Source organism: Phyllobates terribilis, unplaced genomic scaffold, assembly GCF_046119375.1.
Source record: "Phyllobates terribilis strain yellow unplaced genomic scaffold, ASM4611937v1 Scaffold_13__5_contigs__length_258822181, whole genome shotgun sequence".
NCBI lineage: Eukaryota > Metazoa > Chordata > Amphibia > Anura > Dendrobatidae > Phyllobates > Phyllobates terribilis.
Window position 1 is genome coordinate 161481427 of NW_027362773.1, and position 72089 is coordinate 161553515.

The 72089-nt window shown below is 53.0% G+C and overlaps 1 protein-coding gene across 1 annotated transcript; it reads left to right on the plus strand.

Annotated features, from left to right (window-relative positions):
• Window positions 1-20002: 20002 nt before the first annotated feature.
• On the plus strand, window positions 20003-34330 carry SLC39A13 (solute carrier family 39 member 13). The gene is made up of 10 exons (XM_073658956.1): window positions 20003-20136; window positions 24898-25118; window positions 25724-25837; window positions 26763-26902; window positions 28634-28726; window positions 29894-29983; window positions 30164-30214; window positions 30293-30425; window positions 30802-30901; window positions 32638-34330. Exons 2-10 carry the CDS (start codon window positions 24899-24901, stop codon window positions 32711-32713), a joined length of 1017 nt encoding a protein of 338 aa, XP_073515057.1. The 5' UTR covers window positions 20003-20136; window position 24898; the 3' UTR covers window positions 32714-34330.
• The last annotated feature ends 37759 nt before the right edge of the window (window positions 34331-72089 follow it).

Consider the following 72089-nt stretch of genomic DNA (forward strand, 5'->3'; position numbering starts at 1 on the left):
CTGTTACGGAGGCAGCGTGGATGGCACTGATATGGAGGCAGCGTGGATGGCACTGATATGGAGGCAGCGTGGATTACACTGATATGGAGGCAGCGTGGATGGCACTATTATGGAGGCAGCGGGGCTGGCACTGTTATGGAGGCAGCGTGGATGGCACTGTTATGGAGGCAGCGTGGATGACACAGTTATGGAGGCAGCGTGGATGGCACTGTTATGGAGGCAGCGTGGATGGCACTGTTATGGAGGCAGCGTGGATGACACTGTTATGGAGGCAGCGTGGATGGCACTGTTATGGAGGCAGCGTGGATGGCACTGATATGGAGGCATGGATGGCACTGTTACGGAGGCAGCGTGGATGGCACTGATATGGAGGCAGCGTGGATGGCACTGATATGGAGGCAGCGGGGATTACACTGTTATGGAGGCAGCGTGGATGGCACTGTTATGGAGGCAGCGGGGCTGGCACTGTTATGGAGGCAGCGTGGATGGCACTGTTATGGAGGCAGCGTGGATGACACAGTTATGGAGGCAGCGTGGATGGCACTGTTATGGAGGCAGCGTGGATGGCACTGTTATGGAGGCAGCGTGGATGGCACTGTTATGGAGGCAGCGTGGATGGCACTGTTATGGAGGCAGCGTGGATGGCACTGTTATGGAGGCAGCGTGGATGACACTGTTATGGAGGCAGCGTGGATGGTATTGTTATGGAGGCAGCGTGGATGGCACTGTTATGGAGGCAGCGTGGATGGCACTGATATGCAGGCATGGATGGCACTGTTACGGAGGCAGCGTGGATGGCACTGATATGGAGGCAGCGTGGATGGCACTGATATGGAGGCAGCGGGGATTACACTGTTATGGAGGCAGCGTGGATGGCACTGTTATGGAGGCAGCGTGGATGGCACTGTTATGGAGGCAGCGGGGCTGGCACTGTTATGGAGGCAGCGTGGATGGCACTATTATGGAGGCAGCGTGGATGACACAGTTATGGAGGCAGCGTGGATGGCACAGTTATGGAGGCAGCGTGGATGGCACTGTTATGGAGGCAGCGTGGATGGCACTGTTATGGAGGCAGCGTGGATGGCACTGTTATGGAGGCAGCGTGGATGACACTGTTATGGAGGCAGCGTGGATGACACTGTTATGGAGGCAGCGTGGATGGCACTGTTACGGAGGCAGCGTGGATGGCACTGATATGGAGGCAGCGTGCATGGCACTGATATAGAGGCAGCGGGGATGGCACTGTTATGGAGGCAACGGGGCTGGCACTGTTATGGAGGCAGCGTGGATGGCACTGTTATGGAGGCAACGGGGCTGGCACTGTTATGGAGGCAGCGTGGATGGCACTGTTATGGAGGCAGCGTGGATGACACAGTTATGGAGGCAGCGTGGATGGCACAGTTATGGAGGCAGCGTGGATGGTATTGTTATGGAGGCAGCGTGGATGGCACTGTTATGGAGGCAGCGTGGATGGCACTGTTATGGAGGCAGCGTGGATGGCACTGTTATGGAGGCAGCGTGGATGACACTGTTATGGAGGCAGCGTGGATGGTATTGTTATGGAGGCAGCGTGGATGGCACTGTTATGGAGGCAGCGTGGATGGCACTGTTATGGAGGCAGCGTGGATGACACTGTTATGGAGGCAGCGTGGATGGCACTGTTATGGAGGCAGCGTGGCTGGCACTGTTATGGAGGCAGCGTGGCTGGCACTGTTATGGAGGTAGCGTGGCTGGCACTGTTATGGAGGCAGCGTGGATGGCACTGTTATGGAGGCAGCGTGGATGGTATTGTTATGGAGGCAGCGTGGATGACAGTGTTATAGAGGCAGCGTGGATGACAGTGTTATAGAGGCAGCGTGGATGACAGTGTTATAGAGGCAGCGTGGCTGGCACTGTTATGGAGGCAGCGTGGCTGGCACTGTTATCGAGGCAGCGTGGATGGCACTGTTATGGAGGCAGCGTGGATGACACTGTTATGGAGGCAGCGTGGATGACACTGTTATGGAGGCAGCGTGGATGGTATTGTTATGGAGGCAGCGTGGATGACACTGTTATGGAGGCAGCGTGGATGACACTGTTATGGAGGCAGCGTGGATGACACTGTTATGGAGGCAGCGTGGCTGGCACTGTTATGGAGGCAGCGTGGCTGGCACTGTTATGGAGGCAGCGTGGATGGCACTGTTATGGAGGCAGCGTGGCTGGCACTGTTATGGAGGTAGCGTGGATGGCACTGTTATGGAGGCAGCTTGGATGGCACTGTTATGGAGGCAGCGTGGATGGCACTGTTATGGAGGCAGCGTGGATGGCACTGTTATAGAGGCAGCGTGGATGGCACTGTTATGGAGGCAGCGTGGATGGCACTGATATGGAGGCATGGATGGCACTGTTATGGAGGCATGGATGGCACTGTTATGGAGGCAGCGTGGCTGGCACTGTTATGGAGGCAGCGTGGCTGGCACTGTTATGGAGGCAGCGTGGATGGTACTGTTATGGAGGCAGCGTGGGTGGCACTGTTATGGAGGCAGCGTGGATGGCACTGTTATGGAGGCAGCGTGGATGGCACTGTTATGGAGGCAGCGTGGATGGCACTGTTATGGCGGCAGTGTGGATGGCACTGTTATGGCGGCAGCGTGGATGGCTCTGTTATGGAGGCAGTGTGGATGGCACTGTTATGGAGGCAGCGTGGATGGCACTGTTATGGAGGCAGCGTGAATGGCACTGTTATGGAGGCAGCGTGGATGGCACTGTTATGGAGGCAGTGTGGATGGCACTGTTATGGAGGCAGCGTGGATGGCACTGTTATGGCGGCAGTGTGGATGGCACTGTTATGGAGGCAGCGTGGATGGCACTGTTATGGCGGCAGCGTGGATGGCACTGTTATGGAGGCAGCGTGGATGGCACTGTTATGGAGGCAGCGTGGATGGCACTGTTATGGCGGCAGTGTGGATGGCACTGTTATGGCGGCAGTGTGGATGGCACTGTTATGGCGGCAGTGTGGATGGCACTGTTATGGAGGCAGCGTGGATGGCACTGATATGGAGGCAGCGTGGATGGCACTGTTATGGAGGCAGTGTGGATGGCACTGTTATGGAGGCAGTGTGGATGGCACTGTTATGGAGGCAGTGTGGATGGCACTGTTATGGAGGCAGCGTGGATGGCACTGTTATGGAGGCAGCGTGGATGGCACTGATATGGAGGCAGCGTGGATGGCACTGTTATGGCGGCAGTGTGGATGGCACTGTTATGGCGGCAGTGTGGATGGCACTGTTATGGAGGCAGTGTGGATGGCACTGTTATGGAGGCAGTGTGGATGGCACTGTTATGGAGGCAGCGTGGATGGCACTGTTATGGAGGCAGCGTGGATGGCACTGTTATGGAGGCAGCGTGGATGGCACTGTTATGGAGGCAGCGTGGATGGCACTGTTATGGAGGCAGCGTGGATGGCACTGTTATGGAGGCAGCGTGGATGGCACTGTTATGGAGGCAGCGTGGATGGCACTGTTATGGCGGCAGTGTGGATGGCACTGTTATGGAAGCAGTGTGGATGGCACTGTTATGGAGGCAGCGTGGATGGCACTAATATGGAGGCAGCGTGGATGGCACTGTTATGGAGGCAGCGTGGATGGCACTGTTATGGCGGTAGCGTGGATGGCACTGTTATGGAGGCAGTGTGGATGGCACTGTTATGGAGGCAGCGTGGATGGCACTGTTATGGAGGCAGCGTGGATGGCACTGTTATGGCGGCAGCGTGGATGGCACTGTTATGGCGGCAGCGTGGATGGCACTGTTATGGCGGCAGCGTGGATGGCACTGTTATGGAGGCAGCGTGGATGGCACTGTTATGGAGGCAGCGTGGATGGCACTGTTATGGAGGCAGCGTGGATGGCACTGTTATGGAGGCAGCGTGGATGGCACTGTTATGGCGGCAGCGGGGCTGGCACTGTTATGGAGGCAGCGTGGATGGCACTGTTATGGCGGCAGCGTGGATGGCACTGTTATGGAGGCAGTGTGGATGGCACTGTTATGGCGGCAGTGTGGATGGCACTGTTGTGGAGGCAGCGTGGATGGCACTGTTATGGCGGCAGCGTGGATGGCACTGTTATGGCGGCAGCGGGGATGGCACTGATATGGAGGCATGGATGGCACTGTTATGGAGGCAGCGTGGATGGCACTGTTATGGAGGCAGCGTGGATGGCACTGTTATGGAGGCAGCGTGGATGGCACTGTTATGGCGGCAGTGTGGATGGCACTGTTATGGAGGCAGTGTGGATGGCACTCTTATGGCGGCAGTGTGGATGGCACTGTTATGGAGGCAGCGTGGATGGCACTGTTATGGAGGCAGCGTGGATGGCACTGTTATGGAGGCAGTGTGAATGGCACTGTTATGGAGGCAGCGTGGATGGCACTGTTATGGAGGCAGCGTGGATGGCACTGTTATGGCGGTAGCGTGGATGGCACTGTTATGGAGGCAGTGTGGATGGCACTGTTATGGAGGCAGCGTGGATGGCACTGTTATGGAGGCAGCGTGGATGGCACTGTTATGGAGGCAGCGTGGATGGCACTGTTATGGAGGCAGCGTGGATGGCACTGTTATGGCGGCAGCGTGGATGGCACTGATATGGAGGCAGCGTGGATGGCACTGTTATGGAGGCAGCGTGGATGGCACTGTTATGGAGGCAGCGTGGATGGCACTGTTATGGAGGCAGCGTGGATGGCACTGTTATGGCGGCAGCGTGGATGGCACTGTTATGGAGGCAATGTGGATGGCACTGATATGGAGGCATGGATGGCACTGTTATGGAGGCAGCGTGGATGGCACTGTTATGGCGGCAGTGTGGATGGCACTGTTATGGCGGCAGCGTGGATGGCACTGTTATGGAGGCAGTGTGGATGGCACTGTTATGGAGGCAGCGTGGATGGCACTGTTATGGAGGCAGCGTGGATGGCACTGTTATGGAGGCAGCGTGGATGGCACTGTTATGGAGGCAGTGTGGATGGCACTGTTATGGAGGCAGCGTGGATGGCACTGTTATGGCGGCAGTGTGGATGGCACTGTTATGGAGGCAGCGTGGATGGCACTGTTATGGCGGCAGCGTGGATGGCACTGTTATGGAGGCAGCGTGGATGGCACTGTTATGGAGGCAGCGTGGATGGCACTGTTATGGCGGCAGTGTGGATGGCACTGTTATGGCGGCAGTGTGGATGGCACTGTTATGGCGGCAGTGTGGATGGCACTGTTATGGAGGCAGCGTGGATGGCACTGATATGGAGGCAGCGTGGATGGCACTGTTATGGAGGCAGTGTGGATGGCACTGTTATGGAGGCAATGTGGATGGCACTGATATGGAGGCATGGATGGCACTGTTATGGAGGCAGCGTGGATGGCACTGTTATGGCGGCAGTGTGGATGGCACTGTTATGGCGGCAGCGTGGATGGCACTGTTATGGAGGCAGTGTGGATGGCACTGTTATGGAGGCAGCGTGGATGGCACTGTTATGGAGGCAGCGTGGATGGCACTGTTATGGAGGCAGCGTGGATGGCACTGTTATGGAGGCAGTGTGGATGGCACTGTTATGGAGGCAGCGTGGATGGCACTGTTATGGCGGCAGTGTGGATGGCACTGTTATGGAGGCAGCGTGGATGGCACTGTTATGGCGGCAGCGTGGATGGCACTGTTATGGAGGCAGCGTGGATGGCACTGTTATGGAGGCAGCGTGGATGGCACTGTTATGGAGGCAGCGTGGATGGCACTGTTATGGAGGCAGCGTGGATGGCACTGTTATGGAGGCAGCGTGGATGGCACTGTTATGGCGGCAGTGTGGATGGCACTGTTATGGAAGCAGTGTGGATGGCACTGTTATGGAGGCAGCGTGGATGGCACTGTTATGGAGGCAGCGTGGATGGCACTGTTATGGAGGCAGCGTGGATGGCACTGTTATGGCGGTAGCGTGGATGGCACTGTTATGGAGGCAGTGTGGATGGCACTGTTATGGAGGCAGCGTGGATGGCACTGTTATGGAGGCAGCGTGGATGGCACTGTTATGGCGGCAGCGTGGATGGCACTGTTATGGCGGCAGCGTGGATGGCACTGTTATGGCGGCAGCGTGGATGGCACTGTTATGGAGGCAGCGTGGATGGCACTGTTATGGAGGCAGCGTGGATGGCACTGTTATGGAGGCAGTGTGGATGGCACTGTTATGGAGGCAGCGTGGATGGCACTGTTATGGCGGCAGCGGGGCTGGCACTGTTATGGAGGCAGCGTGGATGGCACTGTTATGGCGGCAGCGTGGATGGCACTGTTATGGAGGCAGTGTGGATGGCACTGTTATGGCGGCAGTGTGGATGGCACTGTTGTGGCGGCAGCGTGGATGGCACTGTTATGGCGGCAGCGGGGATGGCACTGTTATGGCGGCAGCGGGGATGGCACTGATATGGAGGCATGGATGGCACTGTTATGGAGGCAGCGTGGATGGCACTGTTATGGAGGCAGCGTGGATGGCACTGTTATGGCGGCAGTGTGGATGGCACTGTTATGGAGGCAGTGTGGATGGCACTGTTATGGCGGCAGTGTGGATGGCACTGTTATGGAGGCAGCGTGGATGGCACTGTTATGGAGGCAGCGTGGATGGCACTGTTATGGAGGCAGTGTGAATGGCACTGTTATGGAGGCAGCGTGGATGGCACTGTTATGGAGGCAGCGTGGATGGCACTGTTATGGCGGTAGCGTGGATGGCACTGTTATGGAGGCAGTGTGGATGGCACTGTTATGGAGGCAGCGTGGATGGCACTGTTATGGAGGCAGCGTGGATGGCACTGTTATGGAGGCAGCGTGGATGGCACTGTTATGGAGGCAGCGTGGATGGCACTGTTATGGCGGCAGCGTGGATGGCACTGATATGGAGGCAGCGTGGATGGCACTGTTATGGAGGCAGCGTGGATGGCACTGTTATGGAGGCAGTGTGGATGGCACTGTTATGGAGGCAGCGTGGATGGCACTGTTATGGCGGCAGCGTGGATGGCACTGTTATGGAGGCAATGTGGATGGCACTGATATGGAGGCATGGATGGCACTGTTATGGAGGCAGCGTGGATGGCACTGTTATGGCGGCAGTGTGGATGGCACTGTTATGGCGGCAGCGTGGATGGCACTGTTATGGAGGCAGTGTGGATGGCACTGTTATGGAGGCAGCGTGGATGGCACTGTTATGGAGGCAGCGTGGATGGCACTGTTATGGAGGCAGCGTGGATGGCACTGTTATGGAGGCAGTGTGGATGGCACTGTTATGGAGGCAGCGTGGATGGCACTGTTATGGCGGCAGTGTGGATGGCACTGTTATGGAGGCAGCGTGGATGGCACTGTTATGGCGGCAGCGTGGATGGCACTGTTATGGAGGCAGCGTGGATGGCACTGTTATGGAGGCAGCGTGGATGGCACTGTTATGGCGGCAGTGTGGATGGCACTGTTATGGCGGCAGTGTGGATGGCACTGTTATGGCGGCAGTGTGGATGGCACTGTTATGGAGGCAGCGTGGATGGCACTGATATGGAGGCAGCGTGGATGGCACTGTTATGGAGGCAGTGTGGATGGCACTGTTATGGAGGCAATGTGGATGGCACTGATATGGAGGCATGGATGGCACTGTTATGGAGGCAGCGTGGATGGCACTGTTATGGCGGCAGTGTGGATGGCACTGTTATGGCGGCAGCGTGGATGGCACTGTTATGGAGGCAGTGTGGATGGCACTGTTATGGAGGCAGCGTGGATGGCACTGTTATGGAGGCAGCGTGGATGGCACTGTTATGGAGGCAGCGTGGATGGCACTGTTATGGAGGCAGTGTGGATGGCACTGTTATGGAGGCAGCGTGGATGGCACTGTTATGGCGGCAGTGTGGATGGCACTGTTATGGAGGCAGCGTGGATGGCACTGTTATGGCGGCAGCGTGGATGGCACTGTTATGGAGGCAGCGTGGATGGCACTGTTATGGAGGCAGCGTGGATGGCACTGTTATGGAGGCAGCGTGGATGGCACTGTTATGGAGGCAGCGTGGATGGCACTGTTATGGAGGCAGCGTGGATGGCACTGTTATGGCGGCAGTGTGGATGGCACTGTTATGGAAGCAGTGTGGATGGCACTGTTATGGAGGCAGCGTGGATGGCACTGTTATGGAGGCAGCGTGGATGGCACTGTTATGGAGGCAGCGTGGATGGCACTGTTATGGCGGTAGCGTGGATGGCACTGTTATGGAGGCAGTGTGGATGGCACTGTTATGGAGGCAGCGTGGATGGCACTGTTATGGAGGCAGCGTGGATGGCACTGTTATGGCGGCAGCGTGGATGGCACTGTTATGGCGGCAGCGTGGATGGCACTGTTATGGCGGCAGCGTGGATGGCACTGTTATGGAGGCAGCGTGGATGGCACTGTTATGGAGGCAGCGTGGATGGCACTGTTATGGAGGCAGTGTGGATGGCACTGTTATGGAGGCAGCGTGGATGGCACTGTTATGGCGGCAGCGGGGCTGGCACTGTTATGGAGGCAGCGTGGATGGCACTGTTATGGCGGCAGCGTGGATGGCACTGTTATGGAGGCAGTGTGGATGGCACTGTTATGGCGGCAGTGTGGATGGCACTGTTGTGGCGGCAGCGTGGATGGCACTGTTATGGCGGCAGCGGGGATGGCACTGTTATGGCGGCAGCGGGGATGGCACTGATATGGAGGCATGGATGGCACTGTTATGGAGGCAGCGTGGATGGCACTGTTATGGAGGCAGCGTGGATGGCACTGTTATGGCGGCAGTGTGGATGGCACTGTTATGGAGGCAGTGTGGATGGCACTGTTATGGCGGCAGTGTGGATGGCACTGTTATGGAGGCAGCGTGGATGGCACTGTTATGGAGGCAGCGTGGATGGCACTGTTATGGAGGCAGTGTGGATGGCACTGTTATGGAGGCAGCGTGGATGGCACTGTTATGGAGGCAGCGTGGATGGCACTGTTATGGCGGTAGCGTGGATGGCACTGTTATGGAGGCAGTGTGGATGGCACTGTTATGGAGGCAGCGTGGATGGCACTGTTATGGAGGCAGCGTGGATGGCACTGTTATGGAGGCAGCGTGGATGGCACTGTTATGGAGGCAGCGTGGATGGCACTGTTATGGCGGCAGCGTGGATGGCACTGATATGGAGGCAGCGTGGATGGCACTGTTATGGAGGCAGCGTGGATGGCACTGTTATGGAGGCAGTGTGGATGGCACTGTTATGGAGGCAGCGTGGATGGCACTGTTATGGCGGCAGCGTGGATGGCACTGTTATGGAGGCAATGTGTATGGCACTGATATGGAGGCATGGATGGCACTGTTATGGAGGCAGCGTGGATGGCACTGTTATGGAGGCAGCGTGGATGGCACTGTTATGGCGGCAGCGGGGATGGCACTGATATGGAGGCATGGATGGCACTGTTATGGAGGCAGCGTGGATGGCACTGTTATGGAGGCAGCGTGGATGGCACTGTTATGGCGGCAGTGTGGATGGCACTGTTATGGAGGCAGTGTGGATGGCACTGTTATGGCGGCAGTGTGGATGGCACTGTTATGGAGGCAGCGTGGATGGCACTGTTATGGAGGCAGCGTGGATGGCACTGTTATGGAGGCAGTGTGGATGGCACTGTTATGGAGGCAGCGTGGATGGCACTGTTATGGAGGCAGCGTGGATGGCACTGTTATGGCGGTAGCGTGGATGGCACTGTTATGGAGGCAGCGTGGATGGCACTGTTATGGAGGCAGCATGGATGGCACTGTTATGGAGGCAGCGTGGATGGCACTGTTATGGAGGCAGCGTGGATGGCACTGTTATGGCGGCAGCGTGGATGGCACTGATATGGAGGCAGCGTGGATGGCACTGTTATGGAGGCAGCGTGGATGGCACTGTTATGGAGGCAGTGTGGATGGCACTGTTATGGAGGCAGCGTGGATGGCACTGTTATGGCGGCAGCGTGGATGGCACTGTTATGGAGGCAATGTGGATGGCACTGATATGGAGGCATGGATGGCACTGTTATGGAGGCAGCGTGGATGGCACTGTTATGGAGGCAGCGTGGATGGCACTGTTATGGAGGCAGCGTGGCTGGCACTGTTATGGAGGCAGTGTGGATGGCACTGTTATGGAGGCAGCGTGGATGGCACTGTTATGGAGGCAGCGTGGATGGCACTGTTATGGAGGCAGCGTGGATGGCACTGTTATGGCGGCAGCGTGGATGGCACTGATATGGAGGCAGCGTGGATGGCACTGTTATGGAGGCAGCGTGGATGGCACTGTTATGGAGGCAGCGTGGATGGCACTGTTATGGAGGCAGTGTGGATGGCACTGTTATGGAGGCAGCGTGGATGGCACTGTTATGGCGGCAGCGTGGATGGCACTGTTATGGAGGCAGTGTGGATGGCACTGATATGGAGGCATGGATGGCACTGTTATGGAGGCAGCGTGGATGGCACTGTTATGGAGGCAGCGTGGATGGCACTGTTATGGCGGCAGTGTGGATGGCACTGTTATGGAGGCAGTGTGGATGGCACTGTTATGGCGGCAGTGTGGATAGCACTGTTATGGAGGCAGCGTGGATGGCACTGTTATGGAGGCAGCGTGGATGGCACTGTTATGGAGGCAGTGTGGATGGCACTGTTATGGCGGCAGCGTGGATGGCACTGTTATGGAGGCAGTGTGGATGGCACTGTTATGGCGGCAGTGTGGATGGCACTGTTATGGAGGCAGCGTGGATGGCACTGTTATGGAGGCAGCGTGGATGGCACTGTTATGGAGGCAGTGTGGATGGCACTGTTATGGAGGCAGTGTGGATGGCACTGTTATGGAGGCAGTGTGGATGGCACTGTTATGGAGGCAGCGTGGATGGCACTGTTATGGCGGCAGCGTGGATGGCACTGATATGGAGGCATGGATGGCACTGTTATGGAGGCAGCGTGGATGGCACTGTTATGGAGGCAGCGTGGATGGCACTGTTATGGCGGCAGTGTGGATGGCACTGTTATGGAGGCAGTGTGGATGGCACTGTTATGGAGGCAGTGTGGATGGCACTGTTATGGCGGCAGTGTGGATGGCACTGTTATGGAGGCAGCGTGGATGGCACTGTTATGGAGGCAGCGTGGATGGCACTGTTATGGAGGCAGCGTGGATGGCACTGTTATGGAGGCAGCGTGGATGGCACTGTTATGGAGGCAGCGTGGATGGCACTGTTATGGCGGCAGCGTGGATGGCACTGTTATGGAGGCAGCGTGGATGGCACTGTTATGGAGGCAGCGTGGATGGCACTGTTATGGAGGCAGCGTGGATGGCACTGTTATGGCGGCAGCGTGGATGGCATTATTATGGAGGCAGTGTGGATGGCACTGTTATGGAGGCAGCGTGGATGGCACTGTTATGGAGGCAGCGTGGATGGCACTGTTATGGAGGCAGCGTGGATGGCACTGTTATGGAGGCTGTGTGGATGGCACTGTTATGGAGGCTGTGTGGATGGCACTGTTATGGAGGCAGTGTGGATGGCACTGTTATGGAGGCAGTGTGGATGGCACTGTTATGGAGGCAGTGTGGATGGCACTGTTATGGAGGCAGTGTGGATGGCACTGTTATGGAGGCAGTGTGGATGGCACTGTTATGGAGGCAGTGTGGATGGCACTGTTATGGCGGCAGCGTGGATGGCACTCTTATGGCGGCAGCGTGGATGGCACTGTTATGGAGGCAGCGTGGATGGCACTGTTATGGAGGCAGCGTGGATGGCACTGTTATGGAGGCAGCGTGGATGGCACTGTTATGGAGGCAGCGTGGATGGCACTGTTATGGAGGCAGCGTGGATGGCACTGTTATGGAGGCAGCGTGGATGGCACTGTTATGGAGGCAGCGTGGATGGCACTGTTATGGAGGCAGCGTGGATGGCACTGTTATGGAGGCAGCGTGGATGGCACTGTTATGGAGGCAGCGTGGATGGCACTGTTATGGAGGCAGCGTGGATGGCACTGTTATGGAGGCAGCGTGGATGGCACTGTTATGGAGGCAGCGTGGATGGCACTGTTATGGAGGCAGCGTGGATGGCACTGTTATGGAGGTAGCGTGGATGGCACTGTTATGGAGGTAGCGTGGATGACAGTGTTATAGAGGCAGCGTGGCTGGCACTGTTATAGAGGCAGTGTGGATGGCACTGTTATGGAGGCAGCGTGGATGGCACTGTTATGGAGGCAGCGTGGATGGCACTGTTATGGAGGCAGCGTGGATGGTATTGTTATGGAGGTAGCGTGGATGACAGTGTTATAGAGGCAGCGTGGCTGGCACTGTTATAGAGGCAGTGTGGATGGCACTGTTATGGAGGCAGCGTGGATGGCACTGTTATGGAGGCAGCGTGGATGGCACTGTTATGGAGGCAGTGTGGATGGTATTGTTATGGAGGCAGCGTGGATGGCACTGTTATGGAGGCAGCGTGGATGGCACTGTTATGGAGGCAGTGTGGATGGCACTGTTATGGAGGCAGCGTGGATGGCACTGTTATGGAGGCAGCGTGGATGGCACTGTTATGGAGGCAGCGTGGATGGCACTGTTATGGCGGCAGCGTGGATGGCACTGTTATGGAGGCAGTGTGGATGGCACTGTTATGGAGGCAGCGTGGATGGCACTGTTATGGAGGCAGCGTGGATGGCACTGTTATGGAGGCAGCGTGGATGGCACTGTTATGGCGGCAGCGTGGATGGCACTGATATGGAGGCAGCGTGGATGGCACTGTTATGGAGGCAGCGTGGATGGCACTGTTATGGAGGCAGTGTGGATGGCACTGTTATGGAGGCAGCGTGGATGGCACTGTTATGGCGGCAGCGTGGATGGCACTGTTATGGAGGCAATGTGGATGGCACTGATATGGAGGCATGGATGGCACTGTTATGGAGGCAGCGTGGATGGCACTGTTATGGAGGCAGCGTGGATGGCACTGTTATGGAGGCAGCGTGGCTGGCACTGTTATGGAGGCAGTGTGGATTGCACTGTTATGGAGGCAGTGTGGATGGCACTGTTATGGAGGCAGCGTGGATGGCACTGTTATGGAGGCAGCGTGGATGGCACTGTTATGGAGGCAGCGTGGATGGCACTGTTATGGCGGCAGCGTGGATGGCACTGATATGGAGGCAGCGTGGATGGCACTGTTATGGAGGCAGCGTGGATGGCACTGTTATGGAGGCAGTGTGGATGGCACTGTTATGGAGGCAGCGTGGATGGCACTGTTATGGAGGCAGCGTGGATGGCACTGTTATGGCGGCAGTGTGGATGGCACTGTTATGGAGGCAGTGTGGATGGCACTGTTATGGAGGCAGCGTGGATGGCACTGTTATGGAGGCAGCGTGGATGGCACTGTTATGGAGGCAGCGTGGATGGCACTGTTATGGAGGCAGCGTGGATGGCACTGTTATGGCGGCAGTGTGGATGGCACTGTTATGGAGGCAGTGTGGATGGCACTGTTATGGCGGCAGCGTGGATGGCACTGTTATGGAGGCAGCGTGGATGGCACTGTTATGGAGGCAGCGTGGATGGCACTGTTATGGAGGCAGCGTGGATGGCACTGTTATGGCGGCAGCGTGGATGGCACTGTTATGGAGGCAGTGTGGATGGCACTGTTATGGCGGCAGTGTGGATGGCACTGTTATGGAGGCAGCGTGGATGGCACTGTTATGGAGGCAGCGTGGATGGCACTGTTATGGAGGCAGTGTGGATGGCACTGTTATGGAGGCAGTGTGGATGGCACTGTTATGTAGGCAGTGTGGATGGCACTGTTATGGCGGCAGCGTGGATGGCACTGTTATGGCGGCAGCGTGGATGGCACTGTTATGGCGGCAGCGTGGATGGCACTGTTATGGAGGCAGCGTGGATGGCACTGTTATGGAGGCAGCGTGGATGGCACTGTTATGGAGGCAGCGTGGATGGCACTGTTATGGCGGCAGCGTGGATGGCACTGTTATGGAGGCAGAGTGGATGGCACTGTTATGGAGGCAGCGTGGATGGCACTGTTATGGAGGCAGCGTGGATGGCACTGTTATGGCGGCAGCGTGGATGGCATTGTTATGGAGGCAGCGTGGATGGCACTGTTATGGAGGCAGCGTGGATGGCACTGTTATGGAGGCAGCGTGGATGGCACTGTTATGGAGGCTGTGTGGATGGCACTGTTATGGAGGCTGTGTGGATGGCACTGTTATGGAGGCTGTGTGGATGGCACTGTTATGGAGGCAGTGTGGATGGCACTGTTATGGAGGCAGCGTGGATGGCACTGTTATGGCGGCAGCGTGGATGGCACTGTTATGGCGGCAGCGTGGATGGCACTGTTATGGCGGCAGCGTGGATGGCACTGTTATGGCGGCAGCGTGGATGGCACTGTTATGGCGGCAGCGTGGATGGCACTGTTATGGCGGCAGCGTGGATGGCACTGTTATGGAGGCAGCGTGGATGGCACTGTTATGGCGGCAGCGTGGATGGCACTGTTATGGCGGCAGCGTGGATGGCACTGTTATGGCGGCAGCGTGGATGGCACTGTTATGGCGGCAGCGTGGATGGCACTGTTATGGCGGCAGCGTGGATGGCACTGTTATGGAGGCAGCGTGGATGGCACTGTTATGGAGGCAGCGTGGATGGCACTGTTATGGAGGCAGCGTGGATGGCACTGTTATGGAGGCAGCGTGGATGGCACTGTTATGGAGGCAGCGTGGATGGCACTGTTATGGAGGCAGCGTGGATGGCACTGTTATGGAGGCAGCGTGGATGGCACTGTTATGGAGGCAGCGTGGATGGCACTGTTATGGAGGCAGCGTGGATGGCACTGTTATGGAGGCAGCGTGGATGGCACTGTTATGGAGGCAGCGTGGATGGCACTGTTATGGAGGCAGCGTGGATGGCACTGTTATGGAGGCAGTGTGGATGGCACTGTTATGGAGGTAGCGTGGATGACAGTGTTATAGAGGCAGCGTGGCTGGCACTGTTATGGAGGCAGTGTGGATGGCACTGTTACGGAGGCAGCGTGGATGGCACTGTTACGGAGGTAGCGTGGATGACAGTGTTATAGAGGCAGCGTGGCTGGCACTGTTATAGAGGCAGTGTGGATGGCACTGTTATGGAGGCAGCGTGGATGGCACTGTTATGGAGGCAGCGTGGATGGCACTGTTATGGAGGCAGCGTGGATAGTATTGTTATGGAGGCAGCGTGGATGGTATTGTTATGGAGGCAGCGTGGATGGCACTGTTATGGAGGCAGCGTGGATGGCACTGTTATGGAGGCAACGGGGCTGGCACTGTTATGGAGGCAGCGTGGATGACACAGTTATGGAGGCAGCGTGGATGACACAGTTATGGAGGCAGCGTGGATGGCACTGTTATGGAGGTAGCGTGGATGACACTGTTATGGAGGCAGCGTGGATGGCACTGTTATGGAGGCAGCGTGGATGGCACTGTTATGGAGGCAGCGTGGATGGCACTGTTATGGAGGCAGCGTGGATGGCACTGTTATGGAGGCAGTGTGAATGGCACTGTTATGGAGGCAGCGTGGATGGCACTGTTATGGAGGCAGTGTAAATGGCATTGTGACGCTGTTGTCAGGAAAGTGGATTTGATCAATTCCTTTGAGGTCGGAGCATGAAAAGTCCCAGACTTTTTGGTGAGGTCAGTATAGGGTCAGTATAGGGCCATCGCCGGCTGAGGGAACAGAAACTGAGGAGTTTTTTTGATCCACTCCTCTAAAAAGGAAGTGCAAGTGTGAACAGAGGAGAGGAACTCACAGGTACTTTTTACTGATTTAACCCCTTATTCACCGTGATGTAATAGAGGGGGCGGCGGACGTACTATTACCGCTATGCGATATCACTGGCGGAGGATCTGACGCCCCCAGAACAGGGAGGAGACCTCCATGGATCAGACGTGTTTCTCCAGCACATTCCAAGGGTGATCGTAAGAGATCCGGGATCTGGAGGCGACACCTCACCTCGATCCTCCGACCATCATCTGCACTGCCATGACGGGGGCACTGTGCAATGTAAAGGCCGGTGGTACATGTCACATTCACACAATGCCTGCAGAGCATCGCCCTGTCACACTGCAGAGCATCATCTCATCACACTGCAGAGCATCGCCCCGTCACACTGCAGAGCATCATCTCATCACACTGCAGAGCATCGCCGCGTCACGCTGCAGAGCATCATCTCATCACACTGCAGAGCATCGCCCCATCACACTGCAGAGCATCATCCCATCACACTGCAGAGCATCACCCCGTCACACTGCAGAACATTGCACCATCACACCGCAGAGCATCGCCCCATCAAACTGCAGAGCATCACCCCGTCACATTGCAGAGCATCATCCCATCACACTGCAGAGCATCACCCCGTCACACTGCAGAGCATCATCCCATCACACTGCAGAGCATCATCCCATCACACTGCAGAGCATCACCCTGTCACACTGCAGAGCATCATCCCATCACACTGCAGAGCATCATCCCATCACACTGCAGAGCATCACCCTGTCACACTGCAGAGCATCATCCCATCACACTGCAGAGCATCACCCCGTCACACTGCAGAACATTGCACCATCACACCGCAGAGCATCGCCCCGTCAAACTGCAGAGCATCGCCCCTCCATGCTGCAGAACATTGCCCTGTCACGTGTTATGGATATTTTACTAAATATTTTATATTTTTGTGATATTTTTCGCACCGTCTCGTTACTTTCTTGTTCTCTGTGGTGTATAAACATCTTCTATATATAAATGTTATAATGTACAAAAAAAGGAAGAAAAACCACACATAAAAATAATAAATTCCCTAAAAATATGACATTTTGCTGCGGAGATGTAAAAAAAGAACTACAATATATTCATTAATTATAAAAAACTGACATGAAAAAGTTCAAAGAAGACCAAAAGTATCTTGGGCTTTAAGAGTGAAATAAAATCCATATGAGCCCTGTACACACTGGAAGAGCGCGGAATACAGAACTGCGACAGTAGTCTGACACCCCCAGCTGAGACGCCAGCGCCCCTTCGTGGACGTACATGGCTCCTGCAGCCGTATCACTGGTGCACATACATAAGGACCAGAGCTCTGAACCGAGCGGAGTGCACTCGCTTATATAACAATTCCATGCAATTATCAAGCTTTATTAGCAGTTTACTAATATAGAAGGGCAGACAAAGTACAATAATGGAGATCAATCTCCTGGGTAACTCCTCAAACCACAAGCCAAACAAGTGATTTCCAGAAGGTTCCCTGCACCAGATGCCGGGATTCGCTGCCCACCCAGCCTGATTGACAGCTTCTCAGTGTCCCTCCTCCCTGCTGCTAAATATCCTCCCACCCAGCCTGATTGACAGCTTCTCAGTGTCCCTCTTCCCGGCTGAATATCCTCCCACCTGGCCTGATTGACAGCTCCTCAGTGTCCCTCCTCCCTGCTGCTGAATATCCACCCACCTGACCTTACTGATAGCTCCTCAGTGAACCTCCCCCTGATGCTGCTGAATATCCTCCCACCAGGCCTGATTGTCAGCTCCTCAGTGTCCCTCCTCCCTGCTGCTGAATATCAACCCACGTGGCCTGATTGACAGCTCCTCAGTGTCCCTCCTCCCTGCTGCTGAATATCAACCCACCTGGCCTGATTGACAGCTCCTCAGTGTCCCTCCTCCCTGCTGCTGAATATCAACCCACCTGGCCTGACTAACAGCTACTCAGTGTCGCTCTTCCTGCTGTTTAATATCCACACACTTGGCCTGCTTGACAGCTTTTCAGTGTCCCTCCTCCTGCTGCTGAACATCCGCCCACCTGGCTTGATGGACAGCTCCTCCGTGTCCCTCCTCCCTGCTGCTGAATCAGCATCCATCTAGCCTGATTGACAGCTTCTCAGGGTCTTTCTTTCCTGCTCCTGAACATCCGCCCACCTGGCCTGATTGATAGCTCCTCAGTGCCCCTCCTCCCTGCTGCTATTGAGTTTTGTTCACTACAAGCTGCAACTTTCAGTCAGGCTGAGTGGGCAGAGACTCCTGAATACATCTGGACTTTTGAACATTTTCATGCTGCGATTATAAAATAGATTTTTACTAGTAAGTACACCAATCTCATCAGTTATATGAGATCCATTTAATAATGAATGGAGTTAGTATTGTGGAATCTGGTGACCCTTAATGTTCTTTATGACTCCCCCTTTCCATGTGACCATTTAAGGCATTTGAATAACATATAGGAGTCTCTTGTATTGAGCCCCTCTATAAGTGAGAGCTGGGTATCGGTTGTGCCCACGGGGGTCACAGATTGTCGTAGTGAGACGACCACATTAATATAGTATTAAGTCCAATATTCTGAGCATTGGTCGTTGAGGCTTTTATTGAGGCGGCAGTGCGACATTGTGTTATCGGGGCACTATGCAGGCTCTGGTCATGGCTGGCGTTCTATCGACAGGCTGCGATATGAGCAGGACATGAGCACGGGACAATGAGGCACCAACATGGGGGACGATGGCTGTTATAGTATCACTGTTGTTGGGGCACTGCGACCTGGATCTCTCATAGGGCACTATGGCTGGCAGCATGTGGGTGTTGGGCCTCACTGGGGCTAGATTTGATCATTACGAGGGCATCGTGGATGGTTATAGGGGCAATGTAACTGTTATTACTGCAGGACTTGAGACCAACAGCAGAGCTCCCAACCGTCCCGGTTTCCGCGGGACTGTCCCTCTTTGAGGGCTCAGTCCCGCGTCCCGTCATGGCTCAGCTGTTCTCCCGGCTGTGGAGGGCGGTGGGGCGTGTTGCAGCGGTGGAGCAGTGGGCACAGGCAGCTGCAGCTACCATGTGTACCCGCTATTAAAGAGAATGAATATTCACTCTTCTCCACGCCCATGGGAGTGGAGAGGAGTGAATATTCATTCTCCTTAATAGTGCACACTGTGAATTGCAGCCACCGACTTCCTGCAGCGGCTCCGTGGAGAAGAGTGAATATTCATTCTCTTTAGTAGCGGGGAACAGAGGATAGCTGAGCTGCAGCAGGAGCTGGTGCTGTGCTGACAGTGCGCACTACTAAGGAGAATGGCTATTCACTCTTCTCCACGCCCATAGTCCCGGCGTGGAGAGGAGTGAATATCTCCGCAGCTCACCTCGGCATCTGAGGGCACATGGCAGTGATGTCATGCGCTGCTCAGATGCCGACATCAGCTGCTGGCAGACAGGACGCAGCATTGGAGCAGAGGGGAAGAAGGAAGGTGAGTATAAGTGTTTATTTTTTTCATGTGTGCAGCGAAGGGGGGCCATGTATACCAGGATAGGGGGGCATACATACCAGGATTGGGTCTGAGGGGGCCATGCATATCAGGATTGGGTCTGAGGGGGCCATGCATACCAGGAATGTGGATGAGGGCCGTCTGCTGAATGCCCTTCATTATCAGCGCCCCTCTGACAACTCCTCCTGTCAGGGGAGAAAGAAATGGTAAATGGGCGTGGATTGGGGTGTGGCCTAAATTTTCCACGTGATCTTTCCCTCTTTCTCTTCTTTAAAAGTTGGAAGGTAAGAAGATGGGAGAAAATTGACAGCAAGCCGGAGCCCACTAGGATGCTATCACCCAGAGACCCGCGTAGACCTGACCCTCAGATACAGGGAGAGGGTACGTGGTCAAACATAGCGACCTATAGATGGCAGCATAAATACTCCATCGAATGTTTCGCCTGAACACCATGTGAGGTTAGTGTTACTAATGAGTATAAATCCTTTATGAGCTTCTCATTCACACAGAGGAGAAAAAAAATCTCAATAATGGACGATTTTTTGGATAAAAAAAAAAAATCGATTTCCAAGCACTGCAGTTCCCATACTGTCCACAAGGTGTCAGCACAACAGACCTGCTGATCCGTGGCTGAATGTGTTCCACTTTATTTACATTCCCCCATGGCCTTTTATGCAGCCGGAAGTGCTCGGTAGAATGCTTCCCGCCGGACGCTGTAGGCATGACGTAATGGTTCCGGAAGGTGGGGGGGTGACACGTGGCTCCGGCTGAGGGGCGGGGAGTTGGGCGGAGGAGGACGGGGATGGCCGGGAACGAGAGGAGAACCGAGAGCCGGACCGTGATTTATTCTGGTATGTATGGCGGGCATTTGTGCGGATCTGAGGGTCACAGCAAGCGGCAGCAGCTGGAGGGGACTGCAAGTCCCAGCATGCCTGACATAACATCCTCAGGCCAATATGCATGAAGGACTACAAGCCCCAGCAAACTTCTCTGGCTTCACTCGTCTTTATTTTGCTGCAGAACTACAAGTTTCAGCAACTTTGAAGCAGTAATGGAATAATGTTGCCCCGAGCGCCCCCCTTATAGAGTGATGACGCCCCGAGCGCCCCCCTTATAGAGTGATGACGCCCCGAGCGCCCCCCTTATAGAGTGATGACGCCCCGAGCGCCCCCCTTATAGAGTGATGACGCCCCGAGCGCCCCCCTTATAGAGTGATGACGCCCCGAGCGCCCCCCTTATAGAGTGATGACGCCCCGAGCGCCCCCCTTATAGAGTAATGACGCCCCGAGCGTCCCCCTTATAGAGTGATGACGCCCCGAGCGTCCCCCTTATAGAGTGATGATGCCCCGAGCGCCCCCCTTATAGAGTGATGACGCCCCCCATTATAGAGTGATGGCGCCCCCCCCTCACAGAGTGATGGCGCCCCCCCCTCACAGAGTGATGGCGCCCCCCCCTCACAGAGTGATGGCGCCCCCCCCTCACAGAGTGATGGCGCCCCCCCCTCACAGAGTGATGGCGCCCCCCCTCACAGAGTGATGGCGCCCCCCCCTCACAGAGTGATGGCGCCCCCCCCTCACAGAGTGATGGCGCCCCCCCCTCACAGAGTGATGACGCCCCCCCCCTCACAGAGTGATGACGCCCCCCCCTCACAGAGTGATGACGCCCCCCCCCCTCACAGAGTGATGACGCCCCCCCCCCTCACAGAGTGATGACGCCCCCCCCCCTCACAGAGTGATGACGCCCCCCCCCTCACAGAGTGATGACGCCCCCCCCCCTCACAGAGTGATGACGCCCCCCCCCTCACAGAGTGATGGCGCCCCCCCCCTCACAGAGTGATGGCGCCCCCCCCCCTCACAGAGTGATGGCGCCCCCCCCCCTCACAGAGGATGGCGCCCCCCCCCCTCACAGAGTGATGGCGCCCCCCCCCCTCACAGAGTGATGGCGCCCCCCCCCCTCACAGAGTGATGGCGCCCCCCCCCCTCACAGAGTGATGGCGCCCCCCCCCCTCACAGAGTGATGGCGCCCCCCCCCCTCACAGAGTGATGGCGCCCCCCCCTCACAGAGTGATGGCGCCCCCCCCTCACAGAGTGATGGCGCCCCCCCCTCACAGAGTGATGGCGCCCCCCCCCCCCCTCACAGAGTGATGGCGCCCCCCCCCCCCTCACAGAGTGATGGCGCCCCCCCCCCCCTCACAGAGTGATGGCGCCCCCCCCCCCCCCCTCACAGAGTGATGGCGCCCCCCCCCCCCCCTCACAGAGTGATGGCGCCCCCCCCCCCCTCACAGAGTGATGGCGCCCCCCCCCCCCCTCACAGAGTGATGGCGCCCCCCCCCCCCTCACAGAGTGATGGCGCCCCCCCCCTCACAGAGTGATGGCGCCCCCCCCCTCACAGAGTGATGGCGCCCCCCCCCCTCACAGAGTGATGGCGCCCCCCCCCCTCACAGAGTGATGGCGCCCCCCTTGCAGAGTGATGGCGCCCCCCTTGCAGAGTGATGGCGCCCCCCTTGCAGAGTGATGGCCCCCCCCTTGCAGAGTAATGACGCCCCGGGCGCCCCCCCCCCCCACCTTGCAGAGTAATGATGCCCCGGGCGCCCCCCCCCTTGCAGAATAATGACGCCCCCCTTATAGAGTAATGACGCCCCGAGCGCCCCCCAATAGAGTAGTGACGCCCCGAGCGCCCCCCCCCCTTGTGGGGTAATGATGCCCCCCCCTTGTGGGGTAATGACGCCCCCCCCCCTTTGCGGGGTAATGACGCCCCGAGCGCCCCCCCTTGCAGAGTAATGACGCCCCCCTTATAGAGTAATGACGCCCCGAGCGCCCCCCAATAGAGTAGTGACGCCCCGAGCGCCCCCCCCCCTTGTGGGGTAATGACGCCCCCCCCTTGTGGGGTAATGACGCCCCGGGCGCCCCCCCCCCCCCCTTATAGGGTAATGACGCCCCCCTATAGAGTAATGATGCTCCGAGCGCCCCCCAATAGAGTAATGACGCCCCGAGCGCCCCCCTTGTAGAGTAATGACGCCCCCCTTGTGGGGTAATGACGCCCCGGGCACTCCCCCCCCCTTATGGGGTAATGATGCCCCGGGCACTCCCCCCCCCCCCCCCCCCCCCTTGTGGGGTAATGACGCCCCGGGCACTCCCCCCCCCCCTTATGGGGTAATGATGCCCCGGGCGCCCCCCCCCCTTATAGGGTAATGACGCCCCCCTATAGAGTAATGATGCTCCGAGCGCCCCCCAATAGAGTAATGACGCCCCGAGCGCCCCCCTTGTAGAGTAATGACGCCCCCCCCCCCCCCCCTTGTGGGGTAATGACGCCCCGGGCACTCCGGTGTCGGCCTCCTGCTCTCTCCAGCTGTTGTAGATTGACAACTCCCAGCATGCCCTGAATCCGCTGGTCCTCCGAACATGCTGGGAGTTGTAGTTTCCCAACAGCCGGAGTGCGCAGGCGGCTGCCCCCTGTATTCGGGGCGGTGAGCTCATCTGGAGGTTGTTAATTCACTATATTGTGTTCTCTATACGTTACCAGTCATGTGACCCTGAGAATGGCGCCAAAACTTCAGAGAGATTTTATAAATGGTGCAATGTGAGCAGGAGGAGGAGAGCTGGGACGGCGGGTGTCGCCACAGCAGATGCGGGTGTGAACTGTGGTCCAGGTTACTTGATGGGGCCACAATGGCGCCGCGGTCAGTTTGGCGCCTGTGACTTTGCTTTTTTTTCTCATTTCTTTTCTGTTGTGCAAAATTTCCTACATGAGGAGCAAAATCTTCTGTGTTTTGCTGAGATCCCAAAAATCTCCAGTAGAGAACGCTGATGTATAAATGCGCCCTGTCCTGGAATGACCGTGGATTTGGCGCCTGCGGGCCCGGGTGATTGCGAGCTAATATCCTGGTGCTGGGTGTGTGCACTAATGTATCAGACGTGTGTTATAATGTCCCGGAGCTGCAGACCTGTTATGTAAGGTGACAGCAGGAAATGCGATCCCCCGAGCCTCGTTAGTGGCAGAAGTGTGGAAGGAGGATTAGTAACGGTGCGGATAAAGAGGAGAGAAGCTGTGGGTACAGAGGAGAGGAGATGCGGGTACAGAGGGCAGTGCGCGAGGGGCGCTGAGGAGATGCGGGTACAGAGGGCAGAGGGAGAGGGTGCGAAGGAGATGCGGGTACAGAGGGCAGTGCGCGAGGGGCGCGGAGGAGATGCGGGTACAGAGGGCAGTGCGCGAGGGGCGCGGAGGAGATGCGGGTACAGAGGGCAGTGCGCGAGGGACGCGGAGGAGATGCGGGTACAGAGGGCAGTGCGCGAGGGGCGCGGAGGAGATGCGGGTACAGAGGGAGAGGGTGCGAAGGAGATGCGGGTACAGAGGGCAGTGCGCGAGGGGCGCGGAGGAGATACGGGTACAGAGGGCAGTGCGCGAGGGGCGCGGAGGAGATGCGGGTACAGAGGGGAGAGGGCGCGAAGGAGATGCGGGTACAGAGGGCAGTGCGCGAGGGGCGCGGAGGAGATGCGGGTACAGAGGGCAGTGCGCGAGGGGCGCGGAGGAGATGCGGGTACAGAGGGCAGAGGGAGAGGGTGCGAAGGAGATGCGGGTACAGAGGGCAGTGCGCGAGGGGTGCGGAGGAGATGCGGGTACAGAGGGCAGAGGGAGAGGGCGCGAAGGAGATGCGGGTACAGAGGGCAGTGCGCGAGGGGCGCGGAGGAGATGCGGGTACAGAGGGCAGTGCGCGAGGGGCGCGGAGGAGATGCGGGTACAGAGGGCAGTGCGCGAGGGGCGCGGAGGAGATGCGGGTACAGAGGGCAGAGGGAGAGGGCGCGAAGGAGATGCGGGTACAGAGGGCAGTGCGCGAGGGGCGCGGAGGAGATGCGGGTACAGAGGGCAGTGCGCGAGGGGCGCGGAGGAGATGCGGGTACAGAGGGCAGTGCGCGAGGGGCGCGGAGGAGATGCGGGTACAGAGGGCAGTGCGCGAGGGGCGCGGAGGAGATGCGGGTACAGAGGGCAGTGCGCGAGGGGCGCGGAGGAGATGCGGGTACAGAGGGCAGTGCGCGAGGGGCGCGGAGGAGATGATAAGGGTGCAAGGAGGAGAGGATGTGCAAGTATGAAGGAGTGTGCTCAGGTGAGGGGGCACGGGGAAGATGATGCGAGGAGGAGAGGATGTGCAGGTATGATGGAGTGCGTGTGGGGCACATGATGCCCAGGAGATGGGGCACGGGGAAGATGATGCGAAGAGGAGCAGTCAAGGGGGCACGGAGGAGACACAGGGAGAGAATGATCAGTGGAGAGTATGTGCGGACTGAGAGGACGATCAGAGGAGAGAATGTGTCGGCACGGAGGAGAGGACGCGGATGAGTGGCTCGTTTGCTGGGGTAACACTTGATACTTGCTCAAAAGCTGAGGTTGTTTCGCCTGAGGTTTCGCCCCATGTGGTTGCTCAGAGGGAATGTTTTGTGCCCCACGGGCCGGCTCAGTGGCAGAGATTGTGCAGTGGCTTGGCAGTGGAGCTTGCGCTCTGCTGGGTACATAACGTTGCGCCCCACGGTGTCTCCCCTCAATTGAAGCCTTACCGACCCCGCCATGTCTCTGACCCTTTTAATCATTTATTTCTGGTCCTGTTCCTCTTCCCGCAGGATGATGTGGGTCCGGGTTCTGCCCTGGCTGCTCTTTGCATGTTCCAGTCTCCACCTCAGCGCTGCCTGCACCCCAGGAAGTCGCGCCTGTGAAAATGCCAACACCTCCGCTCTGGACGCCTGGATCTGCTCTCTGATTGGCTCGTTGCTGGTGGGATTCAGCGGGGTGTTTCCATTACTGGTGATTCCAGTTGAGGCAGGCTCTGCGCTCAGATCTGAAGGTACGAGGATAGTCAAAAATTCACCAAATTTTGAGCTTCAATCATTGAAGTTCTTGGTTGTGTTGTTGTATGAGCGTCCCTGTGTGACCGCCGCAGTATGAGCGTCCCTGTGTGACCGCCGCAGTGTGAGCGTCCCTGTGTGACCGCCACAGTATGAGCGTCCCTGTGTGACCGCCGCAGTGTGAGCGTCCCTGTGTGACCGCCGCAGTGTGAGCGTCCCTGTGTGACCGCCGCAGTGTGGGCGTCCCTGTGTGGCCGCCGCAGTGTGGGCGTCCCTGTGTGGCCGCCGCAGTGTGGGCGTCCCTGTGTGACCGCCGCAGTGTGAGCGTCCCTGTGTGACCGCCGCAGTGTGGGCGTCCCTGTGTGGCCGCCGCAGTGTGGGCGTCCCTGTGTGGCCGCCGCAGTGTGGGCGTCCCTGTGTGGCCGCCGCAGTGTGGGCGTCCCTGTGTGGCCGCCGCAGTGTGGCCGTCCCCGTGTGGCCGCCGCAGTGTGGCCGTCCCCGTGTGGCCGCCGCACACTTCACTCCTCCGTCACGACCTCCGCGGTCTATCACTGCCTCCATTCATTCTCAGTGAAGGACGTTTATTCTGTGTTTCCCTTTCCAGAAGGCGCCAAGAGGCTGAAGCAGCTGCTGAGTTTTGCCATTGGCGGATTGTTGGGCGACGTGTTTGTTCACCTCCTGCCGGAGGCCTGGGCATACACCTGTAGCGCCACCACAGGTATGTCACCCGCTCCGGGCTCCGCCACCTCTCATGTTTGCACAGAAGCCGCTCGCTTTGTGTGCGATGCAGTAAAGGGAATATTTGGCAGCAATTTATACAGGCAGAGCTATTAATTGTGTTATAAGAGGATTTCCCATCTTTTTTTCTTTTTTTATATTTTACGTAAAAAAAAAAAATACTCCCCTACCGATCCCCTGTACTGCTGCCGGATTCCCTTATGTTTTTTTTTTTTTTTTTGCTTGGGGATGGTGTGTACTTGCTGCAGCCGATCTCTTGCCACAGTCATGTCACAGCCGTCCCCAACTCCTATTTTTATGGCTTTTCCGGGATGTTTATGCTGCCATGTCCAAGACCCCCACCGGTCAGCGATGCCCACTGGTACTGCTTAGGGAGTCCTGAAACAACTCTGTAATACAGTGTATTACAGATTCTTATGCTGGAAGGGTTAATCAGTTTTGCTTTTCTGTTTTGCAGCGTTCCCCTATTGAAATTAATGGGAGTTGAGTCTCTCCAGCGGTTCGGGGGGGCTGCACTCACCTAGTGCTTATTTTATAAGTGGGGAAATATTATGCATTTGTTTCTGCAAATCTTAATACCAGACAGATGAAAGTGTTTGTCATAAAGTCTGGTGAATGTGGACGTGTACCTGCACGTCAGTGCTCGACCGGTGTGAGAATGTGCGAACGTGCAGCACGTACCGGCAATGGGGGATATCACAGGCTTGTGTTACCCCTGTGCAGCGAAGAGGGGGCAAAAGTCCTGGTCATTCTGGGTGGAGGGGGGCGCACCGCTGCTACCAGTGCTTGCACAGCAGTCCTTCAATCGTACACACGTCCTGGGTCCCTCCGCCGGCCCATTCCCTCTTTCTCCGCCAGTGCCCTTCGCCGGCTCCCCTGTATAACCTGATTCCTCCTCCCGGCAGGCAGCGCTCAGTCCCTCCAGCAGCAGCGTCTCCTCGGCCTGTGGGTGATCATCGGCTTCTTCACTTTCCTCATTTTGGAGAAAACTTTTACGGATGGAAAGAATGAAGAACAGACGACGACCGGAGCCAATTGTGTGCAGGTGAGAGTCATACTTAGTATAAAATTTTGTAACATCCCTTTTAACTAATAGATCATCAATATCTGATCAGTTGGGATCCCTCCCCACCACCCCCCCTGCTGATCACCTGCCGTTCTTAGTACCGCAGATCAGTTCGCATTCTGCAGTACCAAGAACGGCCACTACATGGTGTACGGAGCTTTGCTGTTCTGTATCCAGGAGCTGCAATCATTGGGGGTCCCGGGTATCGGACCTCTACAAGTCTGATAACAATTACTTATCCCATGCATAGGAAATTAATATCAAGAGTCGTGATCATAGTAGATTTTGTTATGGGAAATTGCTATTTTCTGAGGGTCTTATAAGAAAGGGGCAGTCTGTGATGAGTCATTTACTCCATAGGTAGCAGCATATGATGGGTGACCATGCAGAGGACTAGGGGCCGGCGACTAGGAATGGCCACACTTGTCTCTTTCCTCGCACAATAAATTTCCCTTCTTCCTATTCTTACACTTTTTCAGAGCCTCCTCCTCGCACTCTCTATATTTTCGGTCTTTTTGTAATCTCAGCCTTAAGACTGTGTGGAGAGAGATTAGCCGCTATGATGTGTCCTATACACACAGACATGAGGGATTCCGGATCTTCCGTCTGTGAAGCTCATGTTCAGAAGCGTCAGCAGCATGGACCGCATTATACAGCAATACTGAGCGGTGTAGCTGTTAATCCAGCTCTGGAGTGACTTGAAATACTAAGGCTATGTGCCTACGATGCAGAATTGAAGCGGAAAATTTCCGCAGCGTTTCTGCATGTCCTTGCCAGTAAAAACGCATGCGGATTTTAACACACGTTTTTAAAGCGTTTTTACATGCGGATTTTAACACACGTTTTTAAAGCTTTTTTACATGCGGATTTTAACACACGTTTTTACATGCGGATTTGTCATTCGTTTTTCTAATGCATTGAGTAGGCAAATCCGCATGCGTAAACGCACAAATAATGGACATGCTGCAGATATTTCCTCGTGGGCACGCAGCCTTACAAGAAAGCATTAGCATGGAGAATATTAGCAGTGTAGATGTGAAGCCAGCACTGGGGGTGAGATACAACACTAGAAAGCAGCATTATGGGAGACATTATACGGCAGTACTGAGCAGTGTAGCTGCGAATCCAGCTCTGGAGTAAGATAAAACACTTACTAGTAAAAAACAGCAACATGGAGGGCAAAAGTGAGCAGTGTAGATATGAATCCAGCACTGGGGTGAGATAAAAACTTACTAGAAAGAAGCATGGAGAACATTGTACTGCATTACTGAGCTGTGTACCCATCAATGTGGTGAGATAAAGGACTTGTTGGGAAGCTCAACAGGATGTTTCTATGTCTCTCTCTTCCAGCCCTTCCCTCTCCACTATATGGAAGATTTTTTCAGAGGGGATGATGTATTGGGGAGAGAAGTGGCTCATAAGTGGAGAAAGAAGCAGATTTCTCTAATAATACTTATCACACATTTTCTTATTCGCTTGTCTTATTCCTTTATGTAAAGTTTGTTGAAGTGACAGCGACCATTTAAGTTGCAGCAAACGTAAAGTGCAAACTCCTGGTGCCAAGAACCCAAGTACTCGGTGGTATAGTCCTAAATGTGTCGTCCAGCAGGAGCTGCGCTCGTTTTGTCACTTTTCATCACCGTTTAGTCCAGTTTATGCTCCTGATCGTGGGACGTGGACGTGGGATAACTGTGTTCTTCTCTGTTTCAGAAACTTCCCCCCGGCAGCCTGATGAATGGGAAACACGGCGGGAGTGAAAAGCGGAACGCTGCGCAACCGAGAGCCAAGAGTGACGGTATTAAGGTCAGTACCTGATATATAGTGTATACTGACGGCACGTTATACACCGGAGCGGCTGTACACCTCCTGATATATAGCGTATACTGACGGCACGTTATACACCGGAGCGGCTGTACACCCCCTGATATATAGTGTATACTGACGGCATTTTATACACCGGAGCGACTGTACACCCCCTGATATATAGCGTGTACTGATGGCACGTTATACACCGGAGCGGCTGTACACCTCCTGATATATAGCGTATACTGACGGCACGTTATACACAGGAGCGGCTGTATACCCCCTAATATATAGCGTATACTGACAGCACGTTATACACCGGAGCGGCTGTACACCCCCTGATATATAGCGTATACTGATGGCACGATATACACTGGAGCGGCTGTACACCTCCTGATATATAGCGTATACTGATGGCACGTTATACACCGGAGCGGCTGTACACCTCCTGATATATAGCGTATACTGACGGCACTTTATACACCGGAGCGACTGTACACCCCCTGATATATAGTGTATACTGACGGCACGTTATACACCGGAGCGGCTGTACACCCCCTGATATATAGCGTATACTGACGGCACGTTATACACCGGAGCGGCTGTACACCCCCTGATATATAGTGTATACTGACGGCACTTTATACACTGGAGCGACTGTACACCCCCTGATATATAGCGTATACTGACGGCACGTTATACACCGGAGCGACTGTACACCCCCTGATATATAGCGTATACTGACGGCACGTTATACACCGGAGCGGCTGTACACCCCCTGATATATAGCGTATACTGACGGCACGTTATACACCGGAGCGGCTGTACACCCCCTGATATATAGTGTATACTGACGGCACTTTATACACCGGAGCGGCTGTACACCCCCTGATATATAGTGTATACTGACGGCACGTTATACACCGGAGCGGCTGTACACCCCCTGATATATAGCGTATACTGACGGCACGTTATACACCGGAGCGGCTGTACACCCCCTGATATATAGTGTATACTGACGGCACTTTATACACCGGAGCGACTGTACACCCCCTGATATATAGCGTATACGGACGGCACGTTATACACCGGAGCGGCTGTACAGTCCTGGTATATACCGTATACGGACAGCTCTTTGTGCACTCATCATTGGCTTGTTGGTTACAGGTCAGTGGCTACCTCAACCTGCTGGCCAACACCATTGATAACTTCACCCACGGCATGGCGGTGGCCGGCAGCTTTCTGGTCAGTAGGAAGGTAAGTCCGAATACTCATCCAAAGTGACCTGTTTTGCTGGGGTTGGTCCTTCTGGGCTTCTGTAGGACTCGCTGCCGAGTCTTTGGGCTTAGGCTTTTTTGTCTATTCTGCATTGTGCCTTTTTTCTGTTCTTCAACCTATCAATGTGTTTGTGTACATGTGACGTATTATTCCTTCCAGGTGGGAATTCTGACGACGGCGGCTATCCTGTTACACGAGATTCCCCATGAGGTCAGTGCGGTGCAGCGATCTGGCGATCCTCCATGCTCGTCCCTCCTGCACCTCCCTAATACTCTGCCCCTACTACAGGTTGGGGATTTCGCTATTCTCCTCCGTGCCGGGTTTGATCGCTGGAGCGCAGCCAAGATGCAGCTGATGACCGCGATGGGAGGGATCCTGGGAGCCGGGTTTGCAGTCTGCGCTCAGTCACCCAAAGGGGCCGGTAAGTGTGAACAAAGGGTTAAATGAGCACCAAAAGGAAGAGCTCTGGAGTGTCCTCCGCGCAGGGTCACTCGTCTGCCTCCTCCAAATAAAAAAACAATGGATCACGGGGAGAGAAGTAGAGTTTGTCTTCTAAACTTTTCCAGTTGTTTTTAAAGTTCTGATAAAAGTTTGCAGATCCTTTTATACATCAGTTACCTGATCCGATATTATGGCCGACATCCAGCGCACAGGGGTGGGTTAGTAGGATGGACTTGCACATCTTCTCCGCCCGCCTCATCACACTTCTCCCTTGTGGTCGTCTGCCTCTGCCCTTTGCACAGATGATATAGACAGACGGACATGATATGTTACTGATCACCTTAATTCCCGCACAGGAGAAGCCGTGGCCTGGATTTTACCCTTCACATCGGGCGGGTTCCTGTACATCGCGCTGGTTAATGTGCTGCCAGACCTGTTGGAAGAGAAAAGCACGAGGTGAGAGCCCGTGTAATGTGACGTCCGGGGCGAGAGCCCGTGTAATGTGACGTCCGGGGTGAGAGCCCGTGTAATGTGACGTCCGGGGTGAGAGCCCGTGTAATGTGACGTCCGGGGCGAGAGCCCGTGTAACGTGACGTCCGGGGCGAGAGCCCGTGTAACGTGACGTCCGGGGCGAGAGCCCGTGTAACGTGACGTCCGGGGCGAGAGCCCGTGTAACGTGACGTCCGGGGCGAGAGCCCGTGTAACGTGACGTCCGGGGCGAGAGCCCGTGTAACGTGACGTCCGGGGCGAGAGCCCGTGTAACGTGACGTCCGGGGCGAGAGCCCGTGTAACGTGACGTCCGGGGCGAGAGCCCGTGTAACGTGACGTCCGGGGCGAGAGCCCGTGTAACGTGACGTCCGGGGCGAGAGCCCGTGTAACGTGACGTCCGGGGCGAGAGCCCGTGTAACGTGACGTCCGGGGCGAGAGCCCGTGTAACGTGACGTCCGGGGCGAGAGCCCGTGTAACGTGACGTCCGGGGCGAGAGCCCGTGTAACGTGACGTCCGGGGCGAGAGCCCGTGTAACGTGACGTCCGGGGCGAGAGCCCGTGTAACGTGACGTCCGGGGCGAGAGCCCGTGTAACGTGACGCCCGGGGCGAGAGCCCGTGTAACGTGACGCCCGGGGCGAGAGCCCGTGTAACGTGACGCCCGGGGCGAGAGCCCGTGTAACGTGACGCCCGGGGCGAGAGCCCGTGTAACGTGACGCCCGGGGCGAGAGCCCGTGTAACGTGACGCCCGGGGCGAGAGCCCGTGTAACGTGACGCCCGGGGCGAAGAAAGCCAGCAGCAAGCGTTGACCTGTGCGGCGGACTCGGCATCCGCGGCATTGGCCTTATGTTGCGGTTATTCACCTCAGCTTTAATACTTTATAGATCCAGTTGGGGACCAGTCCGGCGCCTCCTCCGGATGGATCTTCCCAGAACCTCTGCAGGTGATTGACAGGTCTCTAGCATAGTCATAGACCTGCCAATTACCTGTAGCAGCCCTGGGAAGAACCATCCTTATTTCTGGACCTTTGAAGCCTCCCGGCCTCTGATGCAAATTTGATGAAGACTTTGCACTGAGGAGATTTTGCAGGAAATCCTTCTTATGTGAACTTGCTCTTGTGTAGTTTTCTTCCAAGTAAGCTGAATAGGGAGAGGAGAAGATGCAGATGCCTCTGTTAGTGGCTCTTGTCCCCAGAGAACTAAAGGCTCAGGCATGTGGACATCCATCTGCCCCATCTTTCTCTCTCCACCATTTTTGTAGTCAAGGTGTTAGATCTTGTCCAGCTGACATCCTCTTAGCTCCACATTCACATTATCATTGTGAAGCCTTTAATTGTGCTGAAAACGTCCTCAAAGTTGTGATTACCTGCCGTGCTACGGACAGTGTGTGGCTGCGGCCCGGTCACCACCACGGTTCTGCCAGCTCTCCATCAGACGGCCTGGATCGGTGCTGAGGCTGCTGTAATCACTGTCCTTAATTAACAGGTTCTCTTCTCAGACACTCGCCGCTTGTTATTCCCTACTGCACCTGTTGGCGACATAGATTCCTTCCACTCTTCCTCATATCGGGGTGTGATGTGCATCCCCCAAGACCGCGGCGCTCGGCCCTGATCTAGTGATGGTCTCTCGTGCACAATTCTCCAGTATTTGCCACCATTCTGTCCAGTGTTTGTATCATCAGACTTTGCTTTCTGTATTTTCTCCCAGGAATTCCCTGATCCAAGTCCTTCTGATTAGCTGTGGGATCGCGGTGATGACAGTCCTGTCTCTAACGGTGGAGTGACCACAGCCGAGCGTCATCATCCGAGAGCCGACGAGCCCGCGCTGCCGGACCGGCCATGGGATATACCCGCACATGAAATGTCCCTGCCGGCACAGACGCGTGTAGGATCGTTCCCGGCGTCCTCCCCTGGACTCGTCACTCCTGAGACTGTCACCATCGACCTGAAGGAGACCGAGCCGAGTTGCGTTCCATTCGTGGCCTTGCCTTGTGCCTCACTTTGTGGTCTTCTCCGTGCAATGCTGTGTGTCACCTATAGCTTCCATATGTCCCGCTGCTCCCTCCCCGCAGCTTGTCTGGTCACACACGCGCCTGCCTTTTATCCAGTGTGTCCAGCGGTTCCGTTTTTATGTGTCTGTACGCGGTCTGGGTACTTAGGCGAGATCTGCAGGTCCTGAAGAAGAAGGGGCAGACGACCTGCCTGAGCGCACAAACCGCAAACTATCTAAGGTACTGTTCCGGATTTTCTTCATTGACTCTTCCAAGACCACTGATGGTTTTTCATGTTTTTTTTTAACAGATTGAAAGCAATAACAATATAGAGAGGAGGGTCTTGTGTCTGCAGGAAGACCCTCTAATAAGACGAGCGGCTGCCAGGGCCGCGACTGTGTAAATCTATCAATGCATCCCGTGCTAAGCAGAAAGCCGACCTTTTTATCCTTTGTGTCATTTTTTAGGTCCAAAATTCTGCACAGATTATTTTCATAATATATTTTTACAAGGATCACAGTTGTATTTTATCGATGCAAAGCTCCTAATCCCCTGCACAGACATGGGTTTAAAAGGGTTATCCGGCGCCGCTCACCGCTGCATCTGACGTGCCGATGACGTTAGGACCACTCACACCTGCCCAGACGTATGCACACACCCGTGAGTGGGGGGTCCTAACGTCATCGGCACAGAAATGAGGGGCTCTGGACAACTTTAAAAAAAAAAAAAAAAAAAAGATTGCTTTCTGCAGCAACCTCTGCTTGTCGTTAATATTGAGGGCCGTGTATGTAAGTAATCCAGTACAGATCTAGAGTCCAAGAATGGGCCGGTGCTGCTTCCAGCAGTCAGAGAAGTGATTGTGGACCTGGTGCTGAATGCAAACCTCTTACCCAGTCATCCGGGTCATACAGGCGATAAACTGACCCCATTCTTTCCTACGGGAACAGTTTGGGCAGCTGAAGTATCTGTTATAATGCAGCACCAGTTACTAGACGTTAGAATAGATACTAATATCCCATATATTACAGTGGCATATATAAATATATATATACACGTGAATGTTCACACATAGAGATAGAGAGATATATATCTCTTTATCTCTATTATCAGCATGGCTTATTAAGTGTAGCTGGTTTATGGTTAAATACATAGTTATTAGGAAGAGGGATTGTAAGTGTCTCATGCATAAAGGGGCAGTGTACCCTAAAGTCCTATCCCTTCCCGTCCGTAGAGGTTGCCACCCTATATCTCCACTATGGCACCCCCTCCGCTCCTTGACCTCTTCCCCTAATGCACATCTATTGTTCTTTAGCACATAATGAAGAGGTGCACTTAACCATCGAAAGCCTGCATCGTACGCCAACGTGTTTACCCCCCTGCATTATAGTAAGGGACTTTTGATGTGTCCATACGACTCCCCCCACAGAGCCCAGGAGACCCCAAACTAACAGCATGTCTCATTTGAATTGTAGACTTAAAGGGATATTACTACCATCTTGAACATTTTTTTTACGTGCCACAAATAGCCGTAGGGTTGCTTTCCACCTATAGCTCGGATATTTTAATAGCTCCCATAGAAGTAAATGGTGTGTGGTCACCGCGGCACAGGATGGGGGTCCTGTTCTTGAGAGACGTGAACACTCTATAACGATGAGTTCTCTATTAGCAGGAATCGGTTGACCCCCTAATCCCCCCCCCCCCCCCATGGACAGGGATGCATCATTGGTTGTCAGACGCGGCTCGTGCCTTGAAAAATAGACCTCAGTCCGATATTAAGACAAGAATCCTCCTAGCAGTTTGGACCTGAAACCGACCATAATGCTAAAAGGTGAAATTCACTAAAAGGGGTTATGGTCATCGTAGTAACTGGGTAAGATTGCAGAGTTCTGGTAACGAGAAACTTTACAATTTTACTCTTACTAAAAATCCTTTCCGTTCTCGTGTGATTTTTTTTTTTTTTTTTTTTTTCTGCTGTGGATTTTGCCGCGGATCTGCAGCTAATCATCGTCAAAATCCGCAAGTCTTACAAACGGATTTTCCCAAGGATTTGATTTTTCACGGCAAAAAATAGTCATGTTCCGATTTTAAGATCCGCGTCAAAGATCACTTTCTGCCAAATGCTTTTTTTTTTTTTCCAGCCTGTGGATGAGATTTTGATAAAACTTCATCCACTTTGCTGCTACTTCAATACGCTGTGCAGATTTTCCACCTGAAAATCTGGCTGGAAAATCTGTTGGCAGATCCTCCTCGTCCAGGCCTGATCCTAAAGGAGAACAAAGAATTCTGCAGCGAGCAGTCGCAGGATATCCGTGTCGTAAGGCTATGTGCGCACAGTTTATTGAAGCGGATCCTGATGGAAAACTTTCCAAACTAGACACTGCTCGATCTGAACCACAAGCAGAATGATAATTTTATTCATAAATTTCCGGGAGGAATAACAGAGGAACAACACAGAGTTTTCAGAATTCTTATTGGCCATACGAGTATTTACTAAAGCCGATGTCATGTGACTGGGCACGTCCTTTTTTAAAGGGGTTTCTTAGCCTATTTTTTATTTTTTATACAAAAAAAAACCTGGTCAGAATGGTGTAAAATTCACCAATCCCCGCCGCTTATGTTCCAGGTTTCGCTCCAATCCCAGTACTTGCTGCTTTGTCTGAGGCCACAGCAATCACAGCAGTGACAACATGCAGTGATTGGCTGCAGAGGTCACGTGTCTGTCCAGACAGGGCAGGAAGTATAAAGACCGGTAGGGGGCCCAGAAAGTGTCAGAGCAGGGAGGGGGGGGGGGGGATCGGGAAGGTTAGAATTACTGCTTTTATTATTTTACACCCTAAATAACCTGTCCGGACACCCCCCTCTAAGATTCCACGTAGTCCTTTAATCTGCGTGTACGTTTTAAATGGCGCTCACAAGGAGCATCGTGTCGATGACAAATCCCAGTTAGACCCCCCCCCCCCCCCCCATGAAGGAGGAGTGAGCGAGTCGGACCCCCTGTTACAGCCCGGTGATATATCTGTGTATATATATGTATAGAGAGAGACAGTTTTTACAAGAGTTGGAATAGATCTAATTTTGCATTCTTCTTTACGTGGAGAGATTTATTATATTCTTTTGCATGAGATCTTTAAAATTAATAATAAAAAGTTTTCTATTTATTCATGATAAAGACGTCTGGATCTCTGATTATTGTGCATTGACTTTTCATCCCTTACCGAGGATTTCGGAGGAGACGCCTTTGAGGGCAATTTATTTTTGTTCAATGTATTTTCAGCAAAAATCCCTTTTTTTTTTTTTTTTTTTTTATTTTATTTTTTTTTTTTATTATTATTTTTTTTTTTTAAATCTGGTTAGTGACCATGCCAATGTATTTAAATCGGACATGTCACCTTATGTAGTAATAACTCTGGAACGCTTCAACATATCCCATTGATTTTTACTTTTTTTTTTTTTGTTTGTGACACATTGCACTTTATAATAATGGTAAATTTTGCTTGATATGTTTTGCCATTATTTATAAAAAAAATATCAAAAGTTTGAGAAAAAAATAGCAATTTAAAAAACTTTGAATTATTATCCCTTTAATCCCAATAGTCCCCAATAGTCATACCACTCAAAAAAAATAATAAATACCATTTCCCTCATGTCTGCCTTACATCAAAATCAGCACCATTTTGTAAAATGTTGTTTTATTTTGTAAGCATATGGGAGACATCATAGTAGCTAATCTATGTCCTGTCTGTATACTCTCCTGCGTCCTCCCCTGCTGTCCTGTCTGTATACTCTCCTGCGTCCTCCCCTGCTGTCCTGTCTGTATACTCTCCTGCGTCCTCCCCTGCTGTCCTGTCTGTATACTCTCCTGCGTCCTCCCCTGCTGTCCTGTCTGTATACTCTCCTGCGTCCTCCCCTGCTGTCCTGTCTGTATACTCTCCTGCGTCCTCCCCTGCTGTCCTGTCTGTATACTCTCCTGCGTCCTCCCCTGCTGTCCTGTCTGTATACTGTCCTGCGTCCTCCCGTGCTGTCCTGTCTGTATACTCTCCTGCGTCCTCCCCTGCTGTCCTGTCTGTATACTCTCCTGCGTCCTCCCCTGCTGTCCTGTCTGTATACTCTCCTGCGTCCTCCCCTGCTGTCCTGTCTGTATACTCTCCTGCGTCCTCCCCTGCTGTCCTGTCTGTATACTCTCCTGCGTCCTCCCCTGCTGTCCTGTCTGTATACTCTCCTGCGTCCTCCCGTGCTGTCCTGTCTGTATACTCTCCTGCGTCCTCCCCTGCTGTCCTGTCTGTATACTCTCCTGCGTCCTCCCCTGCTGTCCTGTCTGTATACTCTCCTGCGTCCTCCCCTGCTGTCCTGTCTGTATACTCTCCTGCGTCCTCCCCTGCTGTCCTGTCTGTATACTCAGCCATTAGTGTCAGTGTAGTGTCCAGAGCATGGAGCAGATACCAGGAGACAGGCCAGTACACGAGGAGACGTGGAGGGGGCCGTAGGAGGACAACAACCCAGCAGCAGGACCGCTACCTCCGCCTTTGTGCAAGAAGGAACAGGAGGAGCGCTGCCAGAGCCCTGCAAAATGACCTCCAGCAGGTCACAAATGTGCATGTGTCTGCACAAACGGTTAGATACCGACTCCATGAGGGTGGTATGAGGGCCCGACGTCCACAGATGGGGGTTGTGCTCACAGCCCAACACCGTGCAGGACGCTTGGCATTTGCCACAGAACACCAGGATTGGCAAAGTCGCTACTGGCGCCCCGTGCTCTTCACAGATGAAAGCAGGTTCACACTGAGCACATGTGACAGACGTGACAGAGTCTGGAGACGCCGTGGAGAGCGATCTGCTGCCTGCAACATCCTTCAGCATGACCGGTTTGGCAGTGGGTCAGTAATGATGTGGGGTGGCATTTCTTTGGAGGCCGCACAGCCCTCCATGTGCCCGCCAGAGGTAGCCTGACTGCCATTAGGTACCGAGATGAGATCCTCAGACCCCTTGTGAGACCATATGCTGGTGCGGTTGGCCCTGGGTTCCTCCTAATGCAGGACAATGCCAGACCTCATGTGGCTGGAGTGTGTCAGCAGTTCCTGCAAGATGAAGGCATGGAAGCTATGGACTGGCCGCCCGTTCCCCAGACCTGAATCCGATTGAGCACATCTGGGACATCATGTCTCGCTCCATCCAACAACGTCACGTTACACCACAGACTGTCCAGGAGTTGGCGGATGCTTTAGTCCAGGTCTGGGAGGAGATCCCACAGGAGACCATCCGCAAACTCATCAGGAGCATGCCCAGGTGTTGTAGGGAGGTCATAGAGGCACGTGGAGGCCACACACAATACTGAGCCTCATCAGGAGCATGCCCGGGCGTTGTAGGGAGGTCATACAGGCACGTGGAGGCCACACACAATACTGAGCCTCATCAGGGCCATGACCAGGCGTTGTAGGGAGGTCATACAGGCACGTGGAGGCCACACACAATACTGAGCCTCATCAGGAGCATGCCCAGGCGTTGTAGGGAGGTCATACAGGCACGTGGAGGGCACACACAATACTGAGCCTCATCAGGACCATGACCAGGCGTTGTAGGGAGGTCATACAGGCACGTGGAGGGCACACACAATACTGAGCCTCATCAGGACCATGACCAGGCATTGTAGGGAGGTCATACAGGCACGTGGAGGCCACATACAATACTGAGCCTCATCAGGAGCATGCCCAGGCGTTGTAGGGAGGTCATACAGGCACGTGGAGGCCACACACAATACTCAGCCTCATCAGGAGCATGCCCAGGCGTTGTAGGGAGGTCATACAGGCACGTGGAGGCCACACACAATACTCAGCCTCATCAGGAGCATGCCCAGGCGTTGTAGGGAGGTCATACAGGCACGTGGAGGCCACACACAATACTGAGCCTCATCAGGAGCCTGCCCAAGCGTTGTAGGGAGGTCATACAGGCACGTGGAGGCCACACACAATACTGAGCCTCATCAGGAGCATGCCCAGGCGTTGTAGGGAGGTCATACAGGCACGTGGAGGCCACACACAATACTCAGCCTCATCAGGAGCATGCCCAGGCGTTGTAGGGAGGTCATACAGGCACGTGGAGGCCACACACAATACTCAGCCTCATCAGGAGCATGCCCAGGCGTTGTAGAGGGGTCATACAGGCACGTGGAGGCCACACACAATACTCAGCCTCATCAGGAGCATGCCCAGGCGTTGTAGGGAGGTCATACAGGCACGTGGAGGCCACACACAATACTCAGCCTCATCAGGAGCATGCCCAGGCGTTGTAGGGAGGTCATACAGGCACGTGGAGGCCACACACAATACTCAGCCTCATCAGGAGCATGCCCAGGCGTTGTAGGGAGGTCATACAGGCACGTGGAGGCCACACACAATACTCAGCCTCATCAGGAGCATGCCCAGGCGTTGTAGGGAGGTCATACAGGCACGTGGAGGCCACACACAATACTCAGCCTCATCAGGAGCATGCCCAGGCGTTGTAGGGAGGTCATACAGGCACGTGGAGGCCACACACAATACTCAGCCTCATCAGGAGCATGCCCAGGCGTTGTAGCGAGGTCATACAGACACGTGGAGGCCACACACAATACTCAGCCTCATCAGGAGCATGCCCAGGCGTTGTAGGGAGGTCATACAGGCACGTGGAGGCCACACACAATACTCAGCCTCATCAGGAGCATGCCCAGGCGTTGTAGGGAGGTCATACAGGCACGTGGAGGCCACACACAATACTCAGCCTCATCAGGAGCATGCCCAGGCGTTGTAGGGAGGTCATACAGGCACGTGGAGGCCACACACAATACTCAGCCTCATCAGGAGCATGCCCAGGCGTTGTAGGGAGGTCATACAGGCACGTGGAGGCCACACACAATACTCAGCCTCATCAGGAGCATGCCCAGGCGTTGTAGGGAGGTCATACAGGCACGTGGAGGCCACACACAATACTCAGCTTCATCAGGAGCATGCCCAGGCGTTGTAGGGAGGTCATACAGGCACGTGGAGGCCACACACAATACTCAGCCTCATCAGGAGCATGCCCAGGCGTTGTAGGGAGGTCATACAGGCACGTGGAGGCCACACACAATACTCAGCCTCATCAGGAGCATGCCCAGGCGTTGTAGGGAGGTCATACAGGCACGTGGAGGCCACACACAATACTCAGCCTCATCAGAAGCATGCCCAGGCGTTGTAGGGAGGTCATACAGGCACGTGGAGGCCACACACAATACTCAGCCTCATCAGGAGCATGCCCAGGCGTTGTAGGGAGGTCATACAGGCACGTGGAGGCCACACACAATACTCAGCCTCATCAGGAGCATGCCCAGGCGTTGTAGGGAGGTCATACAGGCACGTGGAGGCCACACACAATACTCAGCCTCATCAGGAGCATGACCAGGCGTTGTAGAGGGGTCATACAGGCACGTGGAGGCCACACACAATACTCAGCCTCATCAGGAGCATGCCCAGGCATTGTAGGGAGGTCATACAGGCACGTGGAGGCCACACACAATACTCAGCCTCATCAGGAGCATGCCCAGGCGTTGTAGGGAGGTCATACAGGCACGTGGAGGCCACACACAATACTCAGCCTCATCAGGAGCATTCCCAGGCGTTGTAGGGAGGTCATACAGGCACGTGGAGGCCACACACAATACTCAGCCTCATCAGGAGCATGCCCAGGCGTTGTAGGGAGGTCATACAGGCACGTGGAGGCCACACACAATACTGAGCCTCATCAGGAGCATGCCCAGGCGTTGTAGGGAGGTCATACAGGCACGTGGAGGCCACACACAATACTCAGCCTCATCAGAAGCATGCTCAGGCGTTGTAGGGAGGTCATACAGGCACGTGGAGGCCACACACAATACTCAGCCTCATCAGGAGCATGCCCAGGCGTTGTAGGGAGGTCATACGGGCACGTGGAGGCCACACACAATACTCAGCCTCATCAGGAGCATGCCCAGGCGTTGTAGGGAGGTCATACAGGCACGTGGAGGCCACACACAATACTCAGCCTCATCAGGAGCATGCCCAGGCGTTGTAGAGGGGTCATACAGGCACGTGGAGGCCACACACAATACTCAGCCTCATCAGGAGCATGCCCAGGCGTTGTAGGGAGGTCATACAGGCACGTGGAGGCCACACACAATACTCAGCCTCATCAGGAGCATGCCCAGGCGTTGTAGGGAGGTCATACAGGCACGTGGAGGCCACACACAATACTCAGCCTCATCAGGAGCATGCCCAGGCGTTGTAGGGAGGTCATACAGGCACGTGGAGGCCACACACAATACTGAGCCTCATCAGGAGCATGCCCAGGCGTTGTAGGGAGGTCATACAGGCACGTGGAGGCCACACACAATACTCAGCCTCATCAGAAGCATGCCCAGGCGTTGTAGGGAGGTCATACAGGCACGTGGAGGCCACACACAATACTCAGCCTCATCAGGAGCATGCCCAGGCGTTGTAGGGAGGTCATACAGGCACGTGGAGGCCACACACAATACTCAGCCTCATCAGGAGCATGCCCAGGCATTGTAGGGAGGTCATACAGGCACGTGGAGGCCACACACAATACTCAGCCTCATCAGGAGCATGCCCAGGCGTTGTAGGGAGGTCATACAGGCACGTGGAGGCCACACACAATACTCAGCCTCATCAGGAGCATGCCCAGGCGTTGTAGGGAGGTCATACAGGCACGTGGAGGCCACACACAATACTCAGCCTCATCAGGATCATGCCCAGGCGTTGTAGGGAGGTCATACAGGCACGTGGAGGCCACACACAATACTCAGCCTCATCAGGAGCATGCCCAGGCGTTGTAGAGGGGTCATACAGGCACGTGGAGGCCACACACAATACTCAGCCTCATCAGGAGCATGCCCAGGCGTTGTAGGGAGGTCATACAGGCACGTGGAGGCCACACACAATACTCGGCCTCATCAGGAGCATGCCCAGGCGTTGTAGGGAGGTCATACAGGCACGTGGAGGCCACACACAATACTCAGCCTCACCAGAAGCATGCCCAGGCGTTGTAGGGAGGTCATACAGGCACGTGGAGGCCACACACAATACTCAGCCTCATCAGGAGCATGCCCAGGCGTTGTAGAGGGGTCATACAGGCACGTGGAGGCCACACACAATACTCAGCCTCATCAGGAGCATGCCCAGGCGTTGTAGGGAGGTCATACAGGCACGTGGAGGCCACACACAATACTCAGCCTCATCAGGAGCATGCCCAGGCGTTGTAGGGAGGTCATACAGGCACGTGGAGGCCACACACAATACTCAGCCTCATCAGGAGCATGCCCAGGCGTTGTAGGGAGGTCATACAGGCACGTGGAGGCCACACACAATACTCAGCCTCATCAGGAGCATGCCCAGGCGTTGTAGGGAGGTCATACAGGCACGTGGAGGCCACACACAATACTCAGCCTCATCAGAAGCATGCCCAGGCGTTGTAGGGAGGTCATACAGGCACGTGGAGGCCACACACAATACTCAGCCTCATCAGGAGCATGCCCAGGCGTTGTAGGGAGGTCATACAGGCACGTGGAGGCCACACACAATACTCAGCCTCATCAGGAGCATGCCCAGGCGTTGTAGGGAGGTCATACAGGCACGTGGAGGCCAAACACAATACTCAGCCTCACCAGGAGCATGCCCAGGCGTTGTAGGGAGGTCATACAGGCACGTGGAGGCCACACACAATACTCAGCCTCATCAGGAGCATGCCCAGGCGTTGTAGGGAGGTCATACAGGCACGTGGAGGCCACACACAATACTGAGCCTCATTTTGACTTGTTTTAAGGACATTACATCAAAGTTGGATCAGCCTGTAGTTTGTTTTTCCACTATAATTTTGGGGGTGACTCCAAATCCAGGCCTCCATTGGGTAATAAATGTGATTTCCATTGATGATTTTTGTGTGATTTTGTTGTCAGCACATTCAGCTTTCTACAGAACAAAGTATTCAATGAGAAGATTTCATTCATTCAGATCTAGGATGGGGGATTTCAGTGCTCCCGTTATTTTTTTGAGCAGTGTATATTAAATATTATAAAATCATTACAGCTGCAACAATGTTCATGAAAACAGCTGGTTAGTGATGCACATTACACATTGCACATTGCATCACTAACACCGCTATGGGGGCCGTGTAGAGGGGCCGCTAGGACGTGACAGGCTCCCTTTAATCACATCCAATTGTGGAACTTATTATTATTCCAAGATCTATTGATTAAAATTAACTTTTGTTTGTGGGAAAAGTCCTTTGAGTCGCTTAAAATGACAGGTCCGTTTTAAAAACAAAAACTTCCAACATTTTTATTGAAAACTAATTACAAACATGATTTGTAGCCCAAAATACATGCATTTAAGTAAAACAAAAAAAAATGCCCCCCCAAGGTTGTCCTAGATCAAAAACATATGGCAGCTTTCCTTAATCGACAGCGCCCCACCTGTATATAGGCTGTACCTGGTATCACAACTTGCTTAAAAAGTGAATATGGCCAAGCTGCAACACACAAGCCATGGACGGCTGCGGGATACAACATAATTCATATTTTTATACCTAATTACATTTTTTTAGCTTTGTCGAAAATGAATGAATCTCAGTGTGAGCGATCCCAGGCGGCGTTTTTCGAACCTGGGGGGGAATTTTGAGGTGTTTTATTTTTACGGGACGGCTTTTAAGGACCTTGTTCCACTGTGCTGAAGCCTCCAGAGTCTTTAAAGCTTATTTTTTCCTTTATAGTCAATTATGCACATTAGCGCCTATAAATATATTGAAATCAATTTTTTTTTTTTTTTACAGATATTTGATATTAAGAAACAGAATTGAGGCTTCTCCCAGAACAGATTTGTATTTTCTATTAGTTAATAGACTGCAAATAGCTTTTAATTAGTAAGGAATTATGAAACTATTAGATAGGCTTCATTAGCTGTGTGTAGGCCCGGGCTGTCGCTTAGCAACGGTGAGTATGGCTGAGGGTGACAACTCCTGAGCTGTGTGTGGTGCTATAGGCACACAGTGCTGTCAATGTGTGTCATCATGGCAGTCACCAGCATTGCCATCATGGCTGCCCGGGTCAGGAAGATGGCGGTGGGGCCTGAGTTTTGTATGACCAGAGATTTTTCTTGTCAGAACTGTGGACAACAATGGTGGAGATTCGCTTGTTGTTGCGTTTCTGCTCATTCTGATAAACGGATCAAAGTGTTGATGTTTCACAATTTTTGGTGCATCATTAACCCCTTCACGCCACTGTCAGTTTTCCTTTTTGTGCTGTAGAATTTTTTTCTCCCCTTCTTGTAAGAGCCATAACAGTTTATCTGTCGCCATAGCCGTATGAGGTTTTGTATTTTGGCAGGACAAGTTGTTGTTTTTCTTGCCCCGGTGCGTCACATCCGGCCCCGGTGTACAACATGCAGCCCCGTTGCCCCAGGTGTGTCACATCTGGCCCCGTTGCGTCACATCCGGCCCGGGTCCGTCACATCCGACCCTGGTGCATCACATCTGTTCCCATTGCTCCCGGTGCGTCACATCCGGTCCCGTTGCCCCTGGTGTACAACATGCAGCCCTGTTGCCCCTGGTGTGTCACATCTGGCCCCGTTGCGTCACATCCGGCTCAGGTCCATCACATCCGACCCTGTTGCCCCTGGTGCATCACATCCATTCCCATTGCTCCCGGTGCGTCACATCAGGCCCCGGTGTGCCACATCCGGCCCCGTTGCCCCTGGTGTACAACATGCAGCCCTGTTGCCCCAGGTGTGTCACATCTGGCCCTGTTGCGTCACATCCGGCCCAGGTCCATCACATCCGACCCTGTTGCCCCCCGGTGCATCACATCCGTTCCCATTGCTCCCGGTGCGTCACATCGGGCTCCGGTGCGTCACATCTGGCCCCATTGCCTCCTGTGCGTCACATCCGGCCCAGTGACCCCCGGTGCGTCACATCCGGCCCCGTTGCCCCCGGTGCGTCACATCCGGCCCCGTTGCCCCCGGTGCGTCACATCCGGCCCCGTTGCCCCCGGTGCGTCACATCCGGCCCCGTTGCCCCCGGTGCGTCACATCCGGGCCCGTTGCCCCCGGTGCATCACATCCGGGCCCGTTGCCCCCGGTGCATCACATCCGGCCCCGTTGCCCCCGGTGCGTCACATCCGGGCCCGTTGCCCCCGGTGCGTCACATCCGGGCCCGTTGCCCCCGGTGCATCACATCCGGCCCCGTTGCCCCCGGTGCGTCACATCCGGCCCCGTTGCCCCCGGTGCGTCACATCCGGGCCCGTTGCCCCCGGTGCATCACATCCGGGCCCGTTGCCCCCGGTGCGTCACATCCGGGCCCGTTGTCCAGGACATGCATGATCTACGAGTGTGGTCATGTAACACAATCTTTAACCTCCCAGAAACCTAACCCTAATATTGGTCACACATGTTTATAATGAGTGAAGCGGGTACTGCGGCTGCGTCCAGTTCCAGCTGCTATTGCGCATCTACTGCGCCTTTTCTGGTCTCCTTGATGATACGACAGCGCGGGTCACACATGCTACAAAACTTCCACAATGGAAAATCCATAGCATCAAAATCAAAAATCAGCACCAAACGGATGTACTGCAGATTTCAGCTCCTGCGCAGCGCTGCATAAAACAGGGACCTGAGGATCAGGAAACCTTCTAAGGCTGACGGCTCCTGCCGGGGGGGGGGGGACAGAGAGACCTCGTCACTGTTCGCATTGATATGAGGTCCAGTAGGAGGTTCGTGCCTTTTTTTGAACATTTTCCCTGGAACACTGACAGACATAGATAGGTGTGAGTGATATTAGCAGCTTGTATTAAACTGCACTTTTAGAAACCGGTGGCTACGGGTGCAGCTCATTATGGCTACGGGTGCAGCTCATTATGGCTACGGGTGCAGCTCATTATGGCTACGGGTGCAGCTCATTATGGCTACGGGTGCAGCTCATTATGGCTACGGGTGCAGCTCATTATGGCTACGGGTGCAGCTCATTATAGCTGCCTGCGCGCACTCAGTTTTACATCCGTCTGTGGAAATTCTTAAAAGGTGTGAATGAAGATATTGACTAAGAAACTGGAAGACGGTCAAAATACACAAGTGCAGAGCGTCAATGGCTGACAAAAAAATGCAAATTCCAAAATCCGACATCTCATAATAGAAGAAGTAAAATCAGAGCCAATAAAAAAAAATTCTAATTATATTTGGGCTTTCCAGGGTGAAATGTGTGGTTGGGGCATAAATGAAACCCCCTGAGCCCCAATATTGAATCTGTAACCGATCATGTGCCATTGGGCTCCCCGGGTTCTACTGCGACAGCGGCACTCACTGATGTTAAACGATACGAGATAGGCGCCATACCAAACGTCAGCCCAATGTCTGGTACCAGGGAGTCATTGTAGTTGGCATCAGGGACTTCTTTATCTGATGATCAGTACTTGGTGGACATTGCAGTTGGCACTATGGGTCTAATGTCTGATGCCTGGTACCAGGGAGTCATTGTAGTTGGCACCGTGGATCTTTGGCTGATGGCTGGTACTTAGTGGACATTGTAGTTGGCATCAGGGACTTCTTTATCTGATGACCAGTACTTGGTGGACATTGCAGTTGGCACTATGGGTCTAATGTCTGATGCCTGGTACCAGGGAGTCATTGTAGTTGCCACCGTGGATCTTTGACTGATAGCCGGTACTTGGTGGACATTGTAGTTGGCATCAGGGACTGTTTTATCTGATGACCAGTACTTGGTGTACATGGCAGTTGGCACTATGGGTCTAATGTCTGATGCCTGGTACCAGGGAGTCATTGTAGTTGGCACTGTGGGTCTTTGGCTGATAGCCGGTACTTGGTGGACATTGTAGTTGGCATCAGGGACTGTTTTATCTGATGACCAGTCCTTGGTGTACATGGCAGTTGGCACTATGGGTCTAATGTCTGATGCCTGGTACCAGGGAGTCATTGTAGTTGACACCGTGGATCTTTGGCTGATAGCCGGTACTTGGTGGACATTGTAGTTGGCATCAGAGACTTCTTTATCTGATGACCAATACTTGGTGGACATTGCAGTTGGCACTATGGGTCTAATGTCTGATGCCTGGTACCAGGGAGTCATTGTAGTTGACACTGTGGATCTTTGGCTGATAGCCGGTACTTGGTGGACATTGTAGTTGACATCAGGGACTTCTTTATCTGATGATCAGTACTTGGTGGACATTGCAGTTGGCACTATGGGTCTAATGTCTTATGCCTGGTACCAGGGAGTCATTGTAGTTGACACCGTGGCTCTTTGGCTCATAGCCGTTACTTGGTGGACATTGTAGTTGGCATCAGGGACTGTTTTATCTGATGGGCTTGTACTTGGGTACAGTCTTCTTGCTACTGGAGAGAAGCTGCGCTACACCATGTGGCATGACTTACGTCTTCATCCTTTTATATGATTTTTATAATATTCTTATCACTTACAGTTGCCGCTTTGGACTATGGATTCTTGGACCAACCTGAGGGAATAATCACTGCCATAACTAAATATACAGGACCGATCATCCCATAAGAAATAGACCCAAATGGGAAGTGATTGGCTTCAACGTCACCAGAAATTCAAGTTTTCATTGGGCCTTTTCTGGTGTGAGGGCTTCGGCCCACCAGACGTTCCCCCAATACTCCGTCCATCTGTCCCTGCAGTTGGGGGCACATTACTGCTCCATATTTCATGTCTTTTGCAGTGAAAATCGGGACTTGTCTTTTGCTTGTTTAGATTGGTGGTAACTTTTACCATTAGCCTCGGTGTTTGTGTAATTGTGAATTGATCCGATCGATGGCATTAATTGCTCGCCCCTCCAGATTACCGAGGCCTAAGTGTCCCTATTAGAGATCTCATCACAAGGATTGATTTTCCAATACTCTATCGTTTACATGAGCATTTCAGCTGTGGTGGCAATATACCAGCCTCACAAATCTCATTACGATGGATACAAGGGGCATTAAAATGGGTAAATGCAGGTCAATAATATTTATGTGAACCCCTGTAAGGAGGGTGAACTGTGGGCGCTCCACTGTGTCAGCGAAATGGACTGTGACTGAGGACGGAGCAAACAGCTGAAGGAAGCTCTGTCACTGAATGTATACAGAGTATGGAGAAAAGTATGTGCCCCCCACATCCACCTCCAGGGGCTTCTCTGTCCTCATCTACATCCATAGACATTAATATGGAGGAAAGTATGTGCCCCCACATCCACCTCCGGGGGCTTCTCTGTCCTCACCTACATCCATAGACATTAATATGGAGGAAAGTATGTGCCCCCCACATCCACCTCCGGGGGCTTCTCTGTCCTCACCTACATCCATAGACATTAATATGGAGAAAGTATGTGCCCCCCACATCCACCTCCAGGGGCTTCTCTGTCCTCATCTACATCCATAGACATTAATATGGAGAAAAGTATGTGCCCCCCACATCCACCTCCGGGGGCTTCTCTGTCCTCATCTACATCCATAGACATTAATATGGAGGAAAGTATGTGCCCCCCACATCCACCTCCAGGGGCTTCTCTGTCCTCATCTACATCCATAGACATTAATATAGAGAAAGGTATGTGCCCCCCACATCCACCTCCGGGGGCTTCTCTGTCCTCATCTACATCCATAGACATTAATATGGAGAAAAGTATGTGCCCCCCACATCCACCTCCAGGGGCTTCTCTGTCCTCATCTACATCCATAGACATTAATATGGAGAAAAGTATGTGCCCCCCACATCCACCTCCAGGGGCTTCTCTGTCCTCATCGACATCCATAGACATTAATATGGAGGAAAGTATGTGCCCCCCACATCCACCTCCAGGGGCTTCTCAGTCCTCATCTACATCCATAGACATTAATATGGAGAAAAGTATGTGCCCCCCACATCCACCTCCAGGGGCTTCTCTGTCCTCATCTACATCCATATACATTAATATGGAGAAAAGTATGTGCCCCCCACATCCACCTCCAGGGGCTTCTCTGTCCTCATCTACATCCATAGACATTAATATGGAGGAAAGTATGTGCCCCCCACATCCACCTCCAGGGGCTTCTCAGTCCTCATCTACATCCATAGACATTAATATGGAGAAAAGTATGTGCCCCCCACATCAACCTCCAGGGGCTTCTCTGTCCTCATCTACATCCATATACATTAATATGGAGAAAAGTATGTGCCCCCCACATCCACCTCCGGGGGCTTCTCTGTCCTCATCTACATCCATAGACATTAATGTGGAGGAAAGTATGTGCCCCCCACATCTACCTCCAGGGGCTTCTCAGTCCTCATCTACATCCATAGACATTAATATGGAGGAAAGTATGTGACGCACCCCCTGGGCCATGTGCAAGGGATACCCGGAGCCGGATCTGGATAGGGGTAGTAGTCCTTGTGGCGGTGACCCGGTCCGTGCCCAGGGTGTCAAACTAAGTGGCAGTCTATGGCAGTAGATGTTGGACGACTACGCCACCCGTTGAGTGCAGCCAGGGAGCTGCTGCTGCAGGGCAGACCGCTGAGGCCGGTGGTAGGATTGTGCAGCGTGATAGTATAACCCCCAACGGGAGGGGTATGGCCTCAGGGCAGCCGACGTGGATGATGGGGGTAGCAGGAACCACTCGGAGACGGTACTGTGTAGTTCAGGGTCTTTACTGGTGACAAAGATAGACCCTCCCGGAGTACTGGCTAGCGATTGGGGCCTGGTCAGTCCTTGAGCAGATGGGATCTCCCCTGGCCAGGCGGAGTTGTAGGCCTCCCAAACTAACGATACTCTTCTGGCTACCTTGCTAGAGGCTGGTATAAGTAGCCCACGTCCCTGAGTGTACCGTGTGGTGCTCACCCGTATGGCCGGTGACTCGGGGCCTTCGGGTTTCTGGGCCAGAGGACCTGCAATCCCCTGCCGGTCGGTTTCTGCTGCTGGATAGGAGTTAGTCCCCACAGCCTCGGACTCCGGGTCCGGTGATAACTTCTCAGTCAGGGCGAGCTCTGCAGCTGCCAGCCCCTGACTCCTTGTAACACTGCTCCCACAGAGCTCCTGTTGTTTCTTCCTATATTTGCTTCTTTTCTCTGCTTCTTCTCTACTCACTCACCCTGCCTCAGCCCTAGGTTTTTATAGGGGAAGTTCTTCCCCTCCCAGGACTGGGCAGGAGGTGTGGCATGCATAGGATCCCTGACCAAGAGACCTCCCACCTGCTCTCAGACATAACATTGCTGTTACTGTGGAAAACCAGACCCCTGGGGTGCCACATTCCCCCCTAGTGAAATTTAGTACTCCGGGACTAAACATATTTTAGAAAAACATAACAAGATATAACAATAACAATAAAGAAACACATAAAGGTGGTCACGGCATGTCCGTAACCGGGTGCAGTCTTTGAAGAAAGCAAGGTGTCCATTTCACCAAAACAGGGAGACGTAACCAGGTAGGGGTCTGTCCTGCCCCGAGTCCTTAACAGTCTTTAGTCCGTCCTGGGTTACGCTCCAACTATGTACAAAGGATTCCCGGTAAATCCACCAAGGACTCCTAAAAATAACTAGAAACACATAATTATACACAAGCAACAATAAACAGGTAACCACAAATAAAACAATTTATACACTTCAAATCCTCCAACGTGCGGGTAACTGGCCCCTAGTGGCCCTAGTGGACCTACGGAGCTGACTGTCTGGCCCTGAACTACAGGGTGTAGGAGCTGTTAAGGGTAAACTGGGCAGCGGTCTACAGGCCCTTTGGCTCACTAGGGATATGGCAGGCTCACTGCAAGCAGAGGGTTGATCCTCCTGGTCTGCTGGTGTGGGGTCTTCTGCCTCCTGGACCGGCTGTTCTTCCAGCTCTACCTGTTGCTCCGTAGGTGCTTGGGATGCTGGTTGGAGGAAGGTGAGTACGGGTACCACAACTGCACCATTGACTTGAGTCCAAGACTGAGGGAAGTCTCCGAGCACAGTACTAACCATATCTTCCCTTTCCTCTACGGGTCGATGGTCTTCTTGTTCCTCTTCAGGGTTCCGTAGCTGTTCAGGACACTTCTTCAGGTGATCCCGGGATACAATGGCTGTGGTCTCCCCTCCGTCTTTACTGATGTTACAGACCTTCGGGTTGTCGTGGCTTGAGGGCAGTACGGTGTACGGGTCCTTCTCCCACTGGTCGTCCAACTTGTGGAGCCGTCTTTTTCTCTTCAAGACCTGCTCTCCGGGTACCAGGGGAACAGCGGGAGCATACTGGTTGTAAGTTTTCTCTTGTCTTTCCCTAGCCTGACAGAGACTTCGCTCCACGCTCTCCTGTACTCTCCGGTACTGCTGCTGCCTCTCTGTGTCCCAGTCTGCTTCTGGTGAAGTGTCCTCGGGTGTCAGGACTCCCATTTCCAGGTCAACAGGTAACTTACCAGGTCTCGCCCTCATTAGGTAAGCCGGGGTACAGTTGGTGGAACCTACCGGGATGTGGTTGTATAGGTCCACCAGATCGGGCAGCTTCTCAGGCCACAGACTGCGTTCTTCCAGGGGCAACGTTTTCAGAAGATCCATTACCACCTGGTTCATTTTCTCACAAAGTCCATTAGTTTGCGGATGATAGGGTGTCGTCCTTATCTTCCGGCAGCCATACAGAGTGCAGAATTCTTGGAAGACCTCCGCTTCAAAGGCAGGTCCCTGGTCTGTCAATACTTGGTCCGGGTACCCGTGTGGACGGCAGAAATGCTGCTGGAAGGCTCTAGCTGCTGTTCGAGCTGTTAAGTCCTTGACGGGGACGACAACCAAGAACCGGGAGTAGTGATCCACGATGGTTAGTGCGTAGACGTAGCCACTTCTGCTTGGGGTCAGTTTTACATGATCCAAGGCTACCAGTTCCAACGGCTGCCGGGTGACGATGGACTGCAGGGGAGTCTTCTGGCTGGCACGGTCCTTCCTTCTTAGGTTGCACGGGCCACAGTCTTTGCACCATCTCTCGATGGTTCCCCTCATGCCTACCCAGTGGAACCGCTCGCGCAGCAGGAACTCCAGCTTCTTCCATCCGAAGTGTCCAGCCCCGTCATGGTATGCCTCCATCACCATGGCTGCGTCTCTTCGTGGCACCACTACTTGCCAGATTAGTTCATGCGTCCGGGAGTTAACCATTCTGCGGCACAACTTCCCCTTGTAAAGGAACAGTCGACTCTTCTCAGCCCACAGTTGCTTGGCTTCATCCGGAGCGTCTGGGTCAAGGCGAGCCTCTGGCCGAGTCAGCATCTCCTTCACCAGTCGGACGGCAGGGTCACTGTCTTGCGTTTCCTCCCAGTTGTAGTGAGGCAAGGGGTTAAACGTAGCGGCTTGCTTACTCCTTACCCGGTGGGAATACTGGATAGTCCCATGCCGGTGGAACGCGGGGAGTTCGACTTCTTCCAGTCCCTCTGGATCTTCTCCTACGTCCGGTAGGTTTGGCATCCTGGACAGGGCGTCCGCGTTGATATTGGAGCGTCCTGCCCGGTATTTGATGGTGAACTCGTAGTTGGACAGGCGGGCCATCCATCTCTGCTCTAGGGCACCGAGTCTTGCCGTGTCCAGGTGTGTCAAAGGGTTGTTATCCGTGTACACGACGAACCGAGAAGAAGCGAGGTAGTGCTTAAAGCGTTCGGTGACTGCCCACACCACTGCCAGGAACTCTAGCTTAAATGAGCTGTAGTTCTCAGGGTTTCTCTCGGTGGGTCGCAGTTTTCGGCTGGCGTAAGCGATTACTCGTTCTTTCCCCTGCTGGATCTGGGACAGCACGGCTCCTAGTCCGATGTTACTTGCGTCGGTGTAGAGGATAAAGGGCTGGCTGTAATCCGGGTACGCCAGGATTTCATCCCCCGTGAGGGCCATCTTCAGCTGGCGGAAGGACTACTCTTCCAACTTCTCCCATCTGAAGGGCGGCTTCTGGTTCTTGGCCTTCCGGGACTGGCCTATCAGGAGGTCTTGCATAGGAGCTGCCTTTTTGGTGAAACCGGGGATGAACCTGCGGTAGTAGCCTACCAACCCGAGGAACTGCCGCACTTCCTTTACACTGGAGGGACTTGGCCATTCCTTAATTGCGGTGATCTTATCAGGGTCGGGAGCCACTCCGTCAGCGCTCACCACGTGTCCCAGGTACTGCACCTTTGGTTTCAGGAGGTGACACTTGGAGGGTTTCACCTTTAGGCCGTAGCTTGCCAGAGCTTCGAACACTTCCGCCAGGTGTTTCAGGTGGTCCTCATAAGTCTTAGAATATACGATGACATCGTCCAGGTACAACAGGACCGTCTCGAAGTTTCTGTGGCCCAGACAGCACTCCATTAATCGTTGGAAGGTTCCTGGTGCGTTGCAGAGTCCGAACGGCATGCAGGTAAACTCGCTAAGTCCCATCGGGGTGGTGAATGCGGTCTTCTCCCGGTCCGCCTCTGCTACAGGAACCTGCCAGTACCCACTAGTGAGATCCAAGGTAGAGAAGAAGTTAGCAGATCTTAAAGCAGCCAAAGACTCCTCTATCCTTGGTAAGGGGTACGCATCCTTGTGTGTGATACGGTTGATTTTCCGGTAATCTACACACATCCTCATGGTGTTGTCTTTCTTTTTGACTAAGACTAGTGGAGCTGCCCAGGGGCTACAGCTATCCCTGATCACCCCAGCCTCCTTCATGTCTCTAAGCATCCCCTTGGCGTGTTGGTAGTGTGCAGGGGGTACGGGTCGATACCTCTCTTTTATGGGAGGATGGTCTCCCGTGGGGATGTGGTGTTCTACCCCCTTGACTCGCCCGAAGTCTAACGGGTGTTTACTAAACACTCTCTCGTACTCTTGAACCACCCGATAGACTCCCTGTTTCTGATGTGAGGGAGTGGAGTCAGTACCCAAATGTAGTTGCTGACACCAGTCCTCCATTGTTTTCTTAGAGCCGTTACCTTCCTCCGGGTGAGATGGAGGCAAGGGTTCCACAGATTGTATAGCATTTTGGTTAATGGTATATAATTTGGCTAGCGTGGCATACCGGGGCAGGTACACTTCCCTCTTCCCGATATTGATTATGCGAACGGGCACCCTCCCATGGCGTACATTAACCACCCCCCGTGCTGTCAAGATGGTGGGCCTACTGTCTGAGTAAACTGGTTCTACCATTGCCTGGTAATCTCTACCTCTCAGACCAATAGCTGCCCGGCACCAAATCATCATTTCACTTTTTGGGGGCATGGCAATAGGGAAAGGGTCACACATTCTCACGCTACCAATCTCACCGCCGGAGAGTTCCACCTGTTGCCGTCGCATCAGTGCCCGGATCTCTTTCTGGAGCACTCGCTGCTGGCCGGAGCTGGCGTTCTTGGCAACCTGCTGTAAAAGGAAAATCACCTCTGCAAGACAATTTTCAATTACATTAGTTCCTAGAGTTATCTTTGGGTGACTCTCGTGTTTGTCAATGTCTACAATGATCAGTCCCTGTGCTGCCAGTTCAACTCTACCAGTTTTAATGGTCACCTCTTTAAATCCGATCTGTGGCACGGGCTGACCATTGCTGGCGATGATACTCAAGTCGTCGTCAGGGTAGCGGGTGATATCCGAGTCATTCCAGTACTGCTTGAAGAGCACGTACGGGATGGTGGTGACCTGTGACCCGGTGTCCAGTAGGGCACTCATAGGAATGCCATCCAGTACCACAGGCAAGACTGGACGTCCTCCCACATATTTGTCGCGCCAGTTCGATGGGCCTGATGATCTTTTTCCTAGGGGTTGGCCCTCTACCCTAGGTTGTGCCAGTTTAAAGGACAGTACCTTGCCATATGTCCGGGTTGATTACAGCGGCGGCAGATGGGTCGTCCGTCCTCGTTGTATCGGTCGCTGGATCTTCCTCTGGCCGGTGGGGTCCTCCTTGGTCGGCGCCACGGGATGTCCTCCGGTCCGGATGCCAGCTGGATCTTCCCTGGAGTGGAAACCTGTAAAGACTGCACAGTTCGGGTTAGCGCAGCAACGCTTTTAGCTAGCTCTTGGACCTGATGGTGCAGGTCTGGAGCCGAGTCACTGTTCAAAGCCTGCGCATCAGCTCCCACAGGCCCCGTCGACAAGGGCGCCGCCTCCTGGTGGTAGGTGGTAGTGGGGCGTCTGTGGGTCACAACGCCACCTGGTGCCGGTTCTCGGAGCACCCGGATGGCTCTGTCCTTGAACTGTGCAAATCCCAGATGAGGGTCCTGTAAGGCCATTGCCCGCAACTGGGTTCGGTGGGCATTGCAATATAAACCCTCTATAAATTGTTCAGTTAACAGCCTGTCCTCGTCTCCCACGCCGTCAGGGTCGGTCTGCTTAATGGCTCTCAGGGCCTCTTGTAGGTTCGGGGCATAGTCCCTTATACTCTCATGTGCCCGCTGTTTGCACCCGTAGAATCTAAGCTTGATCTCGGCTGAGGTGTGGGTATCAAAGGTGTCCCTCAGCCGGGTTAGTATCCCTGCGACAGTCCTCCTCCCAGGTGGCCAGGACTTTACCTCCCTTTTGGCTGCCCCGGTTAATTGGGCCACCAGGATGCTTACTTTTTGCTCTTCTGTGAGGGGGTACACCTGGAAGAGGCTATCCAGTTTTTCTCTAAAGTCCTCCAGGGTATGTGACTCCCCTGAGTACTGGGGTAGCCAGGCTGCCCCCGGGATATAGGGCATGGTGAAAGGCATGACCGCAACAGCGGTGGCTGGAGCGGTGAAGCTCTCCTCCGTATCCGACATCCTTCTCCCCCCTAGTGGACCGTGGCCTACCTTGCGATGATCCTCTTCCGTAGGCCGCGGCTCCGCAGTGGATCGTCAGGGTTGAGGACCTTCCGTCGCGCTCCTGTGACGTCGGCGTCTGCTGGGCTCCTTCCAGGACCTTACGCAACGTCCGGACGTGAGGCGGGGCTTCAGTTCTCGCGCGTTTTCGGAGTCCACGCCCCTCTTCTTCCCTCGCGGCGTCCTCAAGATGGCGTCCAATGGCGGGAAAACTCCACGGATGGCGGGAAGAAGGCCGAAGATGGCGCCGGATGGCGGGAAAACTCCACCGATGGCGGGAAGAAAGCGGAAGATGGCGCCGGATGGCGGGAATCTTCACCACGGGTAAGTTTTCACAGTCTTTTTCAGGCACGCAGTACCCGGTGGTTGCGGGCACGAGATCCTGCCGACTACGACAAAAGTTGACGCACCCCCTGGGCCATGTGCAAGGGATACCCGGAGCCGGATCTGGATAGGGGTAGTAGTCCTTGTGGCGGTGACCCGGTCCGTGCCCAGGGTGTCAAACTAAGTGGCAGTCTATGGCAGTAGATGTTGGACGACTACGCCACCCGTTGAGTGCAGCCAGGGAGCTGCTGCTGCAGGGCAGACCGCTGAGGCCGGTGGTAGGATTGTGCAGCGTGATAGTATAACCCCCAACGGGAGGGGTATGGCCTCAGGGCAGCCGACGTGGATGATGGGGGTAGCAGGAACCACTCGGAGACGGTACTGTGTAGTTCAGGGTCTTTACTGGTGACAAAGATAGACCCTCCCGGAGTACTGGCTAGCGTTTGGGGCCTGGTCAGTCCTTGAGCAGATGGGATCTCCCCTGGCCAGGCGGAGTTGTAGGCCTCCCAAACTAACGATACTCTTCTGGCTACCTTGCTAGAGGCTGGTATAAGTAGCCCACGTCCCTGGGTGTACCGTGTGGTGCTCACCCGTATGGCCGGTGACTCGGGGCCTTCGGGTTTCTGGGCCAGAGGACCTGCAATCCCCTGCCGGTCGGTTTCTGCTGCTGGATAGGAGTTAGTCCCCACAGCCTCGGACTTCGGGTCCGGTGATAACTTCTCAGTCAGGGCGAGCTCTGCAGCTGCCAGCCCCTGACTCCTTGTAACACTGCTCCCACAGAGCTCCTGTTGTTTCTTCCTATATTTGCTTCTTTTCTCTGCTTCTTCTCTACTCACTCACCCTGCCTCAGCCCTAGGTTTTTATAGGGGAAGTTCTTCCCCTCCCAGGACTGGGCAGGAGGTGTGGCATGCATAGGATCCCTGACCAAGAGACCTCCCACCTGCTCTCAGACATAACATTGCTGTTACTGTGGAAACCAGACCCCTGGGGTGCCACATATGTGCCCCCACATCCACCTCCGGGGGCTTCTCTGTCCTCATCTACATCCATAGACATTAATATGGAGGAAAGTATGTGCCCCCCACATCCACCTCCGGGGGCTTCTCTGTCCTCATCTACATCCATAGACATTAATATGGAGAAAAGTATGTGCCCCCCACATCCACCTCCGGTAGCTTCTCTGTCCTTATCTACATCCACAGACATTAATATGGAGAAAAGTATGTGCCCCCCACATCCACCTCCAGGGGCTTCTCTGTCCTCATCTACATCCACAGACATTAATATAAAGAAAAGTATGTGCCCCCCACATCCACCTCCGAGGCTTCTCTGTCCTCATCTACATCCATAGACATTAATATAGAGAAAAGTATGTGCCCCCCACATCCACCTCCGGGGGCTTCTCTGTCCTCATCTACATCCACAGACATTAACATAGAGAAAAGTATGTGCCCCCCACATCCACCTCTGGGGGGCTTCTCTGTCCTCATCTACATCCACAGACATTAATATAGAGAAAAGTATGTGCCCCTCTCATCCAGGGGCTTCTCTGTCCTCATCTACATCCATAGACATTAATATAGAGAAAAGTATGTGCCCCCCACATCCACCTCCGGGAGCTTCTCTGTCCTCATCTACATCCATAGACATTAATATGGAGAAAAGTATGTGCCCCCCACATCCACTTCCGGGGGCTTCTCTGTCCTCATCTACATCCATAGACATTAATATAGAGAAAAGTATGTGCCCCCCACATCCACCTCCGAGGCTTCTCTGTCCTCATCTACATCCATAGACATTAATATGGAGAAAAGTATGTGCCCCCCACATCCACCTCCAGGGGCTTCTCTGTCCTCATCTACATCCATAGACATTAATATGGAGGAAAGTATGTGCCACCCACATCCACCTCCGGGGGCTTCTCTGTCCTCATCTACATCCATAGACATTAATATGGAGAAAAGTATGTGCCCCCCACATCCACCTCCAGGGGCTTCTCTGTCCTCATCTACATCCATAGACATTAATATGGAGGAAAGTATGTGCCCCCCACATCCACCTCCGGGGGCTTCTCTGTCCTCATCTACATCCATAGACATTAATATAGAGAAAAGTATGTGCCCCCCACATCCACCTCCAGGGGCTTCTCTGTCCTCATCTACATCCATAGACATTAATATGGAGAAAAGTATGTGCCCCCCACATCCACCTCCAGGGGCTTCTCTGTCCTCATCTACATCCATAGACATTAATATGGAGAAAAGTATGTGCCCCCCACATCCACCTCCAGGGGCTTCTCTGTCCTCATCTACATCCATAGACATTAATATGGAGGAAAGTATGTGCCCCCCACATCCACCTCCGGGGGCTTCTCTGTCCTCATCTACATCCATAGACATTAATATGGAGAAAAGTATGTGCCCCCCACATCCACCTCCGGGGGCTTCTCAGTCCTCATCTACATCCATAGACATTAATATGGAGAAAAGTATGTGCCCCCCACATCCACCTCCGGGGGCTTCTCTGTCCTCATCTACATCCATAGACATTAATATGGAGGAAAGTATGTGCCCCACACATCCACCTCCGGGGGCTTCTCTGTCCTCATCTACATCCATAGACATTAATATGGAGGAAAGTATGTGCCCCCCACATCCACCTCCGGGGGCTTCTCTGTCCTCATCTACATCCATAGACATTAATATGGAGAAAAGTATGTACCCCCCACATCCACCTCCAGGGTCTTCTCAGTCCTTATCTACATCCATAGACATTAGTATGGAGGAAAGTATGTGCCCCCCACATCCACCTCCGGGTGCTTCTCTGTCCTCATCTACATCCATAGACATTAATATGGAGAAAAGTATGTGCCCCCCACATCCACCTCCGGGGGCTTCTCTGTCCTCATCTACATCCATAGACATTAATATGGAGAAAAGTATGTGCCCCCCACATCCACCTCCGGTGGCTTCTCTGTCCTCCTCTACATCCATAGACATTAATATGGAGAAAAGTATGTGCCCCCCACATCCACATCCGGTGGCTTCTCTGTCCTCATCTACATCCATAGACATTAATATGGAGAAAAGTATGTGCCCCCCACATCCACCTCCGATGGCTTCTCTGTCCTCATCTACATCCATAGACATTAATATAGAGAAAAGTATGTGCCCCCCACATCCACCTCCGATGGCTTCTCTGTCCTCATCTACATCCATAGACATTAATATGGAGAAAAGTATGTGCCCCCCACATCCACATCCGGTGGCTTCTCTGTCCTCATCTACATCCATAGACATTAATATGGAGAAAAGTATGTGCCCCCCACATCCACCTCCGATGGCTTCTCTGTCCTCATCTACATCCATAGACATTAATATGGAGAAAAGTATGTGCCCCCCACATCCACATCCGGTGGCTTCTCTGTCCTCATCTACATCCATAGACATTAATATGGAGAAAAGTATGTGCCCCCCACATCCACCTCCAGGGGCTTCTCTGTCCTCATCTACATCCATAGACATTAATATGGAGGAAAGTATGTGCCCCCCACATCCATCTCCAGGGGCTTCTCTGTCCTCATCTACATCCACAGACATTAATATGGAGGAAAGTATGTGCCCCCCACATCCACCTCCAGGGGCTTCTCTGTCCTCATCTACATCCATAGACATTAATATGGAGAAAAGTATGTGCCCCCCACATCCACCTCCGAGGCTTCTCTGTCCTCATCTACATCCATAGACATTAATATGGAGAAAAGTATGTGCCCCCCACATCCACCTCCAGGGGCTTCTCTGTCCTCATCTACATCCACAGACATTAATATAGAGAAAAGTATGTGCCCCCCACATCCACCTCCAGGGGCTTCTCTGTCCTCATCTACATCCACAGAAATTAATATGGAGAAAAGTATGTGCCCCCCACATCCACCTCCGGGGGTTTCTCTGTCCTCATCTACATCCATAGATATTAATATAGAGGAAAGTATGTGCCCCCCACATCCACCTCCAGGGGCTTCTCTGTCCTCATCTACATCCATAGACATTAATATGGAGAAAAGTATGTGCCCCCTACATCCACCTCCAGGGGCTTCTCTGTCCTCATCTACATCCATAGACATTAATATGGAGGAAAGTATGTGCCCCCTACATCCACCTCCAGGGGCTTCTCTGTCCTAATCTACATCCATAGACATTAATATGGAGGAAAATATGTGCCCCCCACATCCACCTCCGGGGGCTTCTCTGTCCTCATCTACATCCATAGACATTAATATGGAGAAAGTATGTGTCCCCCACATACACCTCCGGGGGCTTCTCTGTCCTCATCTACATCCATAGACATTAATATGGAGGAAAGTATGTGCCCCCCACATCCACCTCCGGGGGCTTCTCTGTCCTCATCTACATACATAGACATTAATATGGAGAAAAGTATGTGCCCCCCACATCCACCTCCGGGGGCTTCTCTGTCCTCATCTACATCCATAGACATTAATATGGAGAAAGTATGTGCCCCCCACATCCACCTCCGGGGGCTTCTCTGTCCTCATCTACATCCATAGAAATTAATATGGAGAAAAGTATGTGCCCCCCACATCCACCTCCAGGGGCTTCTCTGTCCTCATCTACATCCATAGACATTAATATGGAGAAAAGTATGTGCCCCCCACATCCACCTCCGGAGGCTTCTCTGTCCTCATCTACATCCATAGACATTAATATGGAGGAAAGTGTGTGCCCCCCACATCCACCTCCGGGGGCTTCTCTGTCCTTATGTACATCCATAGACATTAATATGGAGGAAAGTATGTGCCCCCCACATCCACCTCCGGGGGCTTCTCTGTCCTCATCTACATCCATAGACATTAATATGGAGAAAAGTATGTGCCCCCCACATCCACCTCCGGGGGCTTCTCTGTCCTCGTCTACATCCATAGAAATTAATATGGAGAAAAGTATGTGCCCCCCACATCCACCTCCAGGGGCTTCTCTGTCCTCATCTACATCCATAGACATTAATATGGAGAAAAGTATGTGCCCCCCACATCCACCTCCGGGGGCTTCTCTGTCCTCATCTACATCCATAGACATTAATATGGAGGAAAGTATGTGCCCCCCACATCCATCTCCAGGGGCTTCTCTGTCCTCATCTACATCCATAGACATTAATATGGAGGAAAGTATGTGCCCCCCACATCCACCTCCAGGGGCTTCTCTGTCCTCATCTACATCCATAGACATTAATATGGAGAAAAGTATGTGCCCCCCACATCCACCTCCGGGGGCTTCTCTGTCCTCATCTACATCCATAGACATTAATATGGAGGAAAGTATGTGCCCCCCCACATCCACCTCCAGGGGCTTCTCTGTCCTCATCTACATCCATAGACATTAATATGGAGAAAAGTATGTGCCCCCCACATCCACCTCCGGGGGCTTCTCTGTCCTCATCTACATCCATAGACATTAATATGGAGAAAAGTATGTGCCCCCCACATCCACCTCCGGTAGCTTCTCTGTCCTTATCTACATCCACAGACATTAATATGGAGAAAAGTATGTGCCCCCCACATCCACCTCCGATGGCTTCTCTGTCCTCATCTACATCCATAGACATTAATATAGAGAAAAGTATGTGCCCCCCACATCCACCTCCAGGGGCTTCTCTGTCCTCATCTACATCCATAGACATTAATATGGAGGAAAGTATGTGCCCCCCACATCCATCTCCAGGGGCTTCTCTGTCCTCATCTACATCCATAGACATTAATATAGAGAAAAGTATGTGCCCCCCACATCCACCTCCAGGGGCTTCTCTGTCCTCATCTACATCCATAGACATTAATATGGAGAAAAGTATGTGCCCCCCACATCCACCTCCAGGGGCTTCTCTGTCCTCATCTACATCCATAGACATTAATATGGAGAAAAGTATGTGCCCCCCACATCCACCTCCAGGGGCTTCTCTGTCCTCATCTACATCCACAGACATTAATATAGAGAAAAGTATGTGCCCCCCACATCCACCTCCAGGGGCTTCTCTGTCCTCATCTACATCCATAGACATTAATATGGAGAAAAGTATGTGCCCCCCCATCCACCTCCAGGGGCTTCTCTGTCCTCATCTACATCCATAGACATTAATATGGAGGAAAGTATGTGCCCCCCACATCCACCTCCGGGGGCTTCTCTGTCCTCATCTACATCCATAGACATTAATATGGAGAAAAGTATGTGCCCCCCACATCCACCTCCGGGGGCTTCTCAGTCCTCATCTACATCCATAGACATTAATATGGAGAAAAGTATGTGCCCCCCACATCCACCTCCGGGGGCTTCTCTGTCCTCATCTACATCCATAGACATTAATATGGAGGAAAGTATGTGCCCCTCACATCCTCCTCCAGGGTCTTCTCAGTCCTTATCTACATCCATAGACATTAGTATGGAGGAAAGTATGTGCCCCCCACATCCACCTCCGGGTGCTTCTCTGTCCTCATCTACATCCATAGACATTAATATGGAGAAAAGTATGTGCCCCCCACATCCACCTCCGGGGGCTTCTCTGTCCTCATCTACATCCATAGACTTTAATATGGAGAAAAGTATGTACCCCCCACATCCACCTCCAGGGTCTTCTCAGTCCTTATCTACATCCATAGACATTAGTATGGAGGAAAGTATGTGCCCCCCACATCCACCTCCGGGTGCTTCTCTGTCCTCATCTACATCCATAGACATTAATATGGAGAAAAGTATGTGCCCCCCACATCCACCTCCGGGGGCTTCTCTGTCCTCATCTACATCCATAGACATTAATATGGAGAAAAGTATGTGCCCCCCACATCCACCTCCGGTGGCTTCTCTGTCCTCATCTACATCCATAGACATTAATATGGAGAAAAGTATGTGCCCCCCACATCCACCTCCGATGGCTTCTCTGTCCTCATCTACATCCATAGACATTAATATAGAGAAAAGTATGTGCCCCCCACATCCACCTCCAGGGGCTTCTCTGTCCTCATCTACATCCATAAACATTAATATGGAGGAAAGTATGTGCCCCCCACATCCATCTCCCGGGGCTTCTCTGTCCTCATCTACATCCACAGACATTAATATGGAGGAAAGTATGTGCCCCCCACATCCACCTCCAGGGGCTTCTCTGTCCTCATCTACATCCATAGACATTAATATGGAGAAAAGTATGTGCCCCCCACATCCACCTCCGAGGCTTCTCTGTCCTCATCTACATCCATAGACATTAATATGGAGAAAAGTATGTGCCCCCCACATCCACCTCCAGGGGCTTCTCTGTCCTCATCTACATCCACAGACATTAATATAGAGAAAAGTATGTGCCCCCCACATCCACCTCCAGGGGCTTCTCTGTCCTCATCTACATCCACAGAAATTAATATGGAGAAAAGTATGTGCCCCCCACATCCACCTCCGGGGGTTTCTCTGTCCTCATCTACATCCATAGATATTAATGTAGAGGAAAGTATGTGCCCCCCACATCCACCTCCGGGGGCTTCTCTGTCCTCACCTACATCCATAGACATTAATATAGAGAAAAGTATGTGCCCCCCACATCCACCTCCAGGGGCTTCTCTGTCCTCATCTACATCCATAGACATTAATATGGAGGAAAGTATGTGCCCCCCACATCCACCTCCAGGGGCTTCTCTGTCCTCATCTACATCCATAGACATTAATATGGAGGAAAGTATGTGCCCCCTACATCCACCTCCAGGGGCTTCTCTGTCCTAATCTACATCCATAGACATTAATATGGAGGAAAATATGTGCCCCCCACATCCACCTCCGGGGGCTTCTCTGTCCTCATCTACATCCATAGACATTAATATGGAGAAAGTATGTGTCCCCCACATACACCTCCGGGGGCTTCTCTGTCCTCATCTACATCCATAGACATTAATATGGAGGAAAGTATGTGCCCCCCACATCCACCTCCAGGGGCTTCTCTGTCCTCATCTACATACATAGACATTAATATGGAGAAAAGTATGTGCCCCCCACATCCACCTCCGGGGGCTTCTCTGTCCTCATCTACATCCATAGACATTAATATGGAGAAAAGTATGTGCCCCCCACATCCACCTCCGGGGGCTTCTCTGTCCTCATCTACATCCATAGAAATTAATATGGAGAAAAGTATGTGCCCCCCACATCCACCTCCAGGGGCTTCTCTGTCCTCATCTACATCCATAGACATTAATATGGAGAAAAGTATGTGCCCCCCACATCCACCTCCGGAGGCTTCTCTGTCCTCATCTACATCCATAGACATTAATATGGAGGAAAGTGTGTGCCCCCCACATCCACCTCCGGGGGCTTCTCTGTCCTTATGTACATCCATAGACATTAATATGGAGGAAAGTATGTGCCCCCCACATCCACCTCCGGGGGCTTCTCTGTCCTCATCTACATCCATAGACATTAATATGGAGAAAAGTATGTGCCCCCCACATCCACCTCCGGGGGCTTCTCTGTCCTCGTCTACATCCATAGAAATTAATATGGAGAAAAGTATGTGCCCCCCACATCCACCTCCAGGGGCTTCTCTGTCCTCATCTACATCCATAGACATTAATATGGAGAAAAGTATGTGCCCCCCACATCCACCTCCGGGGGCTTCTCTGTCCTCATCTACATCCATAGACATTAATATGGAGGAAAGTATGTGCCCCCCACATCCACCTCCGGGGGCTTCTCTGTCCTTATCTACATCCATAGACATTAATATGGAGGAAAGTGTGTGCCCCCCACATCCATCTCCAGGGGCTTCTCTGTCCTCATCTACATCCATAGACATTAATATGGAGGAAAGTATGTGCCCCCCACATCCACCTCCGGGGGCTTCTCTGTCCTCATCTACATCCATAGACATTAATATGGAGGAAAGTATGTGCCCCCCACATCCATCTCCAGGGGCTTCTCTGTCCTCATCTACATCCATAGACATTAATATGGAGGAAAGTATGTGCCCCCCACATCCACCTCCAGGGGCTTCTCTGTCCTCATCTACATCCATAGACATTAATATGGAGAAAAGTATGTGCCCCCCACATCCACCTCCGGGGGCTTCTCTGTCCTCATCTACATCCATAGACATTAATATGGAGGAAAGTATGTGCCCCCCCACATCCACCTCCAGGGGCTTCTCTGTCCTCATCTACATCCATAGACATTAATATGGAGAAAAGTATGTTCCCCCCACATCCACCTCCAGGGGCTTCTCTGTCCTCATCTACATCCATAGACATTAATATGGAGAAAAGTATGTGCCCCCCACATCCACCTCCGGTAGCTTCTCTGTCCTTATCTACATCCACAGACATTAATATGGAGAAAAGTATGTGCCCCCCACATCCACCTCCAGGGGCTTCTCTGTCCTCATCTACATCCACAGATATTAATATAAAGAAAAGTATGTGCCCCCCACATCCACCTCCGAGGCTTCTCTGTCCTCATCTACATCCATAGACATTAATATAGAGAAAAGTATGTGCCCCCCACATCCACCTCCGGGGGCTTCTCTGTCCTCATCTACATCCATAGACATTAATATAAAGAAAAGTATGTGCCCCACACATCCACCTCCGGGGGCTTCTCTGTCCTCATGTACATCCATAGACATTAATATGGAGGAAAGTATGTGCACCCCACATCCACCTCCGGGGGCTTCTCTGTCCTCATCTACATCCATAGACATTAATATGGAGAAAAGTATGTACCCCCCACATCCACCTCCAGGGTCTTCTCAGTCCTTATCTACATCCATAGACATTAGTATGGAGGAAAGTATGTGCCCCCCACATCCACCTCCGGGTGCTTCTCTGTCCTCATCTACATCCATAGACATTAATATGGAGAAAAGTATGTGCCCCCCACATCCACCTCCGGGGGCTTCTCTGTCCTCATCTACATCCATAGACATTAATATGGAGAAAAGTATGTGCCCCCCACATCCACATCCGGTGGCTTCTCTGTCCTCATCTACATCCATAGACATTAATATGGAGAAAAGTATGTGCCCCCCACATCCACCTCCGATGGCTTCTCTGTCCTCATCTACATCCATAGACATTAATATGGAAGAAAGTATGTGCCCCCCACATCCATCTCCAGGGGCTTCTCTGTCCTCATCTACATCCACAGACATTAATATGGAGGAAAGTATGTGCCCCCCACATCCACCTCCAGGGGCTTCTCTGTCCTCATCTACATCCATAGACATTAATATGGAGAAAAGTATGTGCCCCCCACATCCACCTCCGAGGCTTCTCTGTCCTCATCTACATCCATAGACATTAATATGGAGAAAAGTATGTGCCCCCCACATCCACCTCCAGGGGCTTCTCTGTCCTCATCTACATCCACAGACATTAATATGGAGAAAAGTATGTGCCCCCCACATCCACCTCCAGGGGCTTCTCTGTCCTCATCTACATCCACAGACATTAATATAAAGAAAAGTATGTGCCCCCCACATCCACCTCCGAGGCTTCTCTGTCCTCATCTACATCCATAGACATTAATATAGAGAAAAGTATGTGCCCCCCACATCCACCTCCGGGGGCTTCTCTGTCCTCATCTACATCCATAGACATTAATATAAAGAAAAGTATGTGCCCCCCACATCCACCTCCGAGGCTTCTCTGTCCTCATCTACATCCACAGACATTAATATAAAGAAAAGTATGTGCCCCCCACATCCACCTCCGGGGGCTTCTCTGTCCTCATCTACATCCATAGACATTAATATAAAGAAAAGTATGTGCCCCCCACATCCACCTCCAGGGGCTTCTCTGTCCTCATCTACATCCATAGACATTAATATGGAGAAAAGTATGTGCCCCCCACATCCACCTCCGGGGGCTTCTCTGTCCTCATCTACATCCACAGACATTAATATAAAGAAAAGTATGTGCCCCCCACATCCACCTCCGGGGGCTTCTCTGTCCTCATCTACATCCACAGACATTAATATAAAGAAAAGTATGTGCCCCCCACATCCACCTCCGAGGCTTCTCTGTCCTCATCTACATCCACAGACATTAATATAGAGAAAAGTATGTGCCCCCCACATCCACCTCCAGGGGCTTCTCTGTCCTCATCTACATCCACAGACATTAATATAAAGAAAAGTATGTGCCCCCCACATCCACCTCCGAGGCTTCTCTGTCCTCATCTACATCCACAGACATTAATATAAAGAAAAGTATGTGCCCCCCACATCCACCTCCGGGGGCTTCTCTGTCCTCATCTACATCCATAGACATTAATATAAAGAAAAGTATGTGCCCCCCACATCCACCTCCAGGGGCTTCTCTGTCCTCATCTACATCCACAGACATTAATATAAAGAAAAGTATGTGCCCCCCACATCCACCTCCGAGGGCTTCTCTGTCCTCATCTACATCCATAGACATTAATATGGAGAAAAGTATGTGCCCCCCACATCCACCTCCAGGGGCTTCTCTGTCCTCATCTACATCCATAGACATTAATATGGAGGAAAGTATGTGCCACCCACATCCACCTCCGGGGGCTTCTCTGTCCTCATCTACATCCACAGACATTAATATAGAGAAAAATATGTGCCCCCACATCCACCTCCAGGGGCTTCTCTGTCCTCATCTACATCCACAGACATTAATATAGAGAAAAGTATGTGCCCCCCACATCCACCTCCAGGGGCTTCTCTGTCCTCATCTACATCCACAGACATTAATATAGAGAAAAGTATGTGCCCCCCACATCCACCTCCAGGGGCTTCTCTGTCCTCATCTACATCCATAGACATTAATATGGAGAAAAGTATGTGCCCCCCACATCCACCTCCAGGGGCTTCTCTGTCCTCATCTACATCCACAGACATTAATATAGAGAAAAGTATGTGCCCCCCACATCCACCTCCAGGGGCTTCTCTGTCCTCATCTACATCCATAGACATTAATATGGAGAAAAGTATGTGCCCCCCACATCCACCTCCAGGGGCTTCTCTGTCCTCATCTACATCCATAGACATTAATATGGAGGAAAGTATGTGCCCCCCACATCCACCTCCGGGGGCTTCTCTGTCCTCATCTACATCCATAGACATTAATATGGAGAAAAGTATGTGCCCCCCACATCCACCTCCGGGGGCTTCTCAGTCCTCATCTACATCCATAGACATTAATATGGAGAAAAGTATGTGCCCCCCACATCCACCTCCGGGGGCTTCTCTGTCCTCATCTACATCCATAGACATTAATATGGAGGAAAGTATGTGCCCCCCACATCCACCTCCGGGGGCTTCTCTGTCCTCATCTACATCCATAGACATTAATATGGAGAAAAGTATGTGCCCCCCACATCCACCTCCGGGGGCTTCTCTGTCCTCATCTACATCCATAGACATTAATATGGAGAAAAGTATGTGCCCCCCACATCCACCTCCGGTGGCTTCTCTGTCCTCATCTACATCCATAGACATTAATATGGAGAAAAGTATGTGCCCCCCACATCCACATCCGGTGGCTTCTCTGTCCTCATCTACATCCATAGACATTAATATGGAGAAAAGTATGTGCCCCCCACATCCACCTCCGATGGCTTCTCTGTCCTCATCTACATCCATAGACATTAATATAGAGAAAAGTATGTGCCCCCCACATCCACCTCCAGGGGCTTCTCTGTCCTCATCTACATCCATAGACATTAATATGGAGGAAAGTATGTGCCCCCCACATCCATATCCAGGGGCTTCTCTGTCCTCATCTACATCCACAGACATTAATATGGAGGAAAGTATGTGCCCCCCACATCCACCTCCAGGGGCTTCTCTGTCCTCATCTACATCCATAGACATTAATATGGAGAAAAGTATGTGCCCCCCACATCCACCTCCGAGGCTTCTCTGTCCTCATCTACATCCATAGACATTAATATGGAGAAAAGTATGTGCCCCCTACATCCACCTCCGAGGCTTCTCTGTCCTCATCTACATCCATAGACATTAATATGGAGAAAAGTATGTGCCCCCCACATCCACCTCCGAGGCTTCTCTGTCCTCATCTACATCCACAGACATTAATATAGAGAAAAGTATGTGCCCCCCACATCCACCTCCAGGGGCTTCTCTGTCCTCATCTACATCCACAGAAATTAATATGGAGAAAAGTATGTGCCCCCCACATCCACCTCTGGGGGTTTCTCTGTCCTCATCTACATCCATAGATATTAATATAGAGGAAAGTATGTGCCCCCCACATCCACCTCCGGGGGCTTCTCTGTCCTCACCTACATCCATAGACATTAATATAGAGAAAAGTATGTGCCCCCCACATCCACCTCCAGGGGCTTCTCTGTCCTCATCTACATCCATAGACATTAATATGGAGATAAGTATGTGCCCCCCACATCCACCTCCAGGGGCTTCTCTGTCCTCATCTACATCCATAGACATTAATATGGAGGAAAGTATGTGCCCCCCACATCCACCTCCAGGGGCTTCTCTGTCCTAATCTACATCCATAGACATTAATATGGAGGAAAGTATGTGCCCCCCACATCCACCTCCGGGGGCTTCTCTGTCCTCATCTACATCCATAGACATTAATATGGAGAAAGTATGTGCCCCCCACATACACCTCCGGGGGCTTCTCTGTCCTCATCTACATCCATAGACATTAATATGGAGGAAAGTATGTGCCCCCCACATCCACCTCCGGGGGCTTCTCTGTCCTCATCTACATACATAGACATTAATATGGAGAAAAGTATGTGCCCCCCACATCCACCTCCTAGGGCTTCTCTGTCCTCATCTACATCCATAGACATTAATATGGAGAAAAGTATGTGCCCCCCACATCCACCTCCGGGGGCTTCTCTGTCCTCATCTACATCCATAGAAATTAATATGGAGAAAAGTATGTGCCCCCCACATCCACCTCCAGGGGCTTCTCTGTCCTCATCTACATCCATAGACATTAATATGGAGAAAAGTATGTGCCCCCCACATCCACCTCCGGAGGGTTCTCTGTCCTCATCTACATCCATAGACATTAATATGGAGGAAAGTGTGTGCCCCCCACATCCACCTCCGGGGGCTTCTCTGTTCTTATGTACATCCATAGACATTAATATGGAGGAAAGTATGTGCCCCCCACATCCACCTCCGGGGGCTTCTCTGTCCTCATCTACATCCATAGACATTAATATGGAGAAAAGTATGTGCCCCCCACATCCACCTCCGGGGGCTTCTCTGTCCTCATCTACATCCATAGAAATTAATATGGAGAAAAGTATGTGCCCCCCACATCCACCTCCAGGGGCTTCTCTGTCCTCATCTACATCCATAGACATTAATATAGAGAAAAGTATGTGCCCCCCACATCCACCTCCGAGGCTTCTCTGTCCTCATCTACATCCATAGACATTAATATGGAGGAAAGTATGTGCCCCCCACATCCATCTCCAGGGGCTTCTCTGTCCTCATCTACATCCATAGACATTAATATGGAGGAAAGTATGTGCCCCCCACATCCACCTCCGGGGGCTTCTCTGTCCTCATCTACATCCATAGACATTAATATGGAGGAAAGTATGTGCCCCCCACATCCATCTCCAGGGGCTTTTCTGTCCTCATCTACATCCATAGACATTAATATGGAGATAAGTATGTGCCCCCCACATCCACCTCCAGGGGCTTCTCTGTCCTCATCTACATCCATAGACATTAATATGGAGGAAAGTATGTGCCCCCCACATCCACCTCCAGGGGCTTCTCTGTCCTAATCTACATCCATAGACATTAATATGGAGGAAAGTATGTGCCCCCCACATCCACCTCCGGGGGCTTCTCTGTCCTCATCTACATCCATAGACATTAATATGGAGAAAGTATGTGCCCCCCACATACACCTCCGGGGGCTTCTCTGTCCTCATCTACATCCATAGACATTAATATGGAGGAAAGTATGTGCCCCCCACATCCACCTCCGGGGGCTTCTCTGTCCTCATCTACATACATAGACATTAATATGGAGAAAAGTATGTGCCCCCCACATCCACCTCCTAGGGCTTCTCTGTCCTCATCTACATCCATAGACATTAATATGGAGAAAAGTATGTGCCCCCCACATCCACCTCCGGGGGCTTCTCTGTCCTCATCTACATCCATAGAAATTAATATGGAGAAAAGTATGTGCCCCCCACATCCACCTCCAGGGGCTTCTCTGTCCTCATCTACATCCATAGACATTAATATGGAGAAAAGTATGTGCCCCCCACATCCACCTCCGGAGGCTTCTCTGTCCTCATCTACATCCATAGACATTAATATGGAGGAAAGTGTGTGCCCCCCACATCCACCTCCGGGGGCTTCTCTGTTCTTATGTACATCCATAGACATTAATATGGAGGAAAGTATGTGCCCCCCACATCCACCTCCGGGGGCTTCTCTGTCCTCATCTACATCCATAGACATTAATATGGAGAAAAGTATGTGCCCCCCACATCCACCTCCGGGGGCTTCTCTGTCCTCATCTACATCCATAGAAATTAATATGGAGAAAAGTATGTGCCCCCCACATCCACCTCCAGGGGCTTCTCTGTCCTCATCTACATCCATAGACATTAATATAGAGAAAAGTATGTGCCCCCCACATCCACCTCCGAGGCTTCTCTGTCCTCATCTACATCCATAGACATTAATATGGAGGAAAGTATGTGCCCCCCACATCCATCTCCAGGGGCTTTTCTGTCCTCATCTACATCCATAGACATTAATATGGAGATAAGTATGTGCCCCCCACATCCACCTCCAGGGGCTTCTCTGTCCTCATCTACATCCATAGACATTAATATGGAGGAAAGTATGTGCCCCCCACATCCACCTCCAGGGGCTTCTCTGTCCTAATCTACATCCATAGACATTAATATGGAGGAAAGTATGTGCCCCCCACATCCACCTCCGGGGGCTTCTCTGTCCTCATCTACATCCATAGACATTAATATGGAGAAAGTATGTGCCCCCCACATACACCTCCGGGGGCTTCTCTGTCC

Excerpts from the sequence above, each read along its gene's own strand:
- SLC39A13 (XM_073658956.1), top strand. The coding sequence starts at position 24,899 with ATGATGTGGGTCCGGGTTCTGCCCTGGCTGCTCTTTGCATGTTCCAGT. Across the intron at positions 25,119-25,723 it reads CTCTGCGCTCAGATCTGAAG|AAGGCGCCAAGAGGCTGAAG; the intron begins GTACGAGGATAG and ends TTCCCTTTCCAG. Across the intron at positions 30,426-30,801 it reads TCAGTCACCCAAAGGGGCCG|GAGAAGCCGTGGCCTGGATT; the intron begins GTAAGTGTGAAC and ends ATTCCCGCACAG.